This window comes from Phoenix dactylifera, chromosome 8 (assembly GCF_009389715.1).
Source record: "Phoenix dactylifera cultivar Barhee BC4 chromosome 8, palm_55x_up_171113_PBpolish2nd_filt_p, whole genome shotgun sequence".
Lineage (NCBI taxonomy): Eukaryota > Viridiplantae > Streptophyta > Magnoliopsida > Arecales > Arecaceae > Phoenix > Phoenix dactylifera.
Genome location: NC_052399.1, coordinates 18,864,744 through 18,935,702, shown reverse-complemented (window position 1 = coordinate 18,935,702; position 70,959 = coordinate 18,864,744). Strand labels below are relative to the sequence as shown.

Here is a 70,959-nt window from a genome sequence, read left to right as displayed (position 1 = left end):
TTATGCTAGCATGATCGGAGCGAAGTTTCTTCAAAGATATGTGGTAACCTTCTGCAACCTATGCAATGAATCCCACAGCATATTAGCTTAGTTTCATCACGGACACCTTTGAAAATTTAAGGTGAGTGTTCGTATCTTACATTGGTTAGTAAGGTATATCAGATTATGCTGACCATGCTCATCACTGGATTCTTTGTCAGGTCAACCTGAAAGAGTGTGATGAATTCATACAAGCAAACGCAAGCTTCGATAACGATATAATAATCTAGGCAACAATAACAGAATGAGGCTTGATGAAGATTTTTTTTCAGAAGGTGCAGGTGAAATTGCTCCCAAAAACAAGCACCGCCCTTCCTTGGTTGTACTCATGTAGGTACAGTGTGAGGAGCCCGTGTACCACAAAAAAAAGAAAAAACAAGCACCACCTCTAAATGAATGAAATTAGAAAACCAGGTCTAAATTGGTTCTAGAGTCCCCATCCAACTTTCTGTTCATATACGAGACCGGGCTTAAGGTCTGGTTGTGGTTTCTTGCTGAGATTTCATAGGAGTTTGCCTCAATTCCTAATGGAGAGATTGATATTAGAGATAAGAGGATGATGAATAAATGATTGTGATGGCATGGTCATCTGTTTCTACTATTAAATCCCACTGCCACCCACCCCTACAACCGCCGCTGCCATACGCCTACTTCTCGAATAAAATATATCCCATTCAGTTATTCTAATTCATCGACAAATTCAGATTGTTTATCAGGTTACATAAATAATAAAAAGGATTTAATCAAATTTGATAGATCACCACCACCCATGAGACCCTCGCTTGCCAAACGAGAAAGGCTCAGATTTCTGTTGTTTAGACGAGCCCACATTACTTGATGGAGAAGCCATGAATCCTTTTGACAAACAAGACGCTTGCACGAGATTGCTGATGTATCACCACCATTCAAGCGAGTTGGAGGACTTGGAACGAAGTACTTGAAGCAAGTATGCATCACATCTGCTATTACATCGGTTGAATGCTCCTTAGAGCCTGTTTGGTTACAAAATAGGTAGGTGGATATCTCTTAAAAATGAGGGATATCCTTGCCATGCAGGGATACGAGCGAATCGATGAAGTATAACTAAACTATATTTTACCATTTCGGTAGAATAGATTGCCTCCAACTCATACCATTTGCCCTTATCCACTCTTTGAGCACATAAAAAGGTAAGAAAAAAAAAATTGATCCTTACAGTAAAACTGAAATCATCTCGAAATCTAATGCGTATTAAATATATCTTATTCTCCACACCAACTCCCTACACTTGTTCCTCCAATCGAATGCCGACACCCTTATTCAGCAAATAAGTATATCCTCCAATAGTACAGAACCACAACCAAATGCTAAATCTGAATTGCACTATTTATATGACTTTATGGTTCCTTGACAGCCACCAAGAAAACCATTTGAAGAGATAATCCAGGGAGGGAGAGAAAAAAAAAGGGAACAAACATTTTGCTTTTACCTTTTCTTTTTTGAGAAAATGAGAAACTTCATATGTCCGTTCTCCAACTTTTACATGCATCATCCAACTGCCTTGGATTGAAGTAACTCGGTATTAGCACCACCATGCGTATGCACATAGAAGACAGTTGCGAACAATCCAACAAGAAGGTGGACGCACTTGGCACTTGCAAAAAAAGGCATCGTGTGTGCTCCTATTCCATCCTACCTTGGGTTTAGCAACACTATATGGGAATGCTGTTCGGCGCTAGATATACATCAATCCAAGACATTTATAGCACCATATAGACCATCTCATATCATCGTGCCATGAATGACTGGTAAGTTGAGGCTTCTCTGCTAATCCATGGCATGGTCCTGAAAAATAAAAAAGTAGAAATGGGAAGTTGTCGATATCAGTCCTGACACAGAAAATGGCGGTAGAAGATCAACGGTAAGTTGAGGCTTCTCTGGCGACATTTTTCTATACCCGTAAAATCGCCGAGGGTTTCCTACTAAAAGATCAGAATTTCTACATGGCCAATAAACAAGCTATGAGCACGCCTGGTATTTTGTGGTTTTCTGTTTTTGTTTCTCTACAAATTTATAAAATACCATGGGGACATTGGTGTTGAAGATAGCATCTGCACAAAACTTCTACCATGCTATCTGAGGTAGCATTGCAGGGCTGGCCCACCGTGATTGACCATGGCTGGTTGGAGGGGTGCAAAGCATGCGCCCTATTTGCCCAGGAGGAGCAGAGGTGGGACGAGGGCCTCATCCGGCAAGTACTCGAGGAGCACCTTGCGAGCGTGTTCTAGCTCTGCCGATCCCAGAGGGAGAGATAGCAGATAGGAGGGTGTGGAGTCGGACTAGAAGGACGACTATGGGAGCCCGGGACCTCTCGTGGGTAGGCAGAGGGCCCTCAGTGCGACAAATAGTTTGCAGCTAGATATGGAGGATGCACATTCACCCCCGAGTGGCCTTGTTCCTGTGGAAGGTGACTTGGGGATGTTTACCTACCAGTGGAGTGTTGGTGAGGCGGGGAGTGAGGATTCCTGTCGGATGTAGAGCCTGTCAAGCAATGGAGGAGTCCATTCACCATGTTCTTTTTGAGTGCCTGAGAGCCAGTCAGATATGGAGATGTGCCTCAGCTCAGCCTGACCAGGGACAGACGTGGGCGTCCACCGAGGAGTTCCTACGGCATTTGGAGGCCTCAGTTCGGGGGTCCGAACGAGAGGAGAGGAGGACTCGTGATGCCTATCTGGCCTATCATTGCTGGTTGGATAGGAATACACGAGTTTTCGATGGCGATAGCCCCCACCCGAGGGTGGTGGCGGACCAAGCTCTACGGCATGCGGCGAAGATCACCGGCACCATTGAAGCTTCAACAACTAGGTTGGTCAGGAACATCTGGAGCCCCCATTCTACTCTTGCAGCGTCCAGGACGATATTGGTATCCTGGGTGCCCCTACTCCCTGGCTATCTCAAGGTGAACTTCGATGGAAGCATAGTAGAGGACGGAAGTTGCGAAGGTGTGAAATTTGTCATCAGGAATCCCGATGCCAGACTTGTGGCGGCAGGTAGGCGAAGAATTTTTGACTCATTAGTAGCGACCGATGAGCTTCGGACGGCCTGAGAAGGTGTCTCCTATGCGAGGTAGGTACTAGGTGCGGGTCGCATCCTCCTCGAGGGAAATTCGACCACGGTGATTGAGTGAAACCGGAGATGGAGGTGCTCAGTCGAGGATCGGCCGCTGGTCCATGATATTCGCAGAGCACTGGGGGAGACTGATTCTCATCAGGCCACGCACGTATATCGGAAGGCGAACAATGCTGCAGACTGAGTTGCTTCCTTCGCGGCTCATCACTCGGAAAGTTTTTTCTAGCTAGACCACGAGGCTGTGCCCATGCCTTTGCGCAGTATTTTGCTTTTTGATTTTGTTGGTTGTTTTCATACTCGCCAGGTGTGAGCCGCCGATTTACCAAAAAAAAAAAAACACCAAAACTTTGATACCAAAAGCTCTAAAGGTTTCGCAAACAATTTTAAAAAACAGAAAGGTTCCATCATACATATTTGTTCAGTTTAGTTCAATTTTCTTCTTGAGTTTTTGAAAACAAAAATAGAAAATGACAACAATACCAAATAGGCCCTAAATTTTCTACTTTTCATTTTTCTTTTTGTTGTTTTTTTAAAATTCAATGCATGGCCCATTGATGTCTCTCACCTGAAAAATTTAAAATGTGTCATTGGTAGTTTTAACTTACATGACTAATAAAGGAACCTACAAGAACCCAACTATTCAAGAGTAAAAGAAGGTTGACTATCACAACACACCACATTGGTATCATCTTGTGCACTCATCCAATAAAACCAGTTTTGGCTTTGAGAGTAACAGAAGAGCAAATGCAAGCGCCATTGCTCACCAAGAGAAAGTACAACTGACCATTCATATATGGAATCCAGACCATTGAAACAACACAAGACGTCTCCAACCCAAACAACCTTGAGCATGGGGATCAGACCATCGACTGTGGACTTCTTAGGCTTATCAGATTCATCTTCTGACCTCAACGCTTGAGAAAAAGGCAGAGAGCAGGAATCCTACATAACATTACCTATAAAAATCTCCTCTAGAATATTGTGTTAAACATATAAGAATAATTTAAGAGTTGACACTAGATATCACTATTTTGCAAAAAATTACCTTATGAAACTAAACTAATCCTCTATACGTTGTCAAATTTTCCCAGAATTAATGTTTACTGGAAAGGCCATATAAGTGTGTAGATCTTCAGTGAAGATAACATAAATGTATGACCGTATTGGCTGTAAATACTTGCTATATAACGAGAATTAGGATTAGGTATACAAGAATGCACCCTACTTTAGAAGCATGCAAGTTTGCAAATGCATGTTGCATAACAGATAAGTGGATTTAACATGGAAACAATATTGGTTGTACAGACCATACAAAAATGCCAAAATTTTAAGAATTGTTTTCCCATATTTTCTTTTGATTCCAATTTTCAAGTCTTCTACCCGCCCCCCCCCCCCCCCCCCCCCCCAAAAATTTAGTGAATGTAAAATGAAAAACTTGCTAATGAAAGGACATTATTTTCTAATATCAATTGGTAATTCAGAAATAACAGAAGAGTGGATGATGCCAACAGATATGCATCTTAGATCATTTTAGCAGGCATATATTTTCTTTACACAATGCATTTTGGATAACGTAATTACTGTCAATAACCAGCAAGCCTCCAGCAGTACATCTACTTATTAATATTTCCTGCTATTCAGGAAAATCAAGGCTACATGGGATATCATTTCTCAAAGTCAAGACCTGATTCCAATGATTCTAGGCAGCACCAGCAGGATTTAAATAAGAATTAGATATATTCAGCCCTCTTTCCATATTTGCTCAAATATGAATATCAATCATATATGTCGGAATCATATAAGAATGTAACTGAACATATACAAATTTTTACACATTTAGATCCAAATCCATGCAGAGGATCACCTAAACTCACCTATTCTAACAATAACTTTATTGCTGTTCACATTTAGCCTGTCCTCAACCCAAGGAATGCTTATGAGCAATAAATCTGAGTGCAGACTAAATGCAATTTCATATCGAAATCTTGTAGAAGCTTCATTTTTCTAATAACATGAATGGTTTCTCATATTTGATCAATTAACATAAGTCGGTTCTACCAAGCGCAGATGTCATATTTATTATTTGGATGACAAAAACAGAGGATCAAATTCACACATTCAACCCCCAATCCTCTCTGCACACCTCAGCACAAGGCAGAGAGATTGTCAACAGAAATTAGATGTGTATCGGTGGTATTGCTGTGAATAATGCCCATGGCAAGGAAGAGGGAGAGTGGCCAACATAATAAAGACATAGTCCAAACGAATCAAAGCCTTCAACAAAATTGTGTACGATGGTCTTGAGCACTCAATTTCTATGGCCTGACAAGTACCCCATTTACAATGGACTACCTCCATATGTCATACCTAGGAAACAGTATAAGGTCTGACTTGGTTCAGGACAATGAAATCTAAACAGTTAATTAGTAGCTAACTTTAAGGGCCACAGAGACGAACTTTAGGTAATTAAAAGCCTAGAATATGTTTTGCATCACGCTAAAATATATCAATGGTTCTTTCTTCATTTGAAACTCTACGAATTCTCCCAATTTCAATTTTCGTGAATTAGTTTCAGTTTTCTGCAATATATAAATATTATCTGATTAATGAAATAACTTTGTTAGAAGTGACATATCCCATTCTCTTTGATTGATATGTCACCCTTAAACAATTCCATTCCAGTATGTTTATTTTATTTACTGTTAATCATATCTAGCCCCTTTTGGCAGCACCAACTTGATATAGAGCAAAATTACACATTTCATATCCACAAAGAGAAAAGTTATTAATCAAATATGATGATGAGAGAACAAAGGATGAATTAAATTGATCAAAGATTTAGAGGACTTGAAGAACAATCTATCAACTAAAAGAAGTGGAGAGATAGTTAGCCGAAAACACTTCACCCAATTCCACTAGCATTTCATGAAGACATGTTTTCGAAACTTGATCACCTCAGTCATGCCAAATTTAGGTTGTAAGAGAGTTGTTGTAATAAGCATGCAAGAAATGTGAGCAGACATAGGAAATGTAGCTACTCATCCGAGAATTAAAAAAAATCTGGAAAAACAGTTCCCAATGGTTCCCATGTGTTTCTCCTTGCATTTCACAACATCAGAAGAATTTCTCAAGACCACTACCTGTTCCTAATTCAAGGAATTTTTGCTGCATGATTCATGCTTTCATTTACTGTGTCCCCTCCAACACGTATTACATGCATCAATTTGGTGGAAAGGAATAGCAATAATGTTGGCAATGCTTTATATGGCCAAAATCCTTAAACAAAGTATAATTTATATTATATAATAATAAGGAATAATAGGTGCATGAGGTGAAGTCTTTAGTTTTCTTGTGAAAATCCAGTATTAAGGCAGATCACTGCCAGGTCAAATTCTTTGAGATTGGATAGCTCCTAGCACCCAACTCAACACACACTAGAAGACTAATAAAAGTAACCTTTACCAACCACATTCTGGGTTACTTCCATTGCTTCTCCCTGTTGATCCATCATATATCACAAGAAGGTGGGCATTAAGCATATGATGGTCTCACCATATAGGCTTCATGTCAGCTGCCCAATTCATGTCAAGGAACAACATCAATGCATCCTCGTATGCCTATACTATGTGAAATTCCATTCAGACCTAGATAAATAATTCTAAAAGAAGCCAAATATGAATCTCCATCAATCGGCAAAGAAATTTTGGAGTTGTAAGCATATATTCTAGCATGATCAGAGCGAAGTTTCTCCAAAAATATGTGGTTAGGATCAAGTTTTAGCAAACAAAGGAAACTTGAGATGGTGTTCCATTCAACATGAAATTGAGATCACAGTAATAAATTTGGGAGTGATCATGATGTAAGTATGTGTCAAAGAATCATCCTTTCTTCGATCAAGACAATATGAATGAGACTATCTATGTGGAGAATCCAAATCCATTAATTAAATAATGGCATCAAATTTATTACCAACCTTTAGATTATGCATCATCATGTCACAATCACTTTTGAGAATGGAGTTAAGAAAACATTTTTTATCTCATTCTTTGCCCATGGTTTTATCATATATCCAATTATCAATATTTATAAAGCCATGAAACAGTCCAACCAGAATCCTCAAATCTTAACTTCTCTAGGTCTCATGTTACAGAAAACATGTTTCCAAGAGCAATACAACATATTTTCTGTGATTAGACTTCAAAATTCAATTATTTATGTGAAACATTAAATGTCATATAAATCAACGTCTATTGATACTCGAACAATTATGAAAAGATGTCATATGAAAGTTATCGAAATAAGTATATTTCCCAATATCGTTCATTTTGAAAACATTAGAATACACTTAACAATTAGTGCAAGATAGATAGGCACATTGAATAGCATTATTTTGAAAGCAGTGCCTTTTGAAAATATTGGGAAACACTGAAAAATACTTGAATATACTGAAACTTTAAATGCTTATGATAATCATTTCAATATCAACTAGTCAATAACTGACTATTATACACATTGATCATGGGTTCACTGATCGATATGCCCATAGCTAAGGACTCACTTAGACCGATTGTTGTGCCCACTGGTTAGGGCTTCACTGATGCTAACTACTATACATTCTAGCTAGGGCTCATCAATAAATAAATATTGTATCTGCTAGTCAGGCGTTCACTTAAACCAACTATTATAACCATTGTTAGGGGTTCATTGACTGACATGAAGTTTTAATTCAATCCACAGAATATGAGATCTTTCATTATTAAGGACATAGTTGTTAAAGCACTCCTGATAATAACATTTAATTTAATAGCACTTGATTGTTCCTTCCATCATCTCATACTATACAACATAGTTCATTAGATAGAAACATGTTACATCTCTAAATATAGGTATATTACAATGCACACTCTCATCTCAATACTAATATAACAACTTCTGCAACAACAAGACAGTTTCTCAGTCTGAAATATAATAAATAGGTGCTGAGGTACGCAGCTCAATAAGTAGCCAAACATAATGAACAATATAAAATTAAGAAAAGATAAAATCATGGAAGCAATAAGAATCAATGTCTATTGATACTTGAACAATTATGAAAAGATGTCTTATGAAAGTTATAGAAATAAGAGTATTTGACAACATCGTTCATTTTGAAAACATTAGAGTACACTTAACACTTAGTGCAATATAGATAAGGTACCTTGAATAGTATCATTTTGAAAGCAGTGATTTTTGAAAATATTAGGATATACTGAAAAATACTTGAATATACTGAAACTTTTAATGCTTATGATAATCATTTCAACATCAACTAGTCAATAACCAACTATGATACCCAGTGGTCATGGGTTCACTGATCGATATGCCCATTAGCTAAGGATTCACTTAGACCAACTATTGTACCCAGTGGTCAAGGCTTCACTGATGCTAACTATTGTACATACTAGCTAGGGCTCACCGATAAACAACCATTGTACCTGCTGGTCAGGGGTTCGCCAAACCCAACTATTAAACCACTGTTAGGGTTTTACTGACAGACAAAGAAGATTTAATTCAACCCACGGAATATGAGATCTTTCATTATTAAGAAACATAATTGTTAAAGCACTTCTGATAATAATATATAATTTAATAACACTTGACTGGCCCCTGTAAGTTTGATTAGGGAAACATAGCTGCTGTACAATAAATGCAAGTGTTACTAAATCATTCAAAACACAAGGACCAAGTTTCCAAAGTTAATTGCCACAGAAGTTTATAAGAGATCTAAGAAAATCTTCCAAGTTATGATCATTTATAATAAAAATCTGATTTTAATAAATTCAATGTCTGTAAAATGATTCAAACTCCAATGGGAATAGGGTCTCGGAACTGATTTTGAACAATAAGTAAACACAGAATTCCTGAATTAGTGTAACAATAAATAATCATTTGCAAAATGGATTGGAAGCTATGCAGGTATACGTGCACTATAGGTTTTTGGCCTAACTTCATGATCATTTCCTTTACCATCTTCTTTCCCCTCACCAGTTCATTCCCTTTTAGAGTTGCTGTAATTTTTCTGGTGTTGCAAAATGGTAGGAGGGCAGCACCCTCCTATGCATAGCTTCCTTGTAAGCATTAGGTGGAATTTTAAAGAAAACAACATGATGTGGAAGCTTATTAATAAATCTAAGGTGGGGAATTCAAGAAGGTGGCAGCAGCTTAATAATAAAACAAGGTGACAGGTTAACCAAAGAAGCATGAGGTTGCAATTTAAAAATAAGTATGGGGTGGCAGTTCTAAGCATGAGGTGGGATCCAATAAATCATAAGGCGGCAGTTCATCTAAAGAAGCATGAGGTGGCTTGGCCATACAATAAGCATGAGGTGCATCCATGGACAATCATGTGGTGTCTTAACACATGGATATTTTCAATGTAGTTCTTGAACTTTTCTAATTTCCACTTAAAATCTTATAGGCAATTAAATTATGGTCCTCAGCATGTCCTATATTCTCTTGACATAAACTGCACAAATCACTTTATATATGCACACACATTACCAAAAACTATCACTTGTCTAATTCAACTGTATCAATAATTATAGTCAAGATGTTGCAAAGTTAGAGTTTTACGAATTCCGTCCTGTTTCTTCGCATGCATACTTCTGCAATGGACTTAAACCCACACTATTTCTACAAATGCTTCCAATGCAAATAAAAAAGAGAAAAAGAACTCAACCAATTGTGATGCCGGGAGGTGTTGGACTCAGCTTGAAATTAGAAGAACGAAAAGGATGCCAACAGAACCAATTGTGGCAAGATAGAAACCCCACTATGGCATGTATGATATGAGATGGCAGAGCCCAAATTGTAACACGGATGAAACCATTGACCGGTTGGCTCCCAACAGATATGAACAGTTGTTGGAGGAGAGATAGATCCCTCTCTCTTCCCAAGGCCGAATCACCACCTTGGACAGCCACTCCAAGGATACAGCTCTCACACGCCCATTCACAATCCTAGGAATCTATCAAAAGAAAGGAGAGAGAGAATAGAGAGAAACAAAAAAATAATTTCAAAGAAAATTGTTCGCTAATTCAACAACTCAATCGACACCCCAGGTAGGAACCCGGGGGGGGGGGGGGGGGGGGGGGGGGGGCATGTCTTTATAAGTAGTACAATAAGAATCCTTTCCTATTCTTCCCCCTTGCAACATGGGATCACCCAATCCTATTATGACTCTAATAACTCTAATTAAAACAACAAAAAGAAAGTTCACCATTAACTAAATATAACGACTAAATAATTGGCACCCAACCATAGGCTTGAACCTACGACCACAAAATTAAGAGCCTTGAAGCCTCCCGTGTCAAATTGTATGTAGGATTATAATTCACTCAAAAATTACATATGAATCGCTCCTCTGAAGTTTTGGGCATTTGATGAACCAGCATTATGTTGTCCATAATTCTTTAATCTTGTGCTGATTTCAAGCAAAATTGTTTCATTAAAAATTTTACCAATAATGTATTCCCTAATATTTTTTACTATTGAAATTTACAGACAAAAATTTCTTTTCACTACAGCTATGATGTTGATCAATTTGTTGACTAATACTTGATGCATCACATGAAATCACAGCAAGCACCAAACATGCAAGCATTCAACAGATACATTCTTTGTCAAGTAATTTTTTCATATAAATGTTTATATTAAAAATATGTACACAAAATACAATATTAGTTGAAGAACTTCATAAATCAACCATCCACATAGAATATATTGTATTTCAAAACATGACTTAGCAATTCAAACATGTAGATTTAAATTTGACTCTTCAACCTAGACTAATTGTGGCAAGCATAACAACATCACAGACTTTATGACAACCAATCCACATAATCATGAGAAGTTATAATGGTGGCTGTCGTTCTTTATGTCCATGGTGGAATTCACAGAGAAGAAAGGGCCATCACCAAAGACAAGTATCGGGCAGGAATGATGCCATTGTAATGCCCCACTCTCGAAGAGACCAACTGGGAGGGTCTATCTAATGGACCTAGTAGTATGTTTATGGTTATTTAAAGACAAACAAGCTCATAATAATGGGCTATTGAATTTTACATGCATCTTCCCAGGAACAAAGAAGTGCATCCACAAGACCTAGGCAACACAGATGTGTGGTGGTGTTAATTTCACAGACCTATCTCGTTCTCCAAGAACTTAAGTTTACCAGATTAATGACCTTTCTTATTCAACAATCACTTCCGTCACTAAACTCTAAAGTTCATTGTCACAGTCAAATAATAACTTATCATCTCAGTAACCTGTTGTTTTCAAACTGTTTGTCCCAACTATACCCTGATTGTGCAAATGTGTTTGAACAGTGTACTTTTTCAAATTTATAATGGTTCTACCTGGAGGTTTATACTTAGTCAAGTGGTCCATATAAATGGCTTCAATATTTTTTTGAAAGAAAAAAAAAAGAAAAAAAATGCTTATAAAATGGACTAAGCTACAAGACATGAGTATCATACAGTGCTGTAAAGAAAGAACAGTTATGAAATTAATTTGATGCAAAGAAGAACAGACACTTAAATATTCAAAAGCCCTTCTTAAATGCTCCAGCAACAATTGTAATTCAGTTACCTCACCACCATAAAAGGCAATTGATTCGGCATCTTCTCGAACCTGCACAACCCCATAATGAAAATCTGATTCTTTCTTTTCAAAGTGACTAAATCCTGAAAAATAAGCAGGACGCTTAGGAAAAAATTAGCACCCTGTTCTCATCCTATGGAAAAAGCATGCATAGCAATTAGCTACACGGAAGGTCACAATAAGATTGTCTGAAAAAAGCTGCTAAAAGGAGCATTGATAGCCATATTCCAGTAAAATGCATCAGACAATTGATAAAAGGGAAAATCAACAGATGACTTCTAGATAATAGCACAAGAAGTCCAGCCGGCTGATATAAGTGCAGACCTATAATCTCCACAATCTTAACAATTATCTCCATCCCAGTTCGAACATGATGAAAAGATCAGACCAGAAAAGTCTGCACAAATTATCAACTCAATCAAGAGAACACGAAATTAAGAAAGAAGGAGGTGTTCAAGAAAAATGAGTCATGTGCATACCAAACGAGCAACTCATCTCAGAGGCGACCACGGTGCTTACACACTGGATAAAGGCCGAGCTTTCATCATCCATTAATCAAAGATTTTACAAACATTAACAACTCCCCTCCATCCCGATTCAAACATTATAGAAAGAACGAGAAAACAAGAACTAAATCTAAAAAAAAAATCAAAATGTCAATCCAACGAGTCTGCCCACACGATCAGTCCAATAAAGAAAACCAAGAAACGAAGACAGAACGAGGGGTTTGAGCAAAACAGTTACGCATGTGTGAAAAAAGGTTATGAAGTCTGAGAAGATTAAAGAATAGCAAAGCATTAAATAAAACTCTTTATCTTTCTAATCGAATCAAGAAACGAAGAAATCTCGACTCAAGAATCATGATTTCAGACTCGACAAGAACGAGAACCGAAGAACGAAAAAGAGGTATCTTTCAACTTATCTTCTCCTGCGACAGAGGACATGGACTCCTCGGCGGCGGCCGGCGACTGACAGCGGTGGGGGGAGCCGCTCTCCTCCAGCGGCGCATCGCAAGAGGAGACGAGACCTTGGAGACGCCAAGGGAAGAAGAAGGAGAGGAAAAGAAAGGAACGGAGGAGAGGCGAGATGGGAGCGGTAGAACCAACAAAGGCAATGCATCTTCTCCCCCTCTTCCCTCACCCTTTCCCTCTTTTATTCTCGATTCCTTCTTTTCCCCGTTCTTTCTTTGCCCTCTCTCCCTCTTTCTTTCGCTCTACTTCACAGCGGGGAGAGCTGGATCAGTTTATACAGACGGCGAGTAACGCGTGGGGCCCACGCTACGATATCTCTGGACGCGGTGATCTCAACGTGGATGAACAGCGTCCGATGGAGATCAGACGGTCCGTCAGTTCGCAAACGTATGAGTCAATACCTGATTTCAGTTCACCGCGCGGTGCCCGTGCCTGTGCCTGTGCCTGTGCCTGTGAAGGAATATGGATTGCAGATTGGGTTGTGGCGGGTTGATCAAGCGGTTGTCTATGACTCGATTAAGATTCTGGGCGCCTTTGCCTTGGCTTAGCCTAATTTTTCTCGGCTCGCGTTGCTCTGTCCTAAGTCTGGCCCAAACTTAGGATAACCAAGGCAATGCAAATGAGTTGGCTTGAGGATCTCATTGCAGCTTAGATTTTATGACATTAAGGGCCCATATGTTTTTTTCTAGGAAGATAATTTCTGAAAATATGATGCTTCAAAAAATGGTTTTAGCATGTTTGGTTGATTATAGAAAAATAGTACGTCCTAAAGTGGCTTATATTTAATTTAACATATACTTTTTTTTAGAAAAAATTATATAAAATATCTATTATACTTTTAAGAAAGGAAAAAATCTTATTCATGAATTTTGATAGCTTAATATACTTTTGGAAAAAAAAATTCCAATTCCAACTAGGGAGGAAGCAGCTTTTTCATGTCTCATATGAGTTTTTCTTTCTCGTGAAACATGAAAATTTTATTCCCATAGAAATACTACTTTTTCATCTCCTTTGAAAACTCCAACCAAACAAGAAGTATTTTTTTATTTTCTCGTTGACCACACGAATCCTAAGTTTTATATAGATCAAACGGGAAGTTTCAAGTTGCCTAGTGAAAGTGATCTGAAATGTAAAACCTTGCATTCTTTAATACATTGGATTCATAATGTTCTCTAGTCTCTTTGGTTATTTTAAAGCGTGATATGGTATGTACTGGATATTTTTATTTTCTAACCAAAAAGATGTGGTCCTAGACTATTTATGGTTGTACTGTATTAAGATACATGTTTCTGTGATGATATTCAGCCAACTTATATGTCTTACATGTATTCCTTATATACATCACGCTGAATCACCAACATGCTGTCATGTGGAGGATGCTGATGGCTTGTAGGTCATCATATATTAGTGCATGAACATGTAGATTAATAGTTTTTTTTGTTATTCTAGTGAGAGCGTGGCACATAATATATTTTAGGACATGGAGAAAATACGAAGCCTTTGTTTTGATGAAAGGAGTGCATAAGGATTCTATTTTACCTCGGTCTACAGGATGAGCAACTTTGCTTGCAACTTATCCTATCTGCTTCGTATACTTGAAGCTTTGCTTATTTATTATTGGCGTTCAGGATGTTTTCTGGAAAAAAAAATAAAAAACTGAACCCTTCATACAACTCGATATGAAACATAGGGCTCACCATGTTACATGCAACTAGATATGAAATAACACCTAGTTTCATCAGAAGTAATGTATTTGCTGTGAGTATTTTCTTTCTAGTTTGTCTGTGAGTACATGATATTCAATTCCAACTTCTTTTAGGATGCATTTGCTTCACGGCCGAAGTTGGAATTTGAATAGGTTGGAATGAAAATCAGAATGACCATAATCTTCGACATATTTGGTTCATTGCTAGAATCAAAATCAGTGAATGCTAGAAGAGAGTCCAAATTGAATTTTGGAGAATTGGAGTATTCCTATTTCCCTCAAAGTCAGAAATGAAAATGAAACTCCCTCCAACCAGGAATGAGAGACATTCATTCCTATTTCCATTCCAGAGCTTAACTCCCTCAAACCAAACAAGCTCGTAGTTTCTATCCAACTCATTCCTTTCCTATGCTTATCAGTACTATTCGAACTTCATGAAATTGTTATCCGCTAATCTTTTTTGTTAATCCATTTTCTTCTCCAGAAATTTTAATGGGTTCTTGGTCCACACTTTCAGAAGACATGCTTGAATCCATTATGGAAAGACTAAACAGACTGATATTCTATATATGGCTCTATCTGCATGTCATGGAGATATGCTGCATTGGAAAAACTTCCTCACCAACTCCCACTAATCCGCCCCCCATTCCCACAAACTTCTGCTCCCAATGCTAATGGTGCCTTGCAAGGAAGGCACACACGGCACGAAATTTCTTGTCTTTCAGACAAGAAGATATATGCTGGATTCCCAGTCGCCAGAATGCCAGAATAAGTGGATAAGCGGTCCTTCTAATGGCTCCTGCTGACTGCAGACATCCATTTTTGTCAGATTCATCTATTAAATCCTTTCACAAGAACCCAACTTTCTCCAACGTTCTCCAACTTCGATTGCTGATGTTAATCCAAAACTGACTGCCATTGCTGGAATAGTATTTGATGAATTACATACAGTGAAAGCATCAGGTGAAACTATTGCAGGTTGTGAGAAGGATGGATTGGAATGAAGATGAATGGGATGCTCGTACTTACCAAACAATTGGGTTTGAAGTATTCAAGCTTGAGGAGATTGGAGGCAAAGTTGAGCCCAGCAGCAAGAATGCTGCTGAATTGTATAGAAGAAGTCAGTCGAAGTTTGCGCCATTAAACAATGTTGGTTACAAGTGGGTCAAGGTGGAGAATACCGGGGACCAAATGCTCTATTATGGATTGATGCATTCCTCTTCAACAACCCATGAGACAACTTAGAATTCTGGGAGCAGTTAATTTAATGGAATCGGACACCGGGGAACAATTAATCTCACTTTGTTCTTGAACGTTATACTCGCTGATGATGCACAAATAAATGATTCTAATAGACCAATTCACCAAAAGCCGGCTCGTTTGCAACCAATTTGGAATATTATGACATGAAACACAAGGCAAACAAATCTTCAATATCCAAAATGCTGCGTGAAATTGAACCTAAGAAGACTTCAAATATAGTGTTCTCTAGGTCTGCTTTAGTTTCTTTGACATCTTGGAAATCCTGCAGCTATGCTTTTGAATACCAGTTTCATTACATTTCTTGGAGGACATATATGAAAAAAGAAGCAGGAGAAATTGATTTGTAAGCGGTCTGCTGTTGTTTTACCTTCTGCTAGTGTGCGTCTGACTGAAAATGAACCAGTTTACTCGTGTATTTAAATACTAATTTGAGTGCTGAGATTGTTGAATTTAATTCAGAAAAAAGGCGATCAAATGGTCACACTACTGAGATCTCATTGGTGCTGCCAATTTACATAAATATGCAGAATAGTAAACAAATATTTGGTATGATGTTTATACCTAAAAAAATAATTATATAGTCTTTTATATAAAGTGTAGAAATATAATTATATAACTTTTTTAATATAAAGTCTATCTCGAAAAATAGCTCTCGCAGAATTTTTTTTACTAGATTTTATGTTCCCATACAGAAATGTTTGGCAAAATTAGGAACAAAATTTCAGCATCTACCATTATTCTCAATTTGCTACATACAAGCTAATCAGATTGGATTTTAAAGAAAGTCTTCGACTCAGCATCTGGAGCTATATCTGGCTAAGAGTTGTTGTTACAAAGACAGAGCAATCACAAATGACTGTGAATCTGAATTGGGACTGGGCTTCTTGATCAAGATTTCAACAAGCAACACAAATGGATATGCCAAGTGAATGGTATTTTATTTTATGCGCTCATGAAGATGGCTTTCCCCCCTGTTTATCCGTGGATCAGGCTACTCTGGTGACTATTATCTGGCTGCTTCTTGTTGCAACTCCAGAGCCAGCCTTTGACCCTCCAGAAGAAGTGCAGGAGAATTGCGAACATTTTCAATCTTTGAGCTAAGTAGGGGACGGAGGGAAACCTCAAAGTCACAGATTTTTGTTGTTTATTTATATCTTCAAAGTATTCATCAAATATTAACACATGAAAAAGCATGCTCTATGAGTACATAACATGACTGCAAATTAACCTACAAGTCACGGTTATAGAATGTAAAATTTCTTGGCCGATTTTCTGAGGAAAAGAAAGAGCTTGGTTATGACGAAACTCATCTTGGTTCTTGATCATGCTTTTCTGTCTCCATTCCGTGGAGAAAGCTTCCACATGGATGCAACTTTTGGTAGCTTTACTTCCATCATGTAGGACGGAAATTGGATGGAATACCAGTATATCTATGTCCATATTTGTTTTATTTGCTGAATATCGATATAGATATGGATATTAGTTAGATATAAAAATTTATATCTATATTTGTTTTAAACATATATAGATGCAAATTGAATATTAGAAATATGGATATAAACATGAATATAAATCAAATAATTAAATATTATGACCATAGAATCAAAAATATTACTAAGTGGATGGCCAATCAAGTTAATAGTATATTAATGTGGTCAATGAAGTTAAAAATTTATAAGTGCTATATAAAATTAAATAGGGTTATAAATAAAATTGGATATTTCGATACATATCAGGTAGTGGTTTATCCATATTTATATTCATTTTTTGTTGATGGATATATATACGGATACAGATTTTAGTTGGATGCTCAAATTTCTATCCATATTCGGATGCAAAAATAGATCCAAATAGAAATTATTGTGTCTACTTTGATCGCTGCTATCATGTTATGCTCAAATTGTTCTTTAGTAAGGGGCTTCTCCTACAAGTGAGGAAGCTTCTCTTGGTTGGCCAATCATTGCAGTTTGATAGCAACTTCCTTTCAATGAAAATGGTGGATTCCAGGGAGGAAATTATAAACAGCACCGACCACCTGAAAGTCTCTCTATGGTTGGAAATGCTTGTGCTTGATAGGAGTGTGAGAGATCCTCATCGTATGGCTGCAATATTGCAACGCCAAAGCGCTTAATCTTAGATGGAAAGTGTATGAACCCAAATCACTTTAGATTTCGATCCCATGAATAGCATCAAGTCCAAACCTTTTGATATGCAACATAAAATAACCATGAACTTGTATTACTGAAAAATATAGAACGAATGAATCAAAATTACCTATAGCAACGACGAATCATTGAACATATATGGATATGGTCATCGATTGGGATATAACCCTGAACCTACTTAACAATACATGAGCACTGATATATGAAGCATGAAAAATGACATGCTTTATTGGCATTCAGGAATAAAGTTTTCTTCAATGCATGTATGGTTTTGGGATGATGTGATGAGTTTGATGATCTACGTCAAGCCGCATGGCCCAGCCACCATCACCATGGTAACAAGTTCAAAAGAGATTTTGATATGCATCATAACTCCTCAATGCCACCGAACTTTACTTTAGATGGTACGTTCCTTACCATTTTAAGCAAGAGACACGGGTTTCCTTACTTGCTCGCTTTGATTCCTGGTTATCCAACGCCTCAATTTTGCAAGCAGTGGTGCATAAAGTCTCATCAATCACCTTAGTCGTATTATAGACTTGTTTGGTATGTGAAAAAAGAGACGGGAAATAGGTATAGTCAATAAATATAAATATATATATATATATATATATATATATATATATATATATATATATATATATATATATATATATATTTGGCTGAAAATTTCAAAGGTGAAAGTAGTTTTTTCGTGAAAATAATTTTCTAAATTTTATAAAAAAATTCATATAGGATATGGAAAACCAACTTTTTCCTAAGGTGAGAATTGTGGTAACTTTTTTACCAAAAATACCCTTAAGAAATCGTAATTGTCTTAATAGCTATTTTTAATAATTATTGTTAAACTATTAAAAATTATGACAGTATAAAAAAATATGATAATTGTAATAGAAAATATATTAATAAATTAAAGATCATCATAATATAAAAAAGCTGTTTAACTATTAAAAATTGTTAGAACTATAAAAATTCAACCCAATATATATTTTTTCTAAATATTTAAAATAGTTATTAAAAATTATATATGCTATATTTTATAGGTATTTATACAATTTATTAAAAACATAATAAATATATTATATACTTTTTCTAAACAAATAAAAACTCAACCCAACATAAAGCATTCTGAAAATTATATTTTTTATATTAAATTTACAAAAATTATTTTTTAAGATATTATGTAATCAGGCATTAACTTTTCAAATAAAATATTTCGATAAATGCATGAATTCAAAGCCTAGCACCACAGCGTCCGTCGGGAAAGCTGGAATAGTTGAGCCTCTAGTTATTCTTATTCCAAGTTTCCATTATTCCTAATGTTCGAACCAAGCACCTTTTTTTTTTATTCTTCAGGGTTACAGAACCAAACGCTGCCTCCAAGTTTAAACTCATGCAGTCGAGGCGTTCTCCTCGCTTATCCTAGCGATAATCCTTCCATGAGCACTCCTCCCGCCTATCTTTCAAATCCGATGTCATGCTTCCCTCTTCCATAATAATACGAAGATCAGCTTCTCTTCCTGCTATCCAACCCATCTTTCACTTGCTTCCAATCCCCCACTTTATTCCCCCCATCTCAAGCTCCATACAACCTTGCGGCCGAAAGCTCCTGAGTTCTCACTCTGCTGCTGCTCTCTCTCAGACCCGGTTACCTCAGAACCATCCCATTCCCAATAATACCAGCCCCCGGGACTACCGGAACTATTCATCCCTCCTCCAATCCTTCGTCACCCGGAAAGCGCTCGAGCCCGGAAAGCAGCTTCACGCCCGCCTCATCCTATCCGGTCTCCGCTTTGATACTGTCTTGGCCACCAAACTGGTCAATTTGTACTCGGTTTGCAACTCCCTACCCGATGCACATAACCTGTTTGATAGAATACATAAAGGAAATCTATTCCTTTGGAACGTCCTCATCCGAGGGTATGCATGGAATGGGCCTTATGAGGTTGCTCTTAAGCTGTACTACCAGATGCTCGACCATGGGCTTGAGCCCGATAACTTCACCTTCCCGTTCGTTCTGAAGGCATGCTCAGCTCTCTCCGCTCTTGAGGTGGGGAGAGACATCCATGACCTCGTGATACGCACCCGATGGAATTCCGATGTCTTTGTGGGTGCCGGCCTGATCGACATGTATGCGAAGTGTGGATGTGTTGATGAGGCGCGAGACGTGTTCGACAGGATTCCGGATAGAGATGTTGTGCTGTGGAATTCCATGATCGCTGCCTACTCCCAGAATGGACACCCGTCGGAAGCGCTCTCTTTGTGTCGTGATATGGTCGCCAAAGGGTTTCAGCCCACCGTCGCTACTCTTGTGACCGTGATCTCAGCTTCAGCTGATGCGGCTGCTCTGCCTAGAGGGAGGGAAATCCATGGGTTTTGTTGGAGGCGGGGGTTCGAATCCCAGGACAAGGTGAAGACTGCCCTTGTTGATATGTACGCCAAGAGTGGTTGGGTTGGAGTTGCTCGGGTTCTCTTCGAGCAGCTTGTGGAGAAAAGGGCTGTTTCTTGGAATGCTATGATCTGCGGGTATGGGATGCATGGTCATGCAGATGAAGCTCTTGCTCTCTTTGATAAGATGAGGGAGGAGGCGCAGGTTCTGGCGGATCACATAACTTTCGTCGGAGTCCTATCGGCTTGTAATCATGGAGGTCTGATGGAAGAAGGGAGGCAGTTCTTCAATCTGATGGTGAAAGAGTACTCCATAGAGCCAACGGTGCAGCATTACACATGCATGATTGATCTCCTTGGCCACTCAGGTAACTTGGATGAAGCGTACCAACTTATTCAAGATATGTCGATGAAACCTGATTCTGGGGTTTGGGGTGCCTTGCTGAATGGTTGTAAGATCCATAGGAATGTGGAATTGGGAGAGCTGGCATTGCAGAAGCTAATCGAATTAGAGCCCAACGATGCGGGGAATTACGTGCTTTTATCCAATATTTATGCTCAAGCTGGGAAGTGGGAGGAAGCTGCTAGGGTAAGGAAGCTGATGACTGATAGAGGCTTGAAGAAGAGCATAGCTTGTAGCTGGATCGAGGTCAAAGGCACGGTCCATGCTTTTCTTGTGGGGGATTTATCTCATCCAAGATCAGAGGAAATATATGCAGAGCTTGAAATATTGGAAGGGCTTATGAAGGAAGCTGGCTATGTTCCTGATACAATGTCGGTCTTTCATGATGTGGAGGATGATGAGAAGCAGAACATGGTCCGCAGCCACAGTGAGAGGTTGGCCATTGCGTTTGGGCTCATCAGCACGCCTCCTGGGACACAGCTGCTGGTGACAAAAAACCTACGGGTCTGTGAGGACTGTCATGCCGCCATTAAGTTTATTTCGAAGATTGTGGAGAGGGAGATCATAATAAGAGATGTTAATAGGTATCATCATTTCAAAGATGGTGAATGCTCTTGCCAGGATTACTGGTAGAACTAACAGGGAAAAGCAGCAATTGGCACCAGAAGTTGTGGTGGTTTGCCTTTCTGTAATGGAGTTGGTTCTGGTAGAATGGGAAGGAGGCCGTTTCGACTATAACTAATTATATCTGTGCAATTAGAGCTGGGGGTATTATTGTTTTCTTTGTTTCATATTCCAAATAAATGTGAGACTGTCTGAGTTCTTTTTTTTGGCTGTAAAGGGGGCCTTTTTACATCACAAGAGTCTAAATATTTCTTCTTTGTTCATGGCATTCTGTTTCCTGTGCAAGTCATCAGATGATCTGGCTTTACATGTGCTACACCAAATATCATGGTTCTAGGTATATGATTTACTTGCTCTGAATCTGTCTGTTATCCCTTCAGAATGAATCAAGTAGTAATGCTGCTGTTTAAGAAGAAACCTAGGCATTTCCCACTTTTACCTTGTTTCATTTTAACACAAGAAACAGTGTAGTGATTTTGTTAAATTTACAGTTTGCTGCATTTAAGTTCTTCATCCTACTCGTACCGTCTCTCAATGTTTTTTTTTTTTTTTTTGCTTTGCCGTGTACGAATATACCCAATAAACTGTCTCTCAATGTTTAGAAGGCAGCCACTATATGCAGGAGGTTTGGTCACAAAAAATTTAAATAAATAATATATAAATAGTTAAAGAAAAAGATGAATCAGTAAATTTTTTAAAAAAAATTATATACCCAATTGATGCTCATTTAAGTGGACTGTATATGTGGTCCATATACTTCAAAATAAAATACATAAGTATATATATATGAATTATTTAAAATCATAAATAAATCATAAAATTTAAAAAATAGGATAAGAATTAAGTATGCACTATGCATATTCCGACTTATTTGAGACTTTTGAGTATTTATTTTTAAGTTCTAATATAACATGACATGGTTACTCAACAAAATAACAATATCCCCAGCGAAATATAAACCATGCTCAAATTTGTACCAAAAAGTAAATAATAATTGTAACAAAGTATTATTATAAGCTCATAAGAAAGTTTAAATTTTAAAACACATCATAAATAAAAGCAGCGAAACAATTTGCAGCTGCATATGTGCCTTATAAACCACCTTTTTAAAATAGTGATCTCTCAACTATATGGAATTGATTCTAAATCCTAGCTGTCTCCTTTAACATCATTGTAACTTTTCAATGGCATTCTCTATGCAGATAAAATTTACAACTTACATACCTTAAACCTAATATCTAGCTCATAGCTGCAATGCCATACTTTCATAAAGTAAACTAACATATTTTTTCTATGTAATGTTTCTACAAAGCTTCCTGCCTCCCTAAGGGTTGTTTGGACGCTCCAACAAGCAATCCATCGATTATATCATATATTTAAATTTTTTGATCTTTTATAAATATTTAAAAAAAAAATGACGAATAAGATCCTCACAGCCGGTATAGGTTAAATACTTAAATGTGATTTCGTGACACATGCTATTTCGTGTAAAGCGTAACCATTTTTTGGGCATCTCAATATCGAGCGTCGGGACTGCGTGAGCCCATCAAGCGGTTCGAACGAACGTCGGACTCGACCCGCTTCCGTATAATGGAAGAAGGTTTTTGCGTGTTTTCTTGTCTTTTTTTTCTTTTAAATACTTTTTTTGGGAGTTGTTTTGGATCCCTGCAGGGAAAGCGAAGCGCAGCGAGAGTTGGAGAGAGATGGAAGACGTCCTCACCGAGACCCCTCCGCCCTCGAGATTCTTCCAAGATGACCTCGACAACTTCGCCGCCCCGTCTCCCCCGGTCCCCTCCCCTTTCCTCCTCCTGAACCATACCCCTAACCCTAATCTCCTCCGCCCCTCCCTCCTCGTCATCGCCATCTCAGCCCCATCCATCTCCCTCCTCCACCGCATCCCCCACAAAACCCTCATCGGAACCCTAATCCTCCCGGAGATCCCTCTCTCCGGAAACTCCCTCGCGCCCTCCCCCCGCGACCGCTCCTGCAACATCTACGCCGTCGACCGACCGGCGCCATCGCCGCCGGCTGTCCTCGTCTCCGTCCAGTACCCCGTCACCGCCGAGAGGTCCCGCGCCGTCGCGAAGTCTCTGCTCGGCGAGATCCGTGCGGAGACCGTTCTGATCTTGGATTCGGTCCGGAGCCAGAACTACCGGGAGAGGCTGGCGGTGGACGAGGCGCTGGCCTTCAAGCTGGAGACCTCGGAGCAGAGGCGTGGAGGTGATCCGGCCGTGGTCCAGGGGGTCGAGCACCTGCCGTCGGGGAGCGTGATGGACGGCCTTGGAGCGGCGATCCTCGGGGAGTGCCAGATGAGGAAGGTCAAGGGGACGCTGCTCGCGACGTGGCCGGACAACGGGCGCCCGCCGGTGGCGCCGCTCCTGAGGTCTCTGCTGCAAGGCTTGGGCTTTGAGGTCGGTGGGGTGGAAGGGGAGGAGAATTTTGCTGGCTTTGGGGTTTCTTCTCGTTACGATTCGGATTTGTATACCTGAGAGGTGAGGATCGATCTATCGTACCAAACAAGTCTTCTTAGGTTCAATTTCACGCAGCATTTTGGATATTGAAGATTTGTTTGCTTCGTGTTTCATGTCATAATATTCCAAATTGGTCTATTTGAATCATTTATTTGTGCATCACCAGCAAGTATAACGTTCAAGAACAAAATGAGATTAATTGTTCCCCTGTGGCCGATTCCATTAAATTAACTGCTCCCATAATTCTAAGTTGTCTCATGGGTTGTTGAAGAGGAATGCATCAAGGTAAGATTCCAATTTGCTTATACACCATCCAATCCACAAAAGAGCATTTGGTCCCCCGTGTTCTCCACCTTGACCCACTTGTAAGTAACATTGTTCATGGTGGGCTTGGAGGGGCACCACCATGAACTGACTATAGAATTATTGAGGATAGCATATCTAGAGTGATTGTGTTGTTTGAAGTACCAGGAGATAAAATTTGGATTAAAAACTGCCAAATAATTAGCTCATTGTGAGTCAGAAGTCAACTGCAACAGAGCAGAATGTGAAAGGCCATGAGACAATACATGAGCTATGAATAAAATCACTTGCTTCCTTCTTTGCTAATGTCCTAGCAAATCGCATTTCTTTAGATACAAGCAAAATTATCCAGAAAATATTTCCAAGATGTCATGGAAAACGACACTATCTAAATCTCCATACCGTTCAGACTTGACTGTGTCACATAATGAGCAGAAAATAACTTCTGCTGCTATCCACAGGAAGCATTTTGAAAAACTCACCTTCAAAGTTTTGACACCATCAAAAAGCTAGCATCCTGAAGTAGAAGCCAGCTGGATCAAAGTCCCCACTGTTAAACGTTCTCGTTTCTTTAGTTCCTTCAATAATTCCTAAACCTGTTATGCTTCTTGGATTATTTACAAGTGCTATTCAGGCTCTCAAAGTTTGCAACATTAGCCGCAGCTTATGTAGGTGAATCCATGGAGGGTCATCATGGACTAGCTTCTAAAACAGTCCTTTTTTAACCTCATCTCAATTCATGCATTTTTCAAGATAATCACATGGTTGGGAAACATAATAGAGATAAATATGTATGAATATACAACCTAGAGTGGTAGGAAAAAAAGATAGACAATATTGCAGAATTTTAAAAAAATAATAATGGGTTATGTAATCTTTCCCTGGGTCTGTTTCAAGAATGATTCTAGAATATGATTCAATATAAAATACCGGTGGTTTACGTTATGGAAGAAACAAATGTATATGTGATATGAGATATTTACTAGTTACATAGGACTTAATTTATAAGGGATGGTGGACGATAGAAAGCCGATATAGATTATGTCTTTGTGATTAACTGAGACATTGCTAACCATGCATAAATCAAATGATTTGCTCCCAGATGGAAAACATATATCTTGCCAAATAGTTGTGATACTACAACGCAATGCTCCCGTGAGAAAAGTCTCCTTTGCATCAACAAGCACTGATAGCAAGATGGGAATTTCAAAGAACAGTCCTATATGGACTGGGTTCTGCCAATATCGAGTATGCTTATAATTTATATGTCTTCATAAAGTCTAAATATAATATCAGATTAACTCTATTTGAAAAGAATTTCAGAAATAAGCATTATACCAAGATGTTGCAAAACAAGAAGGCAAACAAAATATGAACCACATTCCCTTCCACATCCGATCACATCTTTTGATTTCAAAAATAACATGGTTCTATCAGGCCACTGTTTCTTCTATCTTATTTAATTTCTCTCTCCTTAATCCTCTTCATTCACAAGCTCTAACAACGGATTTTTATTTCCACATCATTGGTTTATATTCTACAAACTTTTTCACAGCCTGACAATTTTTTACCATTCAAACACTCTAGAAGTGCTTTCATGTTTGATCTTTCTCTGTGTTAGAAATATATAATTATATATCACTATATAATACACTCATGATAAGCACAACATTCAAATATTAAATTTTTAATGTCCATCTCTTCTGATCAAACCTGGAAAAAGGAAGTTTGCACTTTCACAATAATACAGGAATTTTAAATTCATTAGAAGTACAAATGCTAATCGCATATCACATAACATGAAAAATTTAATTATTTTCAACAACACCACATGTGCAAACTCATAAATGCTGTATGTAAACATGTTTGCTGTCCCTTCACCCACTACTCCAAGTCGCTGTTTAGTAAATTACTTGTTTCACTTATACTACAAGAATTAATATGGACATTTACATACGATTGAAGGAAAGGTACAATATTTGTATGTCACGAAAACTTTCTACCAATCTAACTAGAACAATTTTCTCTGCTTTGAGATTATGATATGCACTAATACGTACTTTGCTAGTCCAGAGAAGCAAAAGGGACCCTACAAACATACGCAGCACAAATGGTTTCATTGAAACCAAGCTAGTGTTACTTTACCCAAAAAAAAAACCAAGCTAGTGTTAGGGACACCAGAAATAGAACAATGGAACAACTTAAATATCTTATATACAGTGTACACTTTATCATGAAGCCATTCACTCTATTTTCCTTTCTTTTCCTCTTAGAGAAAACAGTTTTCCATTTTCTTCTTTTGTCTCTGTACTGCATGATAGGATCAAACTATGAATTTGGAAAGAGACGCATAACTACAAAAGCTAGGAAAAAGAGACCATTATTTATATGCAGACAACTTACATTGATTTTGAATTTAGTATTGAATGAGAAGAATGTAATTGCTACAGTTATAATATAGTATCAATGGCTAAACTTACAATGAAACCCAACAGAGCACCAACTAGAACCTGAATTTCTGTGTGACCAACCAATTCATTCAATGGATTGCATTTGCTGTAGGTTTTCTCAGATGAATCTTTAACATCAACGTTCAAACTTGGCATTGCACCCAATTTCCTTGGTGTAATTCCAGAACAGCGAACTTGATTGGATTCCAATCTTGATGTATAAGAATTTGCCTTCTCAGAGATGGAGACAAGGGGGACAATTTCCTTGGAATTTATAGAGGATGTTCCATGTTTAGAATCATTTAGATCATCTTCCTCTGGATCAAGAGTTGACTTGTCTTGGATTTTCAGTAGCTTGTTCAAAATCTTTGCATGGTAACCCACCTCTCTTCTAACTCCCTAAAGTTGATTAAACATATAAATGAGAAAACAAACACCACATTCACTAAATGTGGCATTCAAAATATTCATTCTCTCATACTAAGTATTCAAAGAATAGCATGGTTAAAACATATTTTTAGAGCAACTATAAATGAGCACATATTGCAGCTTAAACAAATAATGTTGAGTCTTATATTAATCCATAAATAGTTTTAGGTCCTTAGATGGTCAGAAGTAAACAAGAGACAGAATTCCACCATGAATTGAATGCGCAGAAGACACAGTTCAGCTAAGAACCTTGCCATCTTCTCAAAAGATTCAAACTCCTAACATTACGCAACACCGAATTTTGATTGGAAACTGATTATCTGCTGAAGCTGGCAGGCTTTGTCTCAGGAGGACGCTTTGCTTATTCTCCATTCTTCAAATGTCTACTAGTTGACCCAATGTTTCACTTTTAGAAGCAGTTCAGTGTCTCAACCAGAAATAAGCAATAAATCCAATCATGTGGTTTCTCTCATCTTTCTCAAGACTGTTTTGCATTGTATGTGGTTAAACTAAGTTTTTGTCAACAGCGTAATTGAGAAAAGAGGCACATACGAAAATGCAAAGCACAAAAAACAAATTGGAAGGGCAAAAAAAAAAAGGCTTGACATTTCCAAGCAAAATAACAAGGGCCTGGGTTTCAAATTAATCGCTTTTCTTCAGATAGTCCCCCTCCAATATGTTGATTTCAGGCTTTGACCATATGAAGCTAATATGAAATTTTTTTGAGAAATCTAATGCAGCAATTTGAATTACCGTGTTTAACATCTCATGGAACCACCTGAGCAAATCATTACTTTTTATCTATATACGAACACAATGTTAAACAAAAGCAAAAGAAATTGCATCGAGCAGGATACAGGCATCTAATTGCCAATTCTATATTATGAAGTCAGAGGCGCACTATTTTCACCATATGTAGACATGATAGTATAGATAATCATGTTAGTGTGATTTTGTAATTATAGAATCTGTCATCTGTATGACCCTCCTAGCAAACTATCTGCACACAACCAATTAATTTCTGGAACATAGGAACAACTTGAACTAAAACAGGAGTCGGATTCAAAGTTTTTTAGGAAAAAATTAATATTAAGCAAGCCAAAGCCAGCTTAATTTTCTCGACTGAGATCGTATGGGCATTTATAAAAAAGATATTAGGTAGTCACAGTAAAAAAGGGGGCCTGAGGTGCGACATGTCAAAATAGAAAATGGAACGGCTTGGGTTCCTGAAACCAAGTACATAAAATTGGAGCGAAGCTTGGTGGTCATATTGTTCTTTGTTCTAAGCCTGATTATTTCTAATGGCAAGAGCCTCAGCCAACTCACATAATCTTTCTGGATAAATATGAGCGGAAGTAGTATCAAGACAAACAACCTAAATGTTTTGCTTAAATTAATGGAAGGACATCTTCAACTTTTGTAGAGTGCATCATGGATTCATGGTGTCAGGGAAAATTTACAAACACAACAGAGTGTACCTGGGCATCGTACATTACAAGTGCAGCAAAGACCACGGACATGCCAAAGATCGAATCTGAAAATCCCCTGCGTTACAAGCATAAGCCTAGTCATAAAGCTAACAACAGCTCAATCCAACATGAATTTCCAGCCTCTTAACTATATAATTTCCATAACAAAATTAATAATAGCTCCTAGCACGAGAACTGATGCAGTCCCATGGTCACATAAACTTATCTTTCAAAGATTATAACAAACACTTTCTTTGCCTACCTTTGTAGACCAAGAGAAGTTGCAGCAGCTACAACGCTCTGTGAGTCAAGCAAGCAATTCGAAATCATCAAGAAATTGGAATTCGCTCGACTAAAACACCAAATTAAAGAAACCCCGCGACAGAAGTAATAAACTCTCGTCTTACAGCTGAATGAGTCGACGGCATTCCGCCTGACCGAACCGCCGCCTTCGGATCGATTCCCTTCCCATTAATAGCCGAAGTCAACGGCTTGGAGATCTGCCCGATCGCAGAGGCAAGAGTAGCTGCTACTAACACCTGAAACAGAAACCCAGTATCAACCAAGAAAAACGAAAAATTTCCTACTCTTATCTTCCAAAAAGAAGATCCGGGAGAGGTGGGACTGGTGAGCTTGACCTTGTTGTGGGCGAGCCCTGCGATCTCCTCTGCCCCAATTCTCAGACAACTAGTTGGAGATTTGGGTCTCCTTTGCGGAATCGAGAAGATGAAGGGCCGCTTCTGTACGGAGCGAGGGAAAGCAGCCAAAGAAGAGAGATAGGACATGCTTGCTTGTGGCCACCGCACAAGCTCTGACGGACGCCTCTTTTTCTTCTGACACCGAAAAACCAAAGGAATCGAGTCAAACTGTTTCGGTGAATATGTCAACTTTTTCTTTATAATATTACTGTACAATTGCTTAGAAATGGAAATAGATGCAGGAATAGAACTATATAATAGTAAATCTTAAAATATGATAATAAATATAAGAATAGAAATGTACAACCCAAAAATATACTTTATGAATTTTACATAATTTTAAAAATTGCATGCATATTCCAAGAATATGCTTCGAGATTTTAGGAATATTTCAAAAATATATCTTGGTAATCTATTAATGAAAAATATGTGATAATAAATTTCATAAATATGCTTAAGTAATCTGTTAAATATGTTTTGATGATCTCCTGAAGATTTGGCTACATGATATCAAAGATTTTTTGAAGATTTATACAGTTAATACACTTACGCAAGCTGAGTAGATAACATTGAGAGCTTAGAGCATGGTAGTTGAATGCATTGACAGAAAAGCCCCTTTATAAAAATATCAGCTAGTTGATTGGAGGAAAAGATTAATTAAATATGAAGTTGTTGACAAGAATATAAAATGGAAATCAATTTCTATGTACTTAGTAAAAGCATGAAAAATTGGATTAGCAATGGGATAGATGGCTGATATATTATCACACCATAGTATTGGTGAGTTAGAAAGGAGAATTTTCAATTCTTGAAGTAAAAATAGAATCCAAATGACTTCTTAGAAAGCCCCTTATATTCAAACTCGGTACTGCAACATGCAACTATTCTCTGCTTGTTAGCACTCCAAGAAATGAGATTGGATCCTAGAAAGATACTGGAGCCACTAACAAAACAACGATCATCAAAATTACTGGCTCCATCAGCATTCGAATAGGCGTGAAGAGTAAGAGGGGAATTTTGGGTCAAATGAAGGTTGTAATCAATGGTGTTTTCGAATACCGAATGATTTGCTTAACTGCAAGCCGGTGCAAGATAGTCGGTCAATTCATGAATTGACTCACTTGGTTGACAACAAAAGCAATATCTAGATGTATAAGGGTTAGATACTAAAGGGCCCCCACCAGACTGCAATAGTAAACCAAATCAAGAAGCGGAGTACCAGCACATAAGGACATCTAGGAACCCGCAGATACAGGAGTGGAAACATGTTTTGCATCGTCCATTTTGGCCTTAGGAGATCAAAAATATACTTGGACTGCTGCAAGTGAAGTCCCGAAGAAGTAGGTTTGCCCTCAATTCCAAGAAAATAATAAGAGTCCTAGTCCTTCATAGCAAATTCCGATTGAAGAGAGGCAATAAGAGAATCTAATGGGGTGCGTGGTGAGCCAGTTAGAAGAATATTATTGACATAAACAAGAAGTGCCATATAACTCTTGGCACGCTTGATAAATAGAGACACATTGGCTTTAAACCCACAAAATACCAAGAGTTTGCGAATAAGAACTAGGGCATTGGAACTAGGCCCATGGAGCTTGCTTGAGGTCATAAAGAAAATGTTGCATTTTGCAAACGTAAGTAGGATGATTCGGATTAGCGAAACCTAGAGGTTGCTTTATGTAGATTACCATGAAGAAATGCATTTTAAACATTTAATTGATGAATAGGCCAACTGCCAAAGATAGCAAGCGAAAGGATAGCACGAACGGTCACAGGCTTGATAATAGGGCTAAAGGTCTCATCATAGTCAATCTCTTTTGTTGATTAAACCTCTTAGCCACAAGATCTACTTTGTAGTGCTCCATAAAACCATCAACTTTCCTTTTGATTCTGACATCTATTTGTTGCCAATAATATGCTGCGAAGGAGAAGGTGGTGAAAGAATCCAAGTGCCATTGGAGATCAAGGCATTGTACTCATCAGCCATTGCTTCACACCATTGAGGATCCTGCTGAGCTTGTGTAAAGCATGTCGGCTTGGTAGGAGAGTAGCGAGCCACAAAAGCTATAGGATGTTTGATACTGAAGCGGTGTGGCTTTAGTGTTCCATTCTTTGACTGTGTAAGCATATGATAGCCACCAACTTGAGAAGAGGAAGAATGGTGTTCTCTTGGAGAGACCAAAGGTTCACTAGGTTGGATCACTAGGTGCAAACTCGGATGCGGTAGTGTAGGGCGCAGTTGAGATGGATTCAATGGAAGGCTATAGGTATGGAGACACATGGGGCTCATTGGCTGGACGTTGAATGGCTTGATTAGGTGACATGGGTTTAGAGGTAATATGTGATTCGGGCTGGGGTGGGATGTCAGGAAGTTGGCTTGCACCAGGTTCTGAGAATTGTTGTGATTGAGTGAAGTCCAAGGTGAAGAAGAGATGCTCGGAATTTTATGATTCTCCTCTCAAGGAGGGTGTTGTGCATAAGGACAAGGGTGCTCATTGAAGCAACATCACAAGATATAAAAAGCCATCGGTACTCATAAAAACCTATAGGATAATCAAGAAAGACACACGAAAGAGAACAAAATTTTAATTTATATTTAGCATCAGCTATGGAAAGCATAAGCAACCAACAATGCAAAGAAAATTATAGTCAGGTTTCTTATTAAATATTTTTTCCCAAGAAGAGATAAAATAAAGGATACATATGGATAACTAATTAATGATGAAATTAACTTTTTCAAATATGTAATCTCAAAATTTATTGAGCAAGAAGGGAAAGTTCTAGATCTACAATGTGGCAATCTTTTCATTCCGCTGCTCCATTTTATTGAGAAATATAGGCACAAGAGAAATGATGGCCAATACCATTGACATTTAATTATTTCTAAAAAAGATTAGACTGGCATTCACGTGCACAATTAGTTTGTAAAAAATTTATTTTACATGGCAAAATATTCTCAACATGCATGCAAAAAGTGTAAAAGACATGGTAAATATCTAATTTATTTTTCAATGGATAAAACCAAGAAAAACAATTAAAAACATCTAGAAAGTGAATGTAATATCGATAGCCAAAATAGGAGGCAGTGGGAGCAGATCCCCAAATATCGATACGAATAAATTCTAGTGGATGTGAGGACTGAAAAGTAAGTCATGACTTTTGCTTAATTGACACGAAGAATAAACAAACACATCATTTTCTTTATTAAAAGACAAATTTAAAGAACGAAGAACTCGGAGTGACAATAGGCATAGCAGCATGATCTAGCCACATTGATGCTAGATGAGAGACATGAGTTGAAGCAGCAAATATGGCAGGAGCCAACTTAGTGGCATCATCAAGCAAGAAGCAGTCGATACTTTCTTAAGCATTCCCTAGAGAAGGATTTGGGCGTGGTGAGGTCCTTCACAACAAAATGATCAGGATGAAATTCAAAAAGGCATGAGTTATCACGAGTAAAGTGAGATAGATAAAAGATTTTTAGTTATTTGAGGCATATGCAAAATATTATTAAGCCAAATAGGACGAGAAGAGACAATGAGAGTGGCCAACTATGTTTATAGCCATTCCTGAACCGTCCCCTATGTTGACTTGCTCTGGGCTACTGTGTACCAAGTAAGGTCATTGGCAATAGCAAGATTAGCTTGTGGCGAGTTGACATCAGCCTGATAGGATCGGTCAAAGCAGAGGTAATACTTTAAAGCAGTATATGCCATACTTCCGGCAGACTTAGACACCAAATTTTGCTATGGGGTGATTGCATGCAAGCAGCTGTGTGCGTTGAGATAGGCTTCAGAGTGTTGTTCTTTTGTATGAAATTGGCAGTAGGTGGAATTCCACCCATGGGAGAAGATATATTGTATGCATGGAGTCTCATTTGTACATTGTAACAACTCAGGACCACACCCAAAATGACTAGCCAGAAAGTATTATTTGGGCTCCTTGATCCTGTATAAGTACCCAACCTCTATCCAGCAAATAACCGATGTGGGACTAAATACACGTCCGCACGGGTCCTCACATACTCCATCCGTTCAAGCCATGACGTTCTCGTCAGGCTAACGGTTCATATCTATTCATATCAAATCACAAACACCCTGATTAACCCGTGGTCAGCCCCAATGGATCCGTGCTGCAGTGTCCCCTAGTCCACATAGGTTATAGACCGGGTCCGCTCTGATACCTTTTGTAACAACTCAGGACCTCACCCAAAATGGCTAGCTGGAAGGTATTATTTGGGTTCCTTGATCCTGTATAAGTATCCAAGATCTACCCAGCGAATAACCGATGTGGGACTAAACACACGTCCGCACAAGTCCTCACATACATCATATTGCAGTAGAATGCCGTGTAACTCTATCAAAGCTTGCAGCAATGCCCATGGTGAGAAGAGTGGAGACAAGGTGCTCATACTTGGGTCCAAGCTTGAGTAGCATCGGATGGCGAATATTTGCAAAAGCCCCTTGTCGACTAATAGCAGCTAGAATGTCTGAGAATCTCTTTACTTTTTGTAAGTAATCTTTCATGGAGAGTGAACGCTTATTAAGGGCATTGAAGTCGATCATAAGCATGTTGTATCATACTTCACTTTGTATGGCATAGAGCCGGAATCCGACAACATTTAGAAATTGCAACAGAGACGCCAATACCATGTAGAAAAGCAAAATAGAATTATGAAGTTTTTTTCTACGTATTATTTTATAGTGCTTCCATACAGTTGCTTTCAATAGTAATAGATACAAGGATGTAAATATATAATAATAATCCAGAAAATATACTCAGGAAGTTCTATAAAATTATGGAGATTCCACGAATATCTCAAAAACATACTATGATGATTTTTTTTATTTAAAAAAAATACGATAATGGGTTCTCGAAATATACTTTGCTAATTTCTTGAATATGCTTTGACAATCACTTAAATATTTGGCTGCATAACTTCAGAGATTTTTTTAAAATTTATACAACAGAAATAATGAACAACTTTCTTCTCTAGGTTTTCGGGGTCTGCATTTTAATTCGCGCCATCCGGCTTTACGAATCTATAAACAGTTTCATGAGTTGATACCGTAATGGTAAAAAATTGTTTTTTAAACTTTGGGTTCGGATTTTCACTTTACCACATATACTATTTGTATCGCGCCCCGGCGGCCAGACCTCCGATGTGCACGCCCAGACAGATGAAACAGAGGCATTCGGTGGTGAGGATGCCAAAGAGAGAACCAAATCATTTATAATGGAACCCATCTCTTATCTAAAATAGCAAGAGATAGTAGCATTTAAACTAAAATTCACGATCACCATAATAGCAATCGTTGCTTTCCAAGCAGCCTCAAGATATGCGCCCGTATATTACTCGTTTGGCTTGTGAAAAAAAAAAGAAGAAAACAAAAAAATAAAAAAATATTTCCTGTTTAATTGAAAATTGCAAATGAAAAAAAAACAAAAAATAGCATTTTCATGAAATAAAATTTTATGTTTAATGAGAAAAAAAATCAAAAAATATATAAAAAAACTACTTTTCCGCTGGTTAGAAATTGAGACCATTTTTTTTTAAGCACCCTTAAGCCATCAAAACTCATAGGTACAATTTTTTTTTTACTAAAAATATAATAAGTATTTCATTTTTTAAAAAAAATTAGATGCCCAATCAAACATAAGCTATTGTGAAATGTGTTACTTTCTCATCATCAATAAAACATACAAAAATTATTTTTCTAAATAATATATTTTCAAAAATTATTTTTTAAAAAAAAATATTATTAAAAAAAATTTCACAAACTAAATAAGTCTATAGGTACCAATCTACCTTAGTCTTCCTCGAAATAACTTGAGGAAAGCAAAACAATGACTGCTGCTACTGTATAGCTCCATATACGCATAACAGGATAGCATTGTCCAATTTTCACCGTACTTTGAGGTCCCAACATGTTGGGTTCTTGTCTCCAGTCCGAGGAGAGAAGTTATACATTAACCCAAAAAAAAAGAGTTTTAACACCAAAAAGGTATCATCAGCACCCCATATATATTATTCTTTATAAAAAACCATCCGCACACTACCAGTTTTTGAAAGAAAAAAAAAAAACAATCAAATCCATATCGATGCTATCAAATTTAACATTTTAAACAGAGAAAACAAATAAAGAACATAAGTTTGATAGATTGCAGAAATGCCACCTAAAATGAATTTGGACATATGCGTTTTCAAACCCAAAAATCATCGAAAATCAACAATGGTAAATGATCAAAAATATCAAACCAACCAAAATTTGGTTAATTATTCATATTGTAATGCTTAAAAGTAAGATACTCCATACCAACTTAGATCGAACGATACGGAGTGTACCATACCATATCGGTTCGGTACCGATATATGATACGTCCGACACTCGATACGTTAAAAAAAACGCCATACTGTACTATACCGATATTGTACTAGCGTGGCACCGGTACGAAGTCCAGTACTGAGACGGCGAACCTTGTTTAGAAGATTTACATCCGGCCATTTGTTATTCATATAGGAAGTCACATGCAAATAGTTGGTCCCTAAATTTAATTTTCTAAAAAAAAAAATCAGAAAATATGATGGTTAATTGTAAGAACAGCCATCAAAAAAAAAAAAGTTATTTTATGTAAGAAGCCGCTCAAATAAATGCTGATATATTTTCAAGTTGACATCATGTTAGTGTAATGCACGAAAAATCCAATTTAAACAACTCAATTCTTTTCCCTACCAGATATACCAGTTTTCACCCCTCCAGACCTCATTCACCAAATATGTATTTGATCCATAAAATTCAAACCAAACTCTACTGCAATGGCCAATTAGACTAAATGGTCACTTGACTATAGTTTTCCGTGTTGCTTTCCACCGCTCCGTGGAATAATTTTGTTTCAGAAGAATCTTATGGCTTTCAGACTCATGAAGCTACTCCTCTAGTAGTTACCAGGAATAGTAATACAGAGAGAACCTCATAAACAAGCTCAATCAATGCTAAAGCTAACAGGATGAGTCGAATCTCCTCAATTTTGAGGGTGCATCTATTATTTGTGCAAGTTGAAAACAACCAGTGGATTTAAGCTCAGAAATAAGATAAAAGTATTGGTCATGTACTAAAAGTTCAAGCACAACGCACATGATTGATTGTGAATTTGGAACCATAGTATAATTGATGGCTAATAACAAGATTTGTTAATTATTGTCTGAAGATATATAGCCTCCACATAACATGATAATCAAAATCCTTTTCCCCACAGCTCCAACCTAATCAGACCTGCAACCAACATTAAGCAACATCAAATTAGTTGATACAAAATCGAATGACCTAGACACACCCCAAAAAGAATTACTAGAGCTGATACCACAATGATGCTGAATCAAAGGACATCTTTCAAAAGACTATTTCTGCTTAAATCCTATATTGTGTGAGGGGTTTACAACTTTGATTTGCCAGGAAGTCTTGCCCTCAGTTCTTCTGCCACCGCATCAATAAACTCTTCAGTGTTCAGATACTGATCTCTTGTAACCCTGCAGGATTATTATGAAAAAGGAAAGAGGGGTAAATTTTGATTCATCAATTTCACTTGATTGAACCAAATAAGAAAAGAGTAAATCCCGGCAACCACACAAGTAATGACAGGTAAGGATGTACTTGGATCCAAAAATGAGGAGAGCGAGGTCTTTGGTCATCCTTCCAGACTCCACGGTTCCTATACAAGCAGCTTCAAGTTTTTCAGTGAAATCAAGCAGCTGGCCATTGTTATCTAGCTTCGCCCTGTCCAAATATTCACCACATAGTGGGTCGAGTAGTGTCATTAAACAAATATCACACAAGCCAGCTGCTTATTAAACAGACAGAAGATAGCCGCCTTTTGGTTAATTCGACTGCAGGCAATAGATTAATGAGAACGAAGCATAAAGATAGCACCTCAACAAATGACAGAATAGTGATGATGATGAGTAAGACAATGACAACAATGAAGATGATGATGATGGGAATAAAAGACGAAAAAAGTGACATTATAGCCATCACTTGCAATCACAAGAAAATTAAGGAATAATACCATTCAGATTCTGCTATGGTAGAAATGACCATCATTTAATTCAATAGAAGGAAAGTAGAGACTTTCATACCTGTGCGCAAGCCCACGTGACCAGGCAAAGATTGAAGCAATGCTATTTGTACTAGTTTCACCTCCTTTTTGGTGAACCCGGTAATGACGTGTGACTGTGCCATGTGCAGCCTCAGCTTCAAGTGTTTTCCCATCAGGGCACACCTAAACAAGATGCAAATTCCTATCTTGAGGTTCCATTTCAACAAGAAGCACATTTCATTGTGTAGAGACCATCAACCTTTTTACTGGTTCAGGGGTACACAGCCTGCAATCTGTGTCACTAAAATCTCAAGCATTCTAATTATTCTAAGTAATTTAGCATTTATTTTTACAATTTTATGAAATGATGAGAGAAATATACACACCAGCATGCAGATCTCATACGTTCAGGGTATACATACCAGCACTGATGTCATCAATCCAAGAGATCCAAAACCTGCAGTAACAGAAAGAAATTTGTTCTGGAATTAGAACATATGGCTTCCGTGATTTAATTTTTCTAAGGCTAGACATGGTTTATCAACATAACTTTCTATAAATACATACAGTGCCCAAGAAAAATAAAGAATTCTACTGAAAATGAAGCGGAATAGAGTTCAAACCTTGAGCTAAAAAATCACTCTGTACATCTCCATCATAGTTCTTGCAAGCCCATACATAACCACCTTCACTCTTAAGTGCATAGGCAACCATATCATCAATAAGACGATGCTCATACCTACCAAAAGTTAATAGCACATGAGAGACAAACAACTAAACTTTCGCAAACACCACTAGTTATGAGTAGCCGAGTCAGTGAATAAAGCTCACCATATTCCTGCAGCCTCATACTTTGATTTCCATTCAGGTTCATATACCTCTTGAAAAATGTCTTTAAACCTGCAGTACAAAAATATGAAAACAAAGGGCAAAAAAGAAAAGAGTAAGCACAGGACAGATGACAGTGAAAAAGATACCAAAGTTAGTCAGAACTGAAGTATCATGGGTAAAATTACAGTGTGATGACTATTTGATGAGGATAACTACTAATACAAGTGCAGAGTGATAAGGGATGGGACAAACCTTCCATCATACTTCTTCAGAATTGTATTTTTGGTGCTAAGGTAAAGTGGCCACCTTTTCTGGTAAGCCATATTCATTGAAGCCTCAGCAAAAGCGCGAATGGACTATAAACAATTAGGTGACAGGAAAAAAAGATCTCAGAAACAAAAAGATGCTAATTCAGGGTCCACAAAGTAAATATATAACGATTGCAATATATATGACTTGCAGCATGCATACCTCATCGGTGTTGTACATAGACAAGGCCACTCCACCAGCACCAGTGAAGTTGAACACCTCTAGCTCAGCTTGCTCTTCTTGCCCCTCTGGACATTCAGGCACATGATAAAATAGATTTTAACTAAATTCAAAAATAGCAACCAAAATAAATGAAAGTTGATGTTCTAGCAACAAAACAGACTTTGAAGTACTAAAAGATAAACATAAAAGAGGCACGGACAATGTACTGTCAAAGTTTAATATTCACTGTGTCATAGCTTGGGTATTGAAGGAAAAGAAAATGCCAAACCTAATATGGCTCGTATACTATATTTTAATTATTCGCTTTTCTGCATTACAAAATTTTTACAAATCACTTTCTTCTTGGTCCAGCACTTCTTTGCAGGCTTCTTAGGTAGCACTGTGTGTTGGTTGGGACATGGATATCTAGGTCACGACCTTGGTTCCCAAGTCACTGCTCACAATTTGATAAAACCCCTCACATAGAAATACAGAAAAACACTATTAAGTAATATAGAAAAACAATACACTCAAAACTACTGAAAACCACTGGTCCCCACTATCTTGCAGGCTTATCAAGTCCAGACTTCCAACACTGAATATGCAGCCTCAAAACCACATATGTATAGACAATTTTTGAATAACTTGGAGAACATTTAAATTAATGGCAAATGCACTTACCAAATACTAATTTTAGCTTTCCAGGTCCTTTAATAACTGTATCAGTTGCACGGTACTGATCACCAAAAGCATGTCTTCCAATGCATATGGGTTTGGTCCATCCTGGAAATGTTGCGGATAAGAGAGAGCAAAGGAATGTGTGCATAGCACAAAAAAAGTATAATATGACATTTTCTCAATACCTGGAATAAGCCTTGGAACATTTTTGCAGATGATTGGCTCTCTGAACACGGTGCCTAAAGAAATAAAAGAAACAAAATAGATTACAATAAATAACAAGGTTAATATGACTTCAGTGAGTGAAAATCAAAACTATATCCAGGTAAGTCATCACATACCGTTCAAAATGTTTCTGATTGTCCCATTTGGACTCTTCCACATGGATTTTAGGTTGAACTCCTTCATACGAGTTTCATCTGTTGGAATGGAAACCACAAGGTAAAAAACAAATCCAAAGTCATGAGAAGCATTTGTGCCTCCAAAAGTTTATATATATCCATTCAATTGGTTCAGCTTTACCTGGTGTTATTGTTGCACATTTGATTGCAACATTATACCTACAATAGAAAAATAGCAGTGTAAGCTTGATTTAAATTTACCAGTACAAAATCGTGGCAGCAGGCTAGAGAATATAAGCTACTGAAACTATGAAAATGAGCAATTAAGATACCAGCGTCGAAATCTCTATGAACAGAGACATGGAATTTTACTGTCAATCTTTCCATTAAAAGATAATAGACCCTCAACCCAAATGGAGAATATGTCTAGTAGTCCATTCGTTTCTTTATAAATCACAAAACATGATTGGAAGCATGGCTTTAAATCCCGGCAGGATGGGGAGGCATCCCGGTCATCCTATCCGGTTCTTGTGAGAAAAGAGAAACTAGGACAATGCATGACTCTGAAACCCATCCATACAGGTAAAGAAGAAGAAAAAGGAAAGAAAAGAAAAGAAAAAAAGAAGAAGAAATGGGAAAAAAGGAAAGAAAATAATGAAGGGAGAAGGGGAAGAAAAAGAACGAAGGAAAGAAGAAAGAAGGGAAAGGAAGAAGAAAAGGCAAAACAAGGTAAAGAAGGGATAGAAAGAAGGAAAGAAAGGAATGAAGAAACGGAGAAGAAAAGAAAGGAAAGAAAGGAATGAAAAACAGGAAGAAAAAGGAAAAAGAAACAACGAAAGAAAGAAGAGAGAGAAAGGGTATCTACCAATAAGCTCGACCTGGATGGCGAAACGGGGCTGCCCCCATCCCACAGGATTTAAAAATCTTGATTGGAAGAAAGCTTTAGCTAATGCTACAGGTATTCATTCACACACTTAACTAGCAAAGGCATATTATTATGAGAATACTACTAAGTACAAGCCAAACGATTAACGAATTTTGCACTACTGAGTCTAAAGAGATAAGACACAAGAATGTTTGAGGAAGATGCATCAAAGACTGGAAAAATTACATGATTAATAGGTCATAAAAAGAGCATGATGCTTACTTAAGAGTAGCTTCAGCACTTTCAACTGTAACTTTGTCATTTGTAGCATCACGATTGGGAAGTCCTAGGTCAAAGTACTTGATATTCAAGTCCAGAAATGGGAAAATAAGCTGCATGTTTCATCAAAACATCAGATCCAGAAGACGTGATCTTAAATCTGGCAACGATAACAAATACTCATCCAAGCAAAAAGAAAGGGCAGAGAAAATGGCAAGCAAGAAAGATGAAATAGAAAAGCCAAGTACGATATTAAATTCATCGCCCACCTTATCTTTGATTGATTTCCAAATGACCCGAGTCATTTCATCCCCTGCACCAAAGAACCAAACAGATGAAGCCAGTAATTACCAAATATGTGACTTGCAAAAGCCATATAAACATAGTACATCCTTCGAATCAAAACTATTATTTTGTCCAAGTATCAAAAAGCTTCTCAGGATACTAAAACAAAATATTCCGTGATTCTATAATTTTATAATAGGAAAAACATTTAAGTTCATCAAAACATAAGTAATGAAAAGCATATTGAACACCAAAAAATTGGCGCCGCAGTTATGTAATATATGCATTATATTTGCGTATGCACGTCAAATGATTGATAGATACATGATCTTTTGATCTTGCAAGCGAGCAATAAAATTCTCAAGACAATATATACTCTTAAAATATGTTAAATTGCAGAAAATATTCTCTCCATAATAAAGTAGCATCGCAGTTAACCAACAACCTTCAATTTCGCAGGGGTGGGGAAGGTTTTGCACGTTTAAACGCCAGTCCTAGCAAATTATATCATCATCTAATAACAAAATGGTTTTCTTTGATTAAAAAAATCCACAATATTTTCCCACGTTTGAGAGAAGTAAATCAGAAAACTCGGCAAAGTAACTGAGAAGCGTCCGAAGTAAGAATTTACACAACAGCGGTTTTTAATCATCTGAGACAGCTTATCAAACACTTGAACAAGAAAAGAAAAAATTGTGATTTTGGAAACTTCACAGTATCAGATAACCATGAACATGTAGTTGATGCATCGAGATAAGTAGAAGCGCATAGATCGCGGAAGGGGAGGAAGGAGGAGAGTTGGTGCTCACCGTCCATCTCGACGATCGGGTTCGCGACCTTGATCTTCCCCAACGCCATCTCCGGGAGAGAGCTCGTGAAACGCGAGAAACGGCAAATCGAAGAGCGAAGGGGGAAAATCCGAGCACGGAAGGGGAACGCAGTGGGACACCGAGGAAGCGCTTATATAAGGGCCGCGCCGGCCGGCCGACGGAAGGCAAGAGGGATTTGGCGAAGCGACCGACAGGTGCCTGTGTATCTAAAGGCCTAGTTTTATTGTCCAGCCATGGGTCTGGGGCACGTGGCAGTGTGTGATCTATTCATTGTAATATTATATCTTTCGGTTGGTGTGGCTAATCTCGTTTACTCGCGATTGGATTGGACTGGATTGGCGTGCAACGAGCGTGTCGGGTCTGGTCACACCACGAAGCCGTACAAGCCATCAATCACGACCGCCTATTGTCCTATATATCAAATACGCATCTCGATGCATTATTATCAAAATAAACGGTTGTGATTGATGCAAGGGACCGCCACGCCGTGCACGTCATGTAGGACATGAAAGACGCCGCCGATACAGTAGACGCGAGAAGCCAGTGTAAGCGCCCTAGTTTAGATGGACTCGGCCCCCTTTGAGTCAAACTGGATCCAGTACAGTTGTTGGGTCCCATTGTGGTTTGTTGGTCCCGAAGATAAGACACCGTTGACGTGAGGCTGTGACCAGCCTACTGAAAATGACCAACCCGTGTGTTTATCCAGAAATAAAATAAAATATATTTATATACATGATCATGTATTTTTATATATTTTGTATATTTTTATGTAATTATATGTTAAGGGGTATTCATGGCTTGGTGCTTGTTATAATTATATATTAATGGGTCATTTTGTGAAAAAAAAAAAAGAGCCTAAAGATTAGGTTTTTATTACCTAGTCATATTACCAGGAACATAACAGACCACCGGTGTGGAGCTTTTTATCCTTCAAGTTATTTTTTTAATATGTCATCTCAGTCTTGGTATGAAATGTCATTATAGTCCTTGTATAGAGTCCATTCTCCAAGTGTTTAGTGGGAAGCTATGAGCTGATTGGATCCAATCCTTGGCATTAATATGCTGTCCTTAGTTCTTGCCTGATGTACAGAAATGACCCAGAGAGATGAATGAGGGCTTTGCCACGGGCTAGGTCTCTTGGCTAGCTCGGTATTTCGCACAATAAACTAGCATATTTGGGTGATCCATCGAGCCGATGCAATTCATAGCCTAGTTGCAGCATAAAACACCAATGCTGAATCTCCTTGCCATGCAACAAACCATCGTTGCAGAGCTTTTCACTTTTCTCCTTCTCAATGATGTTATCATAGTCCTAATCCGTTCTCCAAGGTTTTGGTGCGAAGCTAGGAGCTAGTTGGTCCCAATCCTTGGCCATATTGTTTTGTCCTTAGTTCTTGCCATATAGACATAGAGGACTTTGCCATATGCCGGGTCCCTTGGCCAGCTCGCTATTTTGCATTAGGAATGAACCTAATTCTTGCAATTGCTCCAAATACCCTCTTTTAGCTTCTAGGTCTATTTTTTAGTTCAAAATCTCTCTTACTAACTGAAATAAAAGAATTAGTGGATCTGTTCTGCTCGAACTAGGATGAACTCCTGTTTAAATGTCTAGACACATGAATAATTACATGTGGATTGTCGTGGCCTCAGACTTGGGTTAATTTTATGTTGTATGGAACCTACGCATTAAATGTTTTCAGTTTCAAGATGCTAGCTTGCCAGCAGGGCTGGCTCAAGCCTTAGGTGACCTAGGTTGTCGCCTAAGGCTCCGGCCCAAAGGAAGGCCTCCACCCAGACTCCGTATCTACAGTGAATCATGGTCGTAGAGCCAGAGCAATAGCTACCTCAACAAGACATGGGAAGATGAGGGTGTTCGGAGTCGCTGTCCGCCCGTCCTAATCCCATCGCCCACGGCAAAAAGTTATAAACCTACGCTACGCCTCTAGCAACCTGGCTCCTCTCGGCTCTAGCTCTATGCCTCTACCTCAGTTATTCTCTGGCTATAAACCTACTCTTCAGCTCTTCTACGTTTTCTTCTTTTACTCCTCATCGTCATCCTCTTGTGCAGTTTTGCTTCACCGTCTTCGCCTTTGTTGTGACCAACAAGGGCGCCGGCGAGCGGGCGAGGCCGTTTCTGGCCGACCGCCGGGGTTACTGTGAGAACCCATGCGGATGTGTATTTAGTCCCACATCGGTTATTCGCTAGATAGATTTTGGGTACTTATACAGGATTAAGGAACCCAAATAAAACCTTCCGGCTAGCCATTTTGTGTGAGATCCTAGGTTGTTACAAATGGTATCAGAGCGGATCCGGCCCATAACCTATGTGAACTAAGGGACACTGCAGCACGGATCCATTGGGGCTGACCACGGACCAATCGTAGTGTTTGTGATTAGATATGAACCCTTAGCCTGACGAGGATGTCAAGGCTTGAATGGGGGGAGTATGTGAGAACCCGTACGGGCGTGTGTTTAGTCCTACATTGGTTATTCGCTGGGTAGATCTTGGATACTTATACAGGATTAAGGAACCTAAATAATACCTTCTGACTAGCCATTTTGGGTGAGGTCCTGGGTTGTTACAGTTACAACTTACAAGGAGTACCGCCGACTGTGGGCCCCTCTCCCCCTCCACCTGCAACCAAAAAAGGCTTCTTTCGTATGAGCAGAAGTTGCCAATATAGTAAAATCTATTAATTATTTTATAGAAAATCTAATTCAAATCGCACTTCCATTAAGAGTTTCGGAGCATTTGAGCCCTGTTGCCACCTTGCCACCTCGTTTATTCCAAATGACTTTCAAGTGGGGGAGGATGCTTCAAATTAGCAGACGGCCATGTCTTGTGTCAACCATGCATTTGGTTGGGCTGGTATTTTAGAATCTATATCTTCTACGTACAATAGAAATTGCTAGAGGCAAGGCTCATCCATCTGTAGCTCCTTTTTTTTAGTTTTTATCAGTATGACTAGTTTCCATCTTCCTTAGATTAGATTCATCGAATACCTTTTTCTATCTTTATAATTTATATAAAGAGATATATAAATAAATATTTAGTCCCACGTTAGCTACATAGATCTTGAATACTTATAATTTTTAGGCAACATCCTAAGTTTACAGTTTATATGCGCGTCAATTCATAAGAAGCCTACCTTGTTTTCAGGAGCAAAGGAGATTAGTATGTGAAAATAGAGCAAGAGGGTATTCATAAAATCTAATCTAAATAATCCTAACAGGTGAAATTCACCACTTGTATTGCACGTGCCAAATCCTAGGAACCCATGCACGCCAGTGGCGTGTATGAGAAAGGCCGGCAGAATTGGTAGCATCCCTTTTTTGGTTGGAAACCTCAGCTCTTGGCCTTCGGTGAGTTCAATAAATCCTCGCAAATCGCAATAGTGGATAAACATTATTTACTCCGAAGTCCGACGACCTTTCCAGGACTCCTGATCTCTGATGATGATTTCTCGGAGGGTCGCGCTACGTCACTGGTCTCCTTGATTGGATGAGGGGCAGACACGTGCGAACCGTGGATTCGTGCATCAGAATGTGATGTCGCCGAGTTGGATGATAAAAATATTCCGGCCGTGGCCTGTTGTTTCTGATTGGTTGGTTGGATCGTGTTTGTCTCGCTGCAAGCCCAGAGAGTATGACGCTTTATTCGCGTTTCCAGGGGTCGAGATTCACACTGGATGCAGCGCCGTCGTGCCTACTGCCAAAGGTAGCGGCCCACTCCAAGTTGTAACGGTTCGTGCACTAAAATCTAGGTGACTAGATCTTGGTACATGCAACCGAGTTCAGAGAATATTACGTGGCACCACCTCCCATCACTATTTTGCATCGAAGCAGGCCAGGACGGGGCTATCTAATCGAACAAATGCGCGTGATTTTGTGGCATTTTAATAATTATATTTTTCCTTTTCTATTTATTGCTGTCCAAAATCCTAGTCAGAGAATTTGGACTAGTTTCGAGCAGGAGAGATCGAACACGAGTTCAAAAACAGCAGGTCGGTTATGGTTGTGCTTGGATGAAGCGATCTTCTAAAACCGGATCCAAAAAAACAACATCAAAGATCATCAAATTTTGTTCAATTGAGAATCCTTTAATATCTAAATATGGTAGAATATTAGAGAACAGCAGAGATTTGAGAGAGCGAAAATAGCAACATAAGCGAGAGTGCAAACATAAGAATGAGCTTACGACAGGATGAAATTGATGTTGAGTACTAAGAAAGACGGACATGCACCTTAATTACTTAGTAACTATCTGCTTGTTACACATGTTGCGGGGATTGATAGCGGAGTTGTATGATAATTGTTTTACATGTACAACAAGCTATAACCATCCCACAATGTGCTTTTATAAATGCACAGGTCATAACCATCATTTTAATGAACTTTAACTGTCTTAAATGTATTTTAATCTAAAAATATATGGTTTATCACTATTTGTCATTCATACAAATCGACGGCTCAACTGTCTGCTTAGGCCGACAAATTGATCGGCGCTAAGGTCAGCACCCTTGTCTACTACCGAGGTTAGTATATGCCACTTGATAGGTGGCAACCCGGCCATCATAGTTATCAATTTGTGGACTATTAAATGCGAACATTCTATTTTGAATGATTAAAAAGAAGAAAGGAACTAGGACGTTACCGATGGCTTATTCGTGTCTTTGCGTTTTTGAAGTAAAAAGATGGGAACCTTAGCCCTGACAGGTAGTCAGATATCTTCTACCATCGTCCACCACGTTACAAATTTACGTGACATTGCATATGGATGGAGCAGCGCAAGCTCACTTCGACGTTGTACTTAAAATTAAAACAGAGAATATAACATATGCAGGAAAAAAAGAAAAAATGACTGCATCGAGAATCTCTTCAAAGTGAATACATGAAACAATGGAAAGCTTGAGGCGTAGTTGATCCAATATCCCAAACTCATCGGTGCTATAAAGACAACAAACTCAACAGACCAAGAACTTGAGATCAGGGATACCAAGTTTTGAATTCTCAGCATTCGTTGCTCAGAAAATCACAAAATCTATAGGCACTACAATGGTCCAGCATGTCTCAAGCTCAACAAATAACTAAGTAGAGGGGAATGCTTTCATTAGGCCTCTTTCCTCATCTTCCATTTCCTCTGCTATCACAGAGCTCAGCCAGCTGCTGACAATGGGAGAGGCTCTCAAACCAGACTGACTTGGAAATGTGAACTATGAGTGCAGTCGCCAAGCAGCGCAAATATCTTTCACCATTTTCTTCCCTCCCTCTTTAATTATCCTTCCCTCCATCTCAGTTTTCCCTTTCCCGCCATCAGGGGTATCTAAAAGGCCACGGCGGTCGGATCCGAGCACCGGTCGTCCCCTGGAGTCGGTCATCACAACTGACGGCTATATAAGCATCGGATGAGATCCGTACCCAAACCCACGCGCTACTTACGGCACCTCCCGCGGCCCCTCTCTCTCTTTCTCTCTCATCGCTTTCGATTTCCGACTCCGATTGGGATTTAGATTTGGAGCCGGACGTCCACGAAATCTCCACAAAAACATTAAAAAAGAAGAAAAATAAATAGAAGAACGGCCAACAGAAGGCGCGTTGTATTCTCTCGTCCCATCAGCCCATCCAAATTCTCCCCCAAAGAGTTGGAATAGAGAATTAGGGTTTCTTTCTTCCCTCTTTCCTCGTAATCTCTTCATCTTTCGTTCTTTTCTCGGATTCGAGGTTTCTTAGGGTTTCTTTTTCTTCTCGATCTCGTCGGGAATTTAGGGTTCCTCCTCCAGGATTTCGGGTCTCCTCCGCCGTTTCTGGAAGGATGATCTTTGAGCGGAGTTCGAGAGCCCGAATGCCAAGCTTGAAGGCCTGCAACGCGGAGGGCGCCTCCGTTTGCGACGACGACGGGGAGGGGACGGAAGAGAGCCGCCGGAAGCGGCGGAGGGAGGATGATGGCTCGTTTCCGGTTAAGATGATCGGAGACGTCTCCACTGACGCCGGGATGCCGTACGTTGCCGGAGGGTTCCGGCGCGGGGAGGAGCTGAGCTGTGCGGCCGTGGCGTCGTCCTGGTGCACCGAGGTCTCCTGTTCCGGCGAAGTGGAATCGGGGTCCCGGGATGGGGGGGAGCCGGCGGCGCGGCCGCCCATTGTGCGGACATCAAGGGGGAGGGTCCAGGTGCTTCCTTCCCGGTTCAGTGACTCGGTCCTCATTGACCCCTGGAAGAAGGAGAAACCCAAGGGGCAGGCCTCGGACCCTCATTTCCATGATGCGGGTGGCGTTCCTGGGGCTCAAGAACAGAGCTTGAACTATAAAGGCGCCACATTTGTTACTGTAGAGCCCAATTCACTCGCATTGCTGGGGGAGGAACAGTGCTATCGGGCCTGCCGAAATTTAAGTGCCAAGAAGTACTCCAGTTCTCACAGCACGCTTACATCCCTTAATGAAAGTCTGGTTGGAGTGGAGGAGAAATATCGACCTTCAGTACCTTATGTGGAGAAGCCAATGGTTGGTCGTATGGAGCAAGTGGCAGTGGAATGTAGGTCTCGAAAGGAGAGTGCTGAGCGGAAGGCGGATGTCTACTGGCCGGAAGATTTTGTTTTGGGTGATATAGTTTGGGCGAAGTCGGGGAAGAAGTACCCTGCTTGGCCTGCTATGGTGATTGATCCAATGCAGCAAGCTCCTGAAGTAGTTCTGAACTCCTGCATTCCAGGAGCTCTCTGCGTGATGTTTTTTGGGTACTCCGGAAATGGAAATGGAAATGAAAGGGTAACCAGATTTGTGTTTGTATACGGTCGTCTTGTTGATATTTTTTATACTTACTGCTGATATTCATATTTCGCTTTTGATCTTGTTTCACGTGTTTCTGCAATTAACGGTGTACAGGACTATGCATGGGTAAAACAAGGAATGATCTTTCCGTTTATAGACTATCTAGACAGGTCCGTACTGCAAGGTCTTAAACTTTAGAGAGTTTCTTCTGAAGTGGATCCTTCTGGAAACTACTTATTTCATTGCAGGTTTCAGGGCCAAACTCAGTTGTACAAGAACAAGTCTAGCAGTTTTAGGATGGCTATCGAGGAGGCTTTCTTAGCTGAGCTTGGTTTCTTTGGAATTCAGATGGATGGGATGAATACAGCTGGGCAGTCTGATTATAATCAATCTGTCCGTGGAGGTCTCCAAGAGGCCACTGATTCGAACCATTATCAGGAATGTCAACCACAGATGCAGGTATCTTTCTTTTATGGATAACCCAGAGGACACACTGTGACTTTTAGAACATTAGGATGTTGGGTAGACATTTCGTTTCAATATTGAATTTCATGAAGTTCTAGTATTTTCTTTTTGTTTTTGCTGTTTCATTTCTGTGTTCCGGCAATAAATAATTGCTGTACAAGGACTTCTTTCTGAATTATGTGAATTTAATTGTTTTAGTTTTCTTTGTAGGCTGTAAACAAATCAGGACCTCATTGTGAAAGTTGTGGGTTGAGTCTTCCTTCTAAAAGTGCAAAGAAAATGAAACATGATTCAGAACAATTACTATGTAAACATTGTGCTAAGGTTTGTATTAATATGCTTCAACAATGTCTTCTTTTAGTGCGTTTATCTTTGAAGTCTGCTTAGCAGTTGGACAGCTAGTGTTGCTTGTATAGCTTGTCTAAAATGTTGTACAATGTTTACAATTGTGTACTTTGCTCTTTTTGCAGCTTTTAAAGTCCAAACAGTATTGCGGTATATGCAAGAAAATTTGGCATCACACGGATGGTGGAAATTGGGTAATAAGATGTACCTGTTGAGTGAATCTATTTGTTATTTATCCTCCAGTGATAGAAATGTGACAAGGCTTTTATTTGGACTTCCAAATTAGGTTTGTTGTGATGGATGTCAAGTTTGGGTTCATGTAGAATGTGACAAAACATGCGGTAGCCTAAAGGTATGTTTTTTCCCTTAATCTTGCTTTAGTCATGCTTCAATTATAATTTGACAACATTTTATTTTTTCTTCAAATTTGTGCTGTCTTGAGTATGAGAGTGGTTTTCACTGATAGCGTATGTTATTTTTATAGGATCTGGAAAACACTGATTACTTTTGCCCTGATTGCAAGCCAAAGTATTTTAAATTATCTGATACAGTGAAAAAGCATTCAACAATTAGGTACTACGTTCTTCCTGACCGTTAGCCATTGGGACAGTAATGTTGGATGTACCTACTGATTTTAACTAATGATGCTTGCCTTCTGAACAGATGTGAGAACAGCAGTTTGCAACACAGACTTCCTGAGGAGATGATTGTTTGTTGTTGTGGTATTGAAGGGATATATTTACCAGAGCAGCATGTGTAAGCATCAAAGTTTGTTGACTCGTATTAAAGACAAAATATAGATAACTCTTTCTTGGCAAAGCATGAATTAAATAAGCCATATTGTTACTTAAATCACATGGTTTCTTTTCTATTATGCTGGTTTGAAATATGTATTGGCAGACTAATTAGGCTGTCAATTATATTTTCTGTTGCAATGATTAATTACATATTTTTCATTAACACTAGTTGGTTTAGTTCTGGCGGTATGCAATCTCTGTTAATGTATGTTGGAGCAGTCACCACCTTTTTCATATATCAAGCAGTTAGAATATAAGTGGATTAATATAGCATGAGATCCTTATTTAATAAGGTAATTGGTAATCTTGGATAGGCAAGTTTGTCTTCTTTGTCAAATGATGAATAAAACCAAATCTCTGGTTATGAAAAAAAAGGACAACTAACATCTTGGCCTTGAATGAAGTTTGGAATCAACAAACATGTAATATATGGCAGAAGCTTTCTTGCATAAGAGTTGTTTATTAAACTAGTATAAGATAGCCATGAATTTGGTGATTCATGACCTGACCACCTTGTTCATGTATAAATTGATCCTTACTTTGCTCTGTTTTTCCCCTTCTCGTACTTTATCACTTCTGTCTTGTCTACCAAGATACCTGTGGATTTCTTCACGAGCATGCATAAGATCAAACACTTTCAGTGTCTCTGGGGCACCACTGTCTGCTTTAGTGTGGACGTGCTTTGTTTTTCTCATGCACATGTATATTATTTCCAGTGCTTTCTTCTCAAGTTTCTTTATGGAGCTCACTTCCAATTCTTGTTTCTTAACTTTCAATGTTGAACTAAGTTGAGGCACATCTCATTTTAAGGAATCCCAGCATCTTGGATAAATTGAAGCAGACCTGATTTCATGCAATATTTTTGTGACAAGGTGCATACATTATAGGGGCTGCTATGATGCAAGGTTTTGTTAATATAGTCCAAATAGGAGGATCTTGATGGAAGTAGAGAGAGAGAATGGAATTCAAAATTTAACTTTCTTTGATGTAGTTTTTTGTTCTTCATGGCTATAAACATTGAAGATGGACTCGCATGGCTGATCAAAATTGTGTGGGATGTAATATGATTATGATTTTCCCATATTATTAATTTTTCATTCAGGGGAGGGTTTATCAGATTATTGGATGGCTTGGCGTTGTATGCTAGTCTTTATGGCAGAATCTAGTCAAATGTGTTTGTTCAATTGCTTATTATTTTCTTTACAAATTTATGTATCTTGCATAGCTGTGTATTAACTATCAACATTTAAATTGGTTTTGTAGGGTTTTATGTCAGTGTGGCTCTTGCAAGACAAAGAAGTCAACACTTTGTGAGTGGGAACGGCATACAGGTTCTAGAAGTAAAAATTGGAAGATTAGTGTTAAAGTCAAAAGTACAATGCTGCCACTGGGAAAATGGGTTTGTATTTGATGAAGATACAGTATTTTCTGATTAAGTTTACAGCTTCCATGGACCATCATTCTTTTTTTCTTTTTCTTTTTCTTTTTTTCTGGGAAAGCATTGCACACTTGTTTCTAGCTCAGCTTTTTCTTTAGATGAACATCTCATAACTTGTAAATTAAGTCCTTCAGGCGGAATCCATGATCATAAAAATTGGACAGAATCTCTACTCGAAGCTCTTAATCATTTTATGCTGGTTATTTATAATACTGATATATTTATATATTTGGTTTCTACATTGCCATTATTCTTCGAATAATAATAATATTTTTCAAGATATGTTGCTATCCAGTTGGTGTAAAAGTAGAGTTTTGCTGAATGAAATGTTCTTATAGTTGAGAATCTGGTATATTGCTTTGAATGTTAACTTTGATCATGGTATTGTGCAGATAGAACAATATGGTGGGTCTTCTGCAAACCATGCTAAATGCTTACCTCCAAAAGTAAGGAAACAGAAGCTTATAGCATCACTGCAGGGTACAGCACTTCTCAAATGTTACTGTTCTTCTAATTTAGCAACTTGTGTTAGCAATTGCTACACATATGCCCGTCACTCCCCGAAATCCTTACTAGACAAACTAATTGTGGTTGTGATTTTTTTTCTTGACAGAACCATATGATCCAGTGTATGCTAAATGGACAACAGAGCGTTGTGCAGTCTGCAGATGGGTTGAAGATTGGGATTACAATAAAATCATTATCTGCAACAGGTAGGCAATCATTTTCATCATCTGGGTTTTTAGCCTACTCTGCCACTATTTCTTTTCTTGGGGTCCAGGCTAAAGTTAAAAAGATGATGACAGAACTCTTTTAGATAATCTACTATCAAATTCATATAATTTCCAGATGCCAAATAGCTGTCCACCAGGAATGTTATGGAGCACGAAATGTACAAGATTTCACGTCTTGGGTTTGCAGGGCATGTGAAATGCCTCTGCATAAATGGGAGTGCTGTCTTTGTCCTGTAAAAGGTATTTTTCGATATATTTCTGAATTTCCATCTTATTATGTTTGTATTATTCATCTGTTATGAACAGATGTCTTTATTTTTATAAACAGATGCCTCTGCATTACAAACTGAACAAGTTGATCTGGTTGCTATCTTAATTTCCAAGTCATATGTGAAAATCCTGTTGGATGCCCTATGTTTAGTTATTGAATTTGTCAATGACACAGTTGCTTCACTGTTTATTTAGTTGGCGAATTTGCTGCATGTTTGATTTCCATTATGAGTACATATAAATCTTAATAACTTTGCCTGTTTTTTCATAGGGGGCGCTTTAAAGCCAACAGATGTTGATTCTTTATGGGTCCATGTTACATGTGCCTGGTTTCAGCCAGAAGTTTCTTTCTCCAGTGATGAAACCATGGAGCCTGCTGTTGGCATATTGAATATTTCTCCACAATCATTTACTAAGGTTAAGATGTTATTGTGGTTGATATGATCTTTTACATAATTGTCCTCTGTAGTTTTCTACAAATATAACATGGCATCGTTCCAATACAATTTCAGAGCTTGTAATTTTGAAATAAGATGATTAAATTACTGATTTTGTTTTCATTGTGCCTGCAGACATGTGTGATATGTAAGAAGATGCATGGTGCATGCACAAAATGCTACAAGTGTTCCACTTATTATCATGCAATGTGTGCATCAAGAGCAGGGTATCGCATGGAGGTATTGACTGATCATAATGAATGATGAACATATCGTACTGTGAAAATGCTAACAAAATTTTTGGAACTGTAAGCTAAAGGGAAATTATTCAATTCTTTTCTTGGGTTTGTCAAGCATGTGAGAAAAAACCATAATAATAACTTGATTCCTCCTACAATTTTTCCCTGAACGCTCTAGTAAGGCTTTTTATTTTTATGTCGTGGTGATTTAGACCCTGAATTCTGAGTAGGATGTTCAATGTGCAAGTCATTGAACTATGACTTATAAGCACAGTGATTATGCATGGTCTTGTAAATGCAACTTTTTTCCATTATAAATGTTAGATCATCATTTTACATTTCCCCCCTTTTGCTATATCATCATTTTGATAACTAGTGGAAAAGGATGATTGAACTTACATTTGCTTTGACAATTGCAGTTGCACTGCTTAGAAAGAAATGGGAAACAGATAACACAAATGGTCTCATATTGCGCATTTCACAGGTAAGATTTTCTGGATCATGATATTTTGTAATTAAAATCTTTCATATGGCTGTTTGGACCTCCCATGCGGTCTTTTTCTGCACTCTTCTAAGCATGATGAAAAGCGACCTCTGGATGTTGAATACTCCATTGCATTTCAATTTGTACAGTACAGCTGGCAGCACTTGTTTGCATTAATATTAAAAAGCAGCATGCTGCTGCTGCTGCCATTATTTGCAGGGCAATGTATAAAGCCTGCAGTTAAAATTGGAGTTATTGGAATTTCCTGTATATCATATTTCAATTAAGATGAATTTACCATTTTCTGTGCAGGGCTCCAAACCCAGATACTGTCTTGATTGTGCAGACACCAGCAGGTGTTTTCTCTACCAAAAATTTGCTCCAAAATAGTGAGAAGCAGACTGGTTCGAGACTGATTAGGAAGGACATCACCCAGGATGCAGCCCTACCTACTTCACCTTCTGAATCTTCATCTGCTGCGAGGTGCCTGATTTACAAAAGGATAGACACTAAGGTATGTTACTGGAGATCTTATTCTTGCCGATGCAGAAGCACTTTTTGTTTGGGAAATTGGATCTAAAAATTCTGATGTCTGAGTGTTTAAATCATTCAGATGTCCTTTAAATGCTGAACACTTAATAATAATGCTCCTATGACAATTTTTAACACGGTTACAAATTCTTCATTTTATCTTCCCCCCTTGATAAAGATTGTGGTTTCTGGACCTTGTTGAGTCTGTCACTTTGCAACCTTAATGTCATTTGATTGTAAATTCTTGTACCGGTAACCATTTAACTTTAGTAAAACAGACAGATAGGTTGCTACATTTTTTCCTTAGACCATACAAATCTCGTCATAATCTTCATTTGTTACATAGAGTATAGCATCTATAGAACATAAGCATGTTTGGACTTATCTTTGAATAATTTGGCTAACATTTAATGATATAAAGATGGAGTTTCTGTATACTTGTTTGTGTTGGTTAATATTGCAGTTCTAGTTTTATTTTTTCCTTCTTAAATCATTGTGTGCTTCTCTACCTATATTAAATTCCTATATTAAATTGTTTATCTGCTTTTCAGAGAAAACAAGAGGAGGCTATTGCCCGCCATGTGATGGGGCCTCGCCACCATCCTTTGGATGCTATTGAAAATTTGAATGCACCTAGGGTAATTCTCCTGTTCAATACACATGTTATTAGTCTTCAGATCCTTCTGATTTAGAGAGTGATAATCCATGGAAATTTTAAGATACTCCTTTGATCTTGTGAACAGGAAGAGAAGGATCCTAAATCATTTTTGACATTCAGGGAACGCCTTAAATACTTGCAGGTAAATTTCTTCTTCGTCTACATTTTCTTTCACTGTACAGTTTTTTTTATTCTCATTAGTTCTTTGTTTGCTCATGTCTCCAGTCAACTGAACACAGTAGGGTCTGCTTTGGTAAGTCTGGAATACATGGATGGGGCCTCTTTGCCCGTCGGAACATTCAGGAAGGAGAAATGGTACTACTTTCAACTATGAAGTACTCAGAAGTTTTTTTTTTGAAAAATTTAGATATCATTTTGATTTTTTGCCTCAAGATATAGCAGTTGATTCGGTGCTGTGGACTAGGTAGAGATCATGTAATTAAGCATGAAATTTGTTCAAAACCTTTAATCTGTTGATCAGGCCTTCTAGGATGATGTAGAAGCTTGCTGCTTATTGCTGAACAATATGATGATTTATTTGTATATGATGTTATTATTCTGCTGCTATCTTTTGAGATCATAATACTTTCATTTACGACTGGACTGTAGTTAAATTATCTTAGTTGCAAACTAAGTTGTTCTAGAAAAGATAAATCATCATATAAACATGTACATTGTCAAGTAAAAGTTCATACAGCATTGTACACTGAAGAGCATTTTTTTTAGCTGTGCAGTTTTAAGGATCAATAATGATCATTTTTTTCGCTAATGAGAATCATTTTCCTTGTTCATGTAGTAGAAGAGAGGGGAACATCTCAGTACTTTCATCTTCTTTATACAAAATAGATTCTGAACTGCCTTTCTCCTTCTCTTTTTCGGACAAAAGACAAACAGGGGGTTGAGAATATTTGCCTTGTTCATGCAGTAGAAGAGAGGGGAACAGCTCAGTGCTTTCATCTTCTTTATAGACAATAGATTCTGATCTGCCTTTCTCCTTCTCTTTTTTTGGAGAGAGAAACAGGGGGTTCAGCATAGGCCAACTGGTTAAGGATATAATTCAAAAATTCTCTAGGAGACTATATCTGCTCTTACAAGACCAAAGATCTACAACTTGTTCCAAGTTATTTGCATCTTCTTTCTATTACTCCGTCCACTCCGGAGTCTAAGCTTTCAATTTCATACTCACCTGATGCTTCTTCTCCCCTTAACAAAGTTTTCACTTTTACTCTCAAGTCTCAAGTTACAAGAAGCCACCTAGAATTATCTAAAAAGATGGAGCCAGATTGCAACTCGATTTCCTTCTCCTCCTTCTCTATTCAAGGACTGTACTTGTATCTCTGTGTGGCATGAGGAAAAAATTACCACCCTTGATTTTGGAAAATACCATTAGAAATCTAAGTCCATTTAAGTCGATGATGTTATCTACAAGTGTTCATACATGAAAAGTGATAATGCTACATTTGTTTTCATTGTTTCCATTGTAATGCTAGTGAACAGGCTTATGGGAAATAGGTAAATGTGAGGCTTGGAGGAGAATGTATCTGAGATTAATAGGTGGATGTCATGCTCTAAGAGGCCCAGAGGTAACAAAACACATGCATGGATAACAAAATGTTTGATGGGCTTGACACTTTCCATTCACATTGTTAGTGAAGCTTATATTTTTGGTTGGCATAGGCGTTGGTGGTGATAGAAATATCTTCTTTGCCTTCCCATTATGTCGATTCAGATGTTGCTTCACTCAATTGTCTTAATCTAGGGGGATTTGAATTCGTAGTGTTGACATCTTTTTATTACGCTCAAGAATAGGAAATTAACTTAATTCACTGAATTGCTTATGTTCATCTTTTGTGAAAAGTTTCAGATTTGAATATCCAGACACAGATGCACCCATCATTATTGAGATGCTTATGATTGTCAATGCTGGAAGCTTTAGATTTAAGCCAACCGCACCTGCCCAATGCCTGCCCATAACCATAGCCACCTGATCACACATCCCAGCACCACCATCACACCACACCCTCACCTACCCACTATGAATGAATTGAATGCATATGGAGATGACATGTACATATATGGATACATACACTTCAATAGTCCATTTTGCTTAGTCACATATGAATAAAAGAAATACCCTTGATTTCTTAAATTGGACCTAACAAACCTGAGATTATATTCAGGTGGTTGAATATCGTGGTGAGCAGGTAAGACGCAGTGTTGCGGATCTAAGGGAAGCACGTTATCGGCTGGAAAAAAAGGATTGTTATGTGAGTCATCCTACGTCTAGCTTTCTGGCTCTGTTCTTTATACAACATAAAGTTCTAATGAAGAATGAACCTATGTTGAATTATTGACTTGTTAATTGTTATTTTACATATCTCTGCATCTTTGCTTGTGCGTATACAAATTTGTGCTTGCATGCTTTCACACTTTGTTGAGCAAACATGCAGATTCCACCTGTTTTATTTCTAAGGTCTAAGAAGAAGCAAAAACTGAAAGCGAGGTTCAGACCGAACCAGATAGAAAAACTGATGCAACAGTCTTCTTCCTAGGGAAAATCCTTGAATATACCTCCATTCCCTGATCTTCCAGAAGAAAGCTGGCCCAGCCATCTCATGCATGCATCTACTTTTTTTTAATTTATTCTTGGTCTCTGTTCTGTCAGTGACATTTAAACTTAATGAAGAAGCATAAAAGGTCCCAAAGAGCCAGCTGAATGGCATGTTGGGAAGTATCTTTCACTGTTTCACTTGATTTGACTGCAAGATAAGCAGCTCTCCTGCAAGAATTTTCCTTGTTTAAACTATCATCGGTTTTCAGCCAACAAAATGCACTTACCTTCAACAGAGAGTCTCTGGCGTATCTTGTATATGTGATAGTACCCGAAATTTTGAAAATCTATAGAATTCTTCATGTACTAGTTCTTGACATTCTCATTTCTACCTATTTGGCTGTAGATTCCAAGCTGCAGGATTCTAGAAGCATATTTGCTTCATTGGCCAATGGGTTTTCTCAACTTCATGTAAAATTCATTCATCAATGAAACTCTCCCATTGTGCTTCCACCATTCATGCCTCCACTCCAAGCAATTCAAGAGAGTGGGAAATTGAAGGACTGAAGGAGCTTTACTCGCCTATATATGCTTTCAGAAAGGGTTGTCTTGCGAATACTAAACTGCCTATGTAGCAGAGCGAAAATAATAGCATTTTTAATTACTTATTTAAAATTCTGATACCCTTATTCTACTTCTGGGTTTAAAAGCTTCCTCTGAGTATCTTTTCCAATACCATTTTAAAATAATCGCAACCCAGGCCTCATTTTCATCTGCCAGCTTCTGTCATAATTCTCCTGCAGGGTGAGACTCATTTCCCTGGTATCAACAAGTTTAAGACCTTTAAATTCTTTTCTTTTGCCAACCTTCCAATTCATCAAATTATATTCTTCCCACCTGTGGAATACCCTCTCCACAAGAAGTTACTCCTGATTCTGATATCCTGATTATGTACTTCCATGGAAAAAGGCTCATATAATGAATTTTTAGGTTGCTGAGAGCTGAGTTATTTGATGTAATTCTTCCCTCTGATGTTACTAGATTCTCTTTCCATCAGGCAAGCTTCTATGTGTACTTTAGCTCTGTAGCATCCAATCTCTCTTTCTAGTTTTGCAGCCTTGGTGGCAGGCCCAGTAGTTCTCTAGATCCTCTATTGACAATCATGTAGGCTGTGCCATCTCCAACGCCTTTGCTTCAAATCCCTTATCCATAACCACTGCTTTTGTACAGTTGTTTGACATTTGCAGACATTCATGAATTGATTTGTGCAAACATCCAAGAGGCAACAGCAACAATAGTAGGAACAACACCACCTCCAAGAAACAACAGCACCATTTATTTAATTGATTATTGTACATTGAGTATGGATGAATGAGTAAAAAGATTGTGGATCATTTTATAGCAGACTTAATTAGGAGAATCATTCAGCAAATGAAGCTTTGGGAGTCTATAAGCTAATGAAACAAAATAACTTCGCACTGATTCAGATGATATTGTAAGTTTGTAACTATGCCTATCATGGTCTATGTCCTTGAATTCTATGCACAAATTCTTCCTAACAATTTAATCATGGAGTATTGAAGTAAATCATCACATTACCATATCACTCGAAGTTTCTTTGCCTACTCTAGAGTATATTGCCAGTCTTGCTCTCCCAAACTTGCTCATTTTTGAATCTATCATTTCAAGATTTTTAGTTTTTCCACTTTTTTATTTTTATTAGCCAGCAAGGTTCATATTGATAATCTTGCAGTAAAGCTACTGGCCCGAACCTCTATTGGTTAAAAGTTTGTTCATGTCTCTCTCTGATGATTAGTTAAACTCATAATGTACAATCCCTTATTGATCTCGACCATGTGCATATGTTTGGAGTGCATGTAAGCAGTGCCGGAGAGCTTTTCTGGAAAATCTTTTATGGTTTACTACAAATTGGCTTTAGCTTATGCATTCTTTATAAATAGTTGTGCCATCTATTTTCTTTTGCAGCTTTTTAAAATCAGTGAAGAAGTGGTGGTTGATGCTACAGATAAAGGAAACATAGCACGCCTAATTAACCACTCTGTAAGTCATGACAACAATTTCCTTTTCCTTGATTAAGATTTTGATAGAACAGATTACTAGAATTATCTCTACTCTGACATTTAAGGGTTTTTGGTGCAGTGCATGCCCAACTGCTATGCAAGAATAATGAGTGTTGGTGACGATCAGAGCCGGATTGTACTTATCGCCAAGAGGAATGTTTCTGCAGGCGAGGAGTTAACGTATTGCTTCTTTACTTACCTCTATAATCTCTAATCTTAGTTTAAATTTGGCTCTTACTTGAGAAATAACAAACCTGCTGCTGTGGAATTTGAAAACAGCTTCAATCATTCTTAAGATCCATAACTTTGGGTTTAGATAAAGTGATATTGTAACTAAAAGTAAGAAATAAAAAAATTTAATCAGGCGAGTGCCTTTTCTTCATCAGCTAACCAATTCAGCAGGTCACTCTGTTGGTCAACAGTTACATTTTTATGCAGTCTTGTCCTAAAATGTCTTGCCCTTGCATCTGTATTATCATGATTTGGCACTGTGTGACAGGTATCGAGTCTTCTTTTTTTAGTCTATGAAATTTTGAAGCTGTTGATCTTGAGTGAAAGAATACTTGTGGCACATTAAATGAGTGCTAGTGCTCACACTTCATAATTTTTTCCGTACTTTTCCCAAGATCTGTTATAGAATGACTGGCTTGACGGGTGACATTGTGCTGTCTCATTCATGCTATTCTGCCAGTATGGTTAATATCCCATAAATGATCTTTAGGCTAATCAGTTGCCGTCCTCCTTGCTGTAGGTACGATTACTTGTTTGATCCTGATGAAGCTGAGGAATGCAAAGTTCCCTGCCTCTGCAAAGCTCCAAACTGTCGGAAATATATGAATTAGGCAGTTGTATATTACCATTTAATTCTTCGACATGGAAGCCAATATTACCATTTAATTCTTTGACATGGAAGCCATTCTTTTGTCATTGAGATTTTCCACTGCTAAAGTTAGATGAGTCTGTATTTTATTTCCAGATTGTTTAATAAATATCAAGCTACATCTCGAGGTTACTGACATTCAGAAGGGTATCATCACCATTGTAAATTGCGTACTCTAATGTACAAACTACAGGATTATTGTCAATGAAGCATTTTCTTAGATTTTTCCCGTTGTTGGTCTTTGTTTGATCCACCTTGGTATCCTCCTTTTTTCTTCTTGGAGAAGTGGGGATCCTCCTTGGTTATCTTTGGAAACTAGATGCTGGTGGTGACAATGTTGTCTGAAGTGCTCAAGGTGTGTCTACGTCATGGGTTTCAGAATTGGTGGCCCTGTGGAGAAGACGTAAATTGAATGTTTTATCAGCTTTATTAAATCAGATCGTAGTTACCTCTATCGGCGAGCCCTGAGCATTTGCATCTATAATGTGGAGGGAGGGTGCGTGGAAGGGCATCAATCGAGTCATCCATATCATCCAACATTCAGAACATTGTGATGGGTGGAGGATAACTCGTTTGCAGTCATCAGGTGGTCAGCATGAAAGGGTAAAAGCCCAACTGTTTACTTCTCTTGTTTCAGATGTATCCTCTCTCTATTTAAATACTCATGCGTACAGGGAGGCCAGCCACGTGGCTGACATTTAATGGTTAAAGTTAGATGCAGTATAATACAATATGATATGTTAACGTGGGTGTTTTAGTTAGTTTTATTAAACTAAAAACAGCTGCAGCTAAGTAGAGCTTTAGCTTTGGAGAGAAGCTTCAATATGGAGATTTTCTCGAGAAGATGTTTTCAACTTTTTTGAGAAATCAGAATATTTTTAATTTACCTGATATCTCAAAAATATTTTTGGAGGGCTCAAAAATAATTCCTGGCTCTCTAGAAATGGGACTTTAATAGCTAAAGCTGGATGCCGAGGGGAGGTTGTATCTCATTTGAATGCAGGACTTGTCCACGGCCTCGTAGCTATCAAATCTATGTAGCCAGTGCTGGTTATTATTTGTCACTTTTAGGTTGCTAACTTTCGTTCTAAAATAAATTTTTAATTGCCAGGCACTCACAAGGGTAATGGAGGATTTAGTGTCTAGAAGATGCTTCCCGTTAGTATTCCCTACTGAACGAAGCATCATCCGAGAACAGGAACTGTAAAGCGAATGCAGAATCCGATATAGAGACAGGCAGTCACAGGAGAAACAGAGGTTGAAGTAAGATCAAGACGAGCCTCTCTTTCTTCCACCCTGCAAAGAAGAGGCCTCTGACAAATCAGCCAACAATCGGTTGATGTGGCCAAGAACCTCAGTATGTGATTTACGCTTACGTGGGGGCACAAAGGCGTTCCGTTCACGGCTTTCAACACTACATAAACAGCTGTGGATCGATGAATTCAGACTTCTGAATGGTTAAAGTGTGGCATGTCATTCATGAGATCTTTTTTCTTAAAGACTAGCTCTTCTGTTCTTTTAATTCTTAGGAGAGGTTTCCTATTCTAGTCTCGTAATCTTTATTGGAACTGAACTAGGACTAGGACTAGCAAATAAATCTCTCTTCTCGCCTTATAGATATTAGACCGGCATATATAGAGCCTTCTTGATCCGATTTCTTTATCTTAATTGATAATGGATGCTTATGCTACACATCCAGCTTTATGTCGTTGTTACTATTTTTGCAAAATATAATCAATTGAAAATTACAAATTACCCACGTTTTGGAAATCTCAACATGGGGAGGCTGCTGGATTACATGTTCTGAAAATTATTGAAATTATTGGTTTGTTAAATTGCTCGATTGTCCAAACATAATCTTGATAACAAAAAGAAGGGATGCAGCATTTTCTATTAAAAACTATAGAGGGATTATTGCATGGTAGAAGCACAATTTGATAATTTTACAGACAAACGGGATTCTTTAGCAGTAATGGGTCATGCAATCACAAATTAGCCAACGCGCCCACGCCTTACTGCTTATTCAGCACTTTTTGGTTCCTAAACAAATGAATCTAAACTGAGCTCAAATGGATCTCTGAGATTTAATTCTAAATGTTGACACGAAATTTTGTTGCACTCTTGTGATGAGATCCAGTTCGTGTTTGAGATCAACCAATCTTGGGTTAGACGTAGTGCTGGTGTGGTTGTGTGTCAGTCTAGATCGATTCCTACATTTTAGCAGGATTGCTAACCATTCACGCAGGAAAGAATGCAAAGTTTTCTTGTCAGCTTTGGGGTTTAACTTGGTCTTGAGCAGTTTTTTTTAAAAAAAATTTATTTTTTTTACATCCAAGACTGGGATGTCAAGTTTGATGTTACTTAGGTCTCAGCTTGAGCCTGTTTCATAGATAGATCAAGTCAGGCTCGAAATTTATGAATCAAAGTTGTGCCCAGCACCTTCAGACTCGTATATATGGAATTTGGTGGCTAAACTCATCTCTGGACCTGAGAATCCACACTTGGGACGTAGATTCATTGTCTATTTCGAACAAGGAATCAAATATTAACTGGGACAGTAATGCATTCACTAGACTCATAACCAGCAACATTAGATCAATTAGGACCTGATTGGCTATAAAAAAATTAATGTGAAACGTATGTGTTGTCTGCATATTCCAAACGCCTCCTGAACCTGATCTTAATAGAGAGTTAGAGACTGTAAGAAAAATAATAGATGAAAGAAGGAAGAACTTATCAGTTGAGGCGTGATTTCACTGTCCTTAAGAATAGATCGCGCCCCTCGGAGATTGAATCTCGGTGTAGCAGGTAATGGCGGCCTATCCTCCAGGATACAACAACTGGATCACTCCAAGCGTACACTCGCAGATGAAGTGACGGTCGAACAGCCCAGAACCGCGCTCTTGGAATGACAACAGAGAAGAAAACAGGGAGACTCTTCTCGGGAACAAGAAACAGAGAGGCTTTCGGAAACAGAGAGAGGATAGGTTAGATAACTCTATCGGATCTGATAGGGTTTAAAAAGAAATGAAGAGGCGTATTTAAAAGACACGTCGTTTTATGAAAGAGGTGTTTTTAAAGACGCGACGTTTTATCAAGAGATAACCAAAGAGCTGTTTTAAAGACGCGACGCGACGTTTTATTCAAAACAATTCAAAAAATAAAACGGCAAAAAGAAACCTGGCTCAAGCCCACACCCGCGCGGGGGGGGGGGTCCCCCTGCGCGTGATAATCGCAACGCGCCCGGTTAAACGTTTCCGGATCGGATTCGCCAATTTTGGCTTGGACCTCCATTGGGTTCATGCGCGCGTGGGCTACTTTCTTTCTTTGCTTCACCAAGTTAAAATGTTGAATACTATATAAAGAACTTTTGAGTTTTGTTCCTTTCCAATGTGGGACTAAAGAAAGTACACTAGACAAAAAGACAAAAGAGAGAGAAGGGCAGACTCGGAATTTTGAAATATTCCAACAATCCCCCACATATTTTAAAATTCAATAATAAGTTAACGAGCGCGAGAGTTCAATGCATCAAATTGGTGTCTTTGAGACTATGAACCATTTTTTAGGACTAGTAAGTATGACTTACAGAACTTTTGGTGAAATATGAAATTTCTATGAACCAAAAGTCCTTTATGTAAAACAGTGACTCATAGCCCACATTGACCTCTCAAGTTCTGGGCTTGTTCTAAACGGGTTGGTGCAAATAGGCCATGCACCTTACCTGGATATTCATGAGTGCTTTAGAGAACTGCCTAATTCTCATAGAAAGCGGCCCCACTCCCACACCCATATAGGTGGATCCATCAAGTGTGTACTGCAGGTATACACACCATCCTAAAGGACTATGGTATCCATTAAGAGCTTTACCTCATCCTTATCTACTGCAGTTTGCACTATCTACACCATAGGGATGGATTTTCCAAAATTAAATACGATAGTGTACTCACAGTCAACTAGCGACTTGTTATTACCCATATGAACATGCTTCATGGGATCTCCAATCACACATGTTGGGTTTCTGTCGTTATTGACTTTGATATAGGCATTAGTCCCATCCCCCTCGATGTTTCACTCACTAGTTTTCTACCTAGTGGTTTTGTCAAAGGATCGGCCAAATTCAACTCTGACTTTACAAACTCAAGAGATATAATCCCATCATCAAGCAGCTGCCTTACAATATTATGTCTCAACCTTATGTGTCTATTCTTCCCATTATAAACTTTATTCTTAGCTCGATATATAGCAGCTTGGTTATCACAAAGAATAGACACAGAAGGTGTTGGTTTATTCCATAATGGAATATCTCCCACAAGATTTCTAAGCCATTCAGCTTCAGAACCTGCCTTTTCTAAGGCAATAAACTCGGACTCCATTGTAGACCGAGCGATGCATGTTTGCTTGGATGATTTCCAAGATACTGCACCCCCACCAAGAGTAAAGATATATCCACTCGTGGATTTCATCTCATCTGAATCAGAGATCCAATTTGCATCACTATACCCTTCTAGTACAGCTGGAAATCCACGATATAACAAACCATAATTAATGGTTCCTTTCAAGTACCTTAGTACTCTATGAACAGCACTCCAATGGTCCTTACTAGGATTATGAGTATACCTACTTAATCTTCCTACTGCATAAGCAATATCAGGACGAGTGCAGTTAACTAAAAACATTAAACTACCAATGATGCGAGCATATTCTATTTGTAAAATACCATTATCTTTATTTTTCCTTAAATGTATACTAGCATCATATGGAGTAGATACGGGTTTACTATCATAATGCTCAAATTTTCTTAAAATTTTCTCAATATAGTGTTCTTGTGATAGCATAAGTCCATTAGAACTTCTTGTTATTTTAATCCCAAGAATTACATCAGCTTCACCCATATCTTTCATATCAAAATTTGAAGCTAAAAATTTCTTAGTATCTATAACTATATTCAAATCAGTTCCCATTATAAGCATATCATCAACATACAAACATATGATCACAACAACATTATTAACAACCTTACTATAAACACACTTATCAGCCTCATTAATTAGAAAGCCATTAGATACCAATACTTTATCAAATTTTTCATGCCATTGTTTAGGTGCTTGTTTTAATCCATATAAGGATTTTACTAATTTACAAACTTTGTGCTCATTACCAGGAACAACACAACCTTCAGGTTGTTCCATGTAAATTTCTTCATCTAATTCTCCATTCAAGAATGCAGTTTTTACATCCATTTGGTGAATTACTAAATTATGAATGGATGCTAATGCAATGAGTACTCTAATAGATGAAATTCTAGAAACTGGTGCAAAGGTGTCAAAATAATCAATATCTTTTCTTTGTGAGTATCCTTTTGCTACTAATCTTGCTTTAAACTTATCAATTGAATTATCTGGTTTTAACTTTCTTTTAAAAATCCACTTACAACCAATTGATTTAGCACCTGGAGGCAAATCAACTAAGGTCCATGTATGATTAGACATAATAGACTCTATTTCATTATTAATAGCCTCCTTCCAAAAAGGTGCATCAGCTGAAGTTATTGCTTCTTTATAAGTTTGAGGTTCATTATCAACAAGAAAGGTGTAAAAATCATTTCCAAAATTTTTCTCTTTTCTAGTTCTTTTACTTCTTCTTAAATCAATTTCATAATTTTCATGTGCCTCCTTTTCTTGTTTATTATGAGACTGAGAGTCAATTTTTTCTTTACCTAGTTTCATAGGAAAGATATGTTCAAAGAAATCAGCATTTTTAGACTCTACTATAGTGTTGGGTTCCATAATATTAGATTCACATTTTAATACCAAGAATCTATAAGCAGCACTATTTAATGCATAACCAATAAATAAGCAATCAAAGGTTTTAGGTCCCAACTTTCTTTTCTTTGGTTCAGGTAATAGAACTTTGGCCAAACACCCCCACACTTTAAGATATGTAAGGTTAGGTACATGACCTTCCCAAAACTCATAGGGTGTCTTACCAGATTTTTTATAAGGTATTCTATTTTGAATGTGACAAGCAGAAAGAATAGCTTCCCCCCACAAATAAAGAGGTACTCCTGAGCTTATTAACATAGCATTCATCATTTCTTTTAGAGTTCTATTTTTACGTTCAGCAACTCCATTAGATTCAGGAGAATATGGTGGGGTAATCTCATGGATTATACCTTTATCTTCACAAAATTTATTGAAGAGATTATACTCATATTCTCCTCCTCTATCAGTCCTTATTCTTTTAATTTTCTTATTAAATTTATTTTCTACTTCAGTAACATATTGCTGAAATTTTTCAAAAGTTTCATCTTTAGTCCTAAGTAGATATACCTTAGTGTATCTAGAATAATCATCAATAAAAGTTATGTAAAATCTTTTTCCTCCTCTAGTTGGAGTGTTTTTCAAATCTCCTAAATCAGAATGTATTAATCCAAGTAATTCAGTTTCTCTTTCTATTGACTTATGACTCTTTTTAGTAGATTTAGATTCTACACATACTTCACATTTATCATTCACATTTCCAAAGGTAATATTATTTAACAAGCCTAGGTCTTTCATTTTCTTGATATAAGAAAAATTAACATGTCCTAATCTACCATGCCATACATCAACAGAATCAATCAAATAAGCAAAAGATGATGCATTTTCATTCATAGTTTCGGTTACATTCAAGACAAATAAACCCTGGTTACAATAACCCTTCCCAATGAAAACATTGTTCTTAGTCATTACAATTTTATCAGACTCAAAATACACTTTAACTCCAGCCTTTCCTAATAAAGAAACAGATACTAAGTTCCAACGGATATTAGGAACATGCAGCACATCATTAAGGGAAAGGACTTTTCCTGATGTTAGCTTGAGGAGTACTTTTCCTTTGCCAACCACTGGCGAGGGTCTCGAATCACCCATGAACACTTGTTCCTCGCCTTCATTCAATGGAGTGTAGGAAGTAAACGCACTTCTATTTCCACAAATATGTCTGGTAGCCCCAGAGTCTACCACCCAGTCCTTTGCTCCCATAACCATGTTGGTTTCAAACACAACTGCTGCAATAATATCTGTCTCCACCAAGTTAGCATTTGGTTTAGCAGATATATCATTCCTTTTTCTAAACCTGCATTGATTAGCATAATGTCCAGGTTTTCCACAAACAAAACAAGTTCCTTTTCTTTTAAAACCTGGACCTTGGAACTTAGGTTTCTTATCATTTTTGAGATAAGGCTTCTTGGACTTTGAACGAGACCCACCTGGTTTGCTGACTATAACATTGGCTTTTGAAGTCATTTCCTTGGCCAATTGTTCTCGGTCTCTGACTCGATTTTGTTCTTCTATTCTAATATGAACAATAACATCTTCAAGACTCATATGTTTCCTTTTGTGCTTCATGCTATTTTTATAATGTTTCCAAGACTCAGGTAATTTTTCAATCAAACAGCCGGCTAGGAAAACTTCTTGAAGCATTATATCTTCATTTTTAAGATCAGTGACTAATCTATGAAAATCATGTATTTGGGATGACACATCCCTATCCTCGGACATTTGAAAGTGCAGAAAATTTCCTATAGCATATTTCTGTACTCCAGCATCTTCTAACACATATTTTTTATTCAGATTTTCCCAAATTTCTGCAGCTTCTTTGTATGAACAGTAGACATCAAAAAGTTCATTGGACAGTGTACTCAGAATTGTGTGTCTACAGATTTTATTTCCATGTTCCCACTCTTTGAATTTAGTGTCAAAATCTTCAGACCCTTCTATCGGTTTTGACTGATTTAAATACTGAGCAAAATTAAGCATATCCAATGCAGAATAAACACGTTCTTGCCATCTCTTAAAATACATACCATTGAAACTCTCAATTTTAGAAGTATCAGGAATTGATCTAGCAGTAATCATAGCAGAATCCATGCCGAACTATTCTTAAGATTGTAAGAAAAATAATAGATGAAAGAAGGAAGAACTTATCAGTTGAGGCGTGATTTCACTGTCCTTAAGAATAGATCGCGCCCCTCGGAGATTGAATCTCGGTGTAGCAGGTAATGGCGGCCTATCCTCCAGGATACAATTCGGAAACAGAGAGAGGGTTTAAAAAGAAATGAAGAGGCGTAATTTAAAACGTTTTATTCAAAACAATTCAAAAAATAAAACGGCAAAAAGAAACCTGGCTCAAGCCCACACCCGCGCGGGGGGGTCCCCCTGCGCGTGATAATCGCAACGCGCCCGGTTAAACGTTTCCGGATCGGATTCGCCAATTTTGGCTTGGACCTCCATTGGGTTCATGCGCGCGTGGGCTACTTTCTTTCTTTGCTTCACCAAGTTAAAATGTTGAATACTATATAAAGAACTTTTGAGTTTTGTTCCTTTCCAATGTGGGACTAAAGAAAGTACACTAGACAAAAAGACAAAAGAGAGAGAAGGGCAGACTCGGAATTTTGAAATATTCCAACAGAGACGCCAAATATGCGCAACTCAATGTTTCAGCTCTAGGCCTAAATCATAGACATAAAGCTACTTCTGTTTCAGACATGGTCAGGCTCAAATGGCTAACTTCTCAGCTGCAGATGGATAACAGAAACAATTCAAGCTTAATACATTACTCCCAAGATTCCGTTCGACGGCCATGCAAAGCTGGGCACGTCCACCAGGTTTATCACCCTTAACGTGAATGATTGATTCATGATGAGAAAAATTTATACAGAGATGAATGACTCATTAGACGAGGCTTGAGTTGCCAGTCGGCAATTAGAGCTAACAAAGCGACAGTTTGGTATGACTTACAGAGCATAGCAGTACCTTGTTACAACTTTGCTACCTTGACTGCAAGTAACCAAGTCACCAACTCTAATCATTCTTCAAGAAGCTGAACAAAAATCAGGTGTCTTCACCGCATTAATACATTTTTAAGGCAGCCTGGCTCTACTTCTGGCACATCAGATTACTGTATGTTCCCAGAATTTCTGCTAGTATATTGATTTTGCTTTTATATATGGCTGATATTGTGCTAACAGGATCATATATTCGTTCCGTTGATAGTCTTATTTCTCTCCATAGTACGAAAGTTTGAGATGAAAGATATCGGATTTCTTCAGAAAGGCAACTTGCTTGATCTCACTCAAACCAAGTATATATCAGGTATTCTTTGCAAAGCTGACATGTTGGAATGAAAACCAATCCCCAGTCTGGTCATCACTGGCAGCAAATTATCGCTCGATCTATCTCCTTGTGATGGCACTCCCTGGAAGGATTCCACCCTATATCATAGTGCGGTCGGTGCTCTTCCATCCCTTACCATCACTGACCTGATATTTTTTGTTCTGTCAATTAACGCTGTCAATTTGTGCACGAGCCAGCATCAACTCGTCTACCTTGAATGGACTCTTGGTCATGGCTTATGTTTCTGCGCATCCTCTGTTTTCCCTTCTGATCATGGTTTTTTTTTCTAATGTTGGTTAGGTAAGATGCACCGGGGATCGGTGCTTTACGACAGGCAATTGTGTCTTCATAGATCCTAATCTCATTTATTGGATCTCCAAGAAGCAATCCATATGTTGTCGTGCAAGTATAGAAACCGAATACCATACTCTTACTCTTTGTGCTATTGAGATATGTTGGATTCAATTTTTATGTCTCCAATAGATTTAGGGCAGGGACGCTTGGGTTGAGCCAATCTTTTTTCCGTAGTTACGGATCCATTTTGCCGACCTTCCTTGCCTATATTGTTCCATAGACTAGAGGTTGTTCAGCTTGGAGACTTGATGCGGTTATTATGAGCACAACCGGATATAGATGGCCCTTAGATCTCTGGATTTTCATAGGCCACCAGGGGTGCACCGGATACCGCGAGATGTTAATTTACTAAGTCCTCCGGTTCTCCTATGTGGCAACTCAAGTGCTGCTAATGTTATCAAGCATGCTTGAACTAAATGCAATGGAACTGACCATCACTAGAAGTGTAGGTGGAACATGGCTTTCTCTGTGTCTGTTTTTGCCTAGTGCAGAATAATCGGCAGATCTGCAGATCAAAGGTTTTTCCTCTAATTATTTGGTCGGGGGCCTCGGGGCTGCATTGAATGACAAGGATTCAGTGTGCTTGTAGATCTGTGCACGAGATGATCAAATGGTGGATTAGCTTGAAGGAAGGTGAATCTTGTTTCACGCAAAAGAAAGAATCCCTCGTGTTTCGTCGTTACAGTCCAATCTACTTGATTCCGCTTCTATTGGTGGTGGTGATGGTGGTGGTGTGGAAACATGCCATATATAGTAATCATGTCATATATAGTAGAATTGAATTTTGTAATATTATTGTAATATATGGAACTATTATTAGGAGTTACCTACTATAGTTAGGATTCTAAGTGTAATTCCTTTTATGTTGAGAATACATACAACAAGGAAGGACCAAAACTTCAGAATAGGTATAGCCAAATTCTCCTTAATTCTCCTCCTCCTCAGCCGCTACCGACCATGGAAAGCTTAAAGAAGCCCAAACT

The 70,959-nt window shown here is 38.2% G+C and overlaps 6 protein-coding genes across 17 annotated transcripts in view; 3 read left to right on the top strand and 3 right to left on the bottom strand.

Annotated features, from left to right (window-relative positions):
* LOC103702981 (ABC transporter D family member 2, chloroplastic-like) overlaps nucleotides 1-12,981 on the bottom strand; it is a 17,193-nt gene extending 4,212 nt beyond the window's left edge. Inside the window, exons 1-4 of one of the 9 annotated variants that reach the window (XM_008785655.3) lie at nucleotides 12,267-12,981; nucleotides 12,112-12,184; nucleotides 11,776-11,870; nucleotides 3,635-4,089 (exon numbers count right to left, since the gene is read on the bottom strand). In XM_008785655.3, coding sequence (XP_008783877.2) covers nucleotides 3,784-4,089; nucleotides 11,776-11,870; nucleotides 12,112-12,145 — 435 coding nt within the window. In that variant the 5' untranslated portion in view covers nucleotides 12,146-12,184; nucleotides 12,267-12,981 and the 3' untranslated portion in view covers nucleotides 3,635-3,783. Of the gene's footprint in view, nucleotides 1-3,634; nucleotides 4,090-6,613; nucleotides 6,765-11,775 lie in introns of those variants that run through there. The other 8 variants (XM_017841804.3, XM_026802962.2, XR_003384851.2 and 5 more) reach the window with 8 other exon arrangements.
* A 6,172-nt stretch (nucleotides 12,982-19,153) lies between these two features.
* Nucleotides 19,154-21,569, top strand: LOC103702979 (pentatricopeptide repeat-containing protein At4g21065). Its single transcript, XM_008785653.4, has one exon. It carries the CDS (start codon nucleotides 19,369-19,371, stop codon nucleotides 21,313-21,315), a length of 1,947 nt encoding a protein of 648 aa, XP_008783875.2. The 5' UTR covers nucleotides 19,154-19,368; the 3' UTR covers nucleotides 21,316-21,569.
* Nucleotides 21,570-22,877: 1,308 nt separating this feature from the next.
* Nucleotides 22,878-24,004, top strand: LOC103702978. Its single transcript, XM_008785652.4, has one exon. It carries the CDS (start codon nucleotides 23,010-23,012, stop codon nucleotides 23,793-23,795), a length of 786 nt encoding a protein of 261 aa, XP_008783874.2. The 5' UTR covers nucleotides 22,878-23,009; the 3' UTR covers nucleotides 23,796-24,004.
* Nucleotides 24,005-26,444: 2,440 nt separating this feature from the next.
* Nucleotides 26,445-29,276, bottom strand: LOC103703048. Its single transcript, XM_008785748.2, has 5 exons — nucleotides 29,067-29,276; nucleotides 28,836-28,967; nucleotides 28,691-28,728; nucleotides 28,438-28,504; nucleotides 26,445-26,929 (listed from the first exon to the last, which is right to left on the bottom strand). The coding sequence occupies exons 1-5, from the start codon at nucleotides 29,211-29,213 to the stop codon at nucleotides 26,531-26,533; spliced, it is 783 nt and encodes a 260-aa protein (XP_008783970.2). The 5' UTR covers nucleotides 29,214-29,276; the 3' UTR covers nucleotides 26,445-26,530.
* Nucleotides 29,277-36,132: 6,856 nt separating this feature from the next.
* Nucleotides 36,133-41,986, bottom strand: LOC103702977 (isocitrate dehydrogenase [NADP]-like). 3 transcript variants are annotated; one of them, XR_603381.3, is made up of 16 exons: nucleotides 41,777-41,980; nucleotides 40,952-40,995; nucleotides 40,686-40,795; nucleotides 39,720-39,757; nucleotides 39,539-39,616; nucleotides 39,383-39,436; nucleotides 39,201-39,302; nucleotides 38,520-38,605; nucleotides 38,301-38,404; nucleotides 38,049-38,117; nucleotides 37,841-37,956; nucleotides 37,640-37,674; nucleotides 37,258-37,400; nucleotides 36,776-36,898; nucleotides 36,486-36,651; nucleotides 36,133-36,397 (listed from the first exon to the last, which is right to left on the bottom strand). XR_603381.3 is itself a non-coding variant. In XM_008785651.4 (16 exons), the coding sequence occupies exons 1-16, from the start codon at nucleotides 41,823-41,825 to the stop codon at nucleotides 36,388-36,390; spliced, it is 1,251 nt and encodes a 416-aa protein (XP_008783873.1). In that variant the 5' UTR covers nucleotides 41,826-41,980; the 3' UTR covers nucleotides 36,133-36,387. The 3 variants fall into 3 exon arrangements, 2 of the variants coding, with proteins under 2 accessions (XP_008783873.1, XP_026658762.1); XM_008785651.4 differs by having other exon boundaries at nucleotides 36,562-36,651; XM_026802961.2 differs by lacking the exons at nucleotides 36,133-36,397; nucleotides 36,486-36,651; nucleotides 36,776-36,898 and having other exon boundaries at nucleotides 37,339-37,510; nucleotides 37,604-37,674; nucleotides 41,777-41,986.
* Nucleotides 41,987-46,879: 4,893 nt separating this feature from the next.
* On the top strand, nucleotides 46,880-60,697 carry LOC103702976 (histone-lysine N-methyltransferase ATX4-like). 2 transcript variants are annotated; one of them, XR_003384848.2, is made up of 23 exons: nucleotides 46,880-48,554; nucleotides 48,672-48,727; nucleotides 48,806-49,016; nucleotides 49,233-49,346; nucleotides 49,493-49,561; nucleotides 49,654-49,719; nucleotides 49,852-49,940; nucleotides 50,031-50,123; nucleotides 51,428-51,563; nucleotides 51,995-52,082; nucleotides 52,216-52,315; nucleotides 52,452-52,576; nucleotides 52,878-53,023; nucleotides 53,179-53,283; nucleotides 53,702-53,766; nucleotides 54,079-54,280; nucleotides 54,849-54,935; nucleotides 55,041-55,097; nucleotides 55,181-55,270; nucleotides 57,136-57,222; nucleotides 59,493-59,567; nucleotides 59,653-59,767; nucleotides 60,339-60,697. XR_003384848.2 is itself a non-coding variant. In XM_008785649.4 (23 exons), the coding sequence occupies exons 1-23, from the start codon at nucleotides 47,610-47,612 to the stop codon at nucleotides 60,427-60,429; spliced, it is 3,198 nt and encodes a 1,065-aa protein (XP_008783871.2). In that variant the 5' UTR covers nucleotides 46,897-47,609; the 3' UTR covers nucleotides 60,430-60,696. The 2 variants fall into 2 exon arrangements, 1 of the variants encoding a protein (XP_008783871.2); XM_008785649.4 differs by having other exon boundaries at nucleotides 46,897-48,554; nucleotides 59,667-59,767; nucleotides 60,339-60,696.
* The last annotated feature ends 10,262 nt before the right edge of the window (nucleotides 60,698-70,959 follow it).

Excerpts from the sequence above, each read along its gene's own strand:
- LOC103702979 (XM_008785653.4), top strand. The coding sequence starts at position 19,369 with ATGCTTCCCTCTTCCATAATAATACGAAGATCAGCTTCTCTTCCTGCT.
- LOC103702976 (XM_008785649.4), top strand. The coding sequence starts at position 47,610 with ATGATCTTTGAGCGGAGTTCGAGAGCCCGAATGCCAAGCTTGAAGGCC. Across the intron at positions 49,017-49,232 it reads AATGTCAACCACAGATGCAG|GCTGTAAACAAATCAGGACC; the intron begins GTATCTTTCTTT and ends TTTTCTTTGTAG. Across the intron at positions 49,562-49,653 it reads ACACGGATGGTGGAAATTGG|GTTTGTTGTGATGGATGTCA; the intron begins GTAATAAGATGT and ends CTTCCAAATTAG.
- LOC103702977 (XM_008785651.4), bottom strand. The coding sequence starts at position 41,825 with ATGGCGTTGGGGAAGATCAAGGTCGCGAACCCGATCGTCGAGATGGAC. Across the intron at positions 39,303-39,382 it reads TGTTCCAAGGCTTATTCCAG|GATGGACCAAACCCATATGC; the intron begins GTATTGAGAAAA and ends CAACATTTCCAG. Across the intron at positions 36,652-36,775 it reads CTCCTCATTTTTGGATCCAA|GGTTACAAGAGATCAGTATC; the intron begins GTACATCCTTAC and ends ATAATCCTGCAG.
- LOC103702978 (XM_008785652.4), top strand. The coding sequence starts at position 23,010 with ATGGAAGACGTCCTCACCGAGACCCCTCCGCCCTCGAGATTCTTCCAA.
- LOC103703048 (XM_008785748.2), bottom strand. The coding sequence starts at position 29,213 with ATGTCCTATCTCTCTTCTTTGGCTGCTTTCCCTCGCTCCGTACAGAAG. Across the intron at positions 28,729-28,835 it reads TGCCGTCGACTCATTCAGCT|AGCGTTGTAGCTGCTGCAAC; the intron begins GTAAGACGAGAG and ends CTTGACTCACAG. Across the intron at positions 26,930-28,437 it reads TTGTAATGTACGATGCCCAG|GGAGTTAGAAGAGAGGTGGG; the intron begins GTACACTCTGTT and ends AATCAACTTTAG.